This window comes from Haemaphysalis longicornis, unplaced genomic scaffold, assembly GCF_048455015.1.
Source record: "Haemaphysalis longicornis isolate Haplotype H1 unplaced genomic scaffold, Haemaphysalis longicornis Haplotype H1 scaffold_12, whole genome shotgun sequence".
Lineage (NCBI taxonomy): Eukaryota > Metazoa > Arthropoda > Arachnida > Ixodida > Ixodidae > Haemaphysalis > Haemaphysalis longicornis.
This window is the reverse complement of record NW_027526225.1, coordinates 30,694,840-30,766,928: the sequence shown is the minus strand read 5'-3', so window position 1 is coordinate 30,766,928 and position 72,089 is coordinate 30,694,840. Positions and strand designations below refer to the sequence as shown.

General features: G+C 48.2%; 1 protein-coding gene across 1 annotated transcript; it reads left to right on the top strand.

Moving 5' to 3' along the window:
* The first annotated feature begins 26,341 nt into the window (after nt 1–26,341).
* On the top strand, nt 26,342–50,974 carry LOC144161911 (PHD finger protein 24-like). Its single transcript, XM_077692468.1, has 6 exons — nt 26,342–26,437; nt 28,304–28,504; nt 32,745–33,032; nt 38,572–38,711; nt 42,433–42,519; nt 50,506–50,974. The coding sequence occupies exons 2-6, from the start codon at nt 28,385–28,387 to the stop codon at nt 50,762–50,764; spliced, it is 894 nt and encodes a 297-aa protein (XP_077548594.1). The 5' UTR covers nt 26,342–26,437; nt 28,304–28,384; the 3' UTR covers nt 50,765–50,974.
* Nucleotides 50,975–72,089: the final 21,115 nt, after the last annotated feature.

The window sequence follows — 72,089 nt, the reverse complement described above, 5'->3', positions numbered from 1 at the left end:
GCTGCCCGGTCCCTATGGGCAGGTGCACAGTTGCTCGAAGGAGCGTGTGTCGGGATTCCCGGGCGTGTGGTCGGGCATTCGGAGGTTGCGGGTGGACACAAATCGAGCAGTTCTAAACTTGCTTCCTGTGGGGAGATTGACTGACCAGTGCGAGTATACGCGGGTGTCGTATGCGTTTGCATCCGGTGTGAATTTCCTGCCCACTACGCGGCTGCGTGCACGACGCCCAAGGGCAAACGCTGCGAGTGGTTGGGCCACGAACAGTGTGAGGAGACCTGCACCAAGTGTGGTGGCGACCACGCCGTCTCGGAGTGCACTTTTCGCTCGTTTGCGGTGGTGACTAAACAGCCGCCACGTCCCGCGGAACCGGGCGGCAATCCCGTCGGTTCTGGGCAAGGAAGCCTAGAAAGTGTAGGCGAGAGTGCCGAACCTCTGGGGGCCGTAAATGAGGAGCCGTTGGAATCCGGCACTTTCGAGCCATCGGTCCGTGCGGTTGCTGCTGTGACGGAGGAACCAGCCGAAAAAGATGCTGTGGCTGAAGGGATGCCACCTGTTGCCAGGAGAAAGAGGCCGCGCCACAAGGGGAGGTTGCGTAACCCCATGGCGGACACGAGTGTCAATGACGGATTGAACGATGAGCTCTCCCGAACCTCGCGAGACAGCCCCGCAGAAAAAAGAATTGCTGTGCAGGAGCGCGGGGCAACTGGGGATGAGGAAAGCAGTAGTAGCTCTGAGGATGAGGTGACTGCAGACTCCCTCTGTATAAGCCAGTAAGGCCTGAATCGAGTTCCCAAGGCAGTGCAGTGATCCGTCTACCAAAGGACTAGATAACGAGCTCCCCAAAACCAACATGAAATTTAAAGCACCTTCAGTTTCCCCTCCATATGTTGCCCTATTGGCGTTTCTGGTTCTTTATTAGTTTCTTTCTCCACCTTTCGTGGCCTTTTCCCTAACAATAGCTACTTTCAACGGCCGTGGCCTCACCAAAACCCCCAAGCAGGCAGAGGTTCTAGAACTGGTTAAATCAAAACATGTTGATATTCTTCTGCTTCAGGAAACATGCATCCATTCCACAGCACAAGTCCGCCTTTTCGATAGCAATTTTGGAACAAGATCTCTGTAGAGTTTTGGCAAAACGGGCTCCTGCGGTGTGGCAGTTGTGCTATAATGCCGCACTTTGAGGGCTGTGCAGTTCTTCGCCACTCTCGGGACCCGGAAGGCTGCACAGTTTGGATCGATCATGACCAGCCGTATCCGTGTCATCAACATATACGCTCCCGTAACGCCTAGGTCCAATTACACGCTGAGTTTTTCCAATCTCTAGACGACATTATGATAGGGCGCCTGCCGGCGTGGTCATCGTGGGGGACTTCAATGTTGTTCTGGATCCGGTCAATTGCTAGCTCCAATTGCGGCATATCAGTCGCTGGGGCTACGTTGGTACAAGGGCACCTTGGGCTTTAGTAAAGGACCTGGACTTGGTCGACGCCTGGCGTGCACACGGCCGGGACCAGCGGGGATGGAGACTGGCCGCGGTTCACAGAGCCGAATCGACTGATTCTATGTGTCTCCGTCGTTTGGCCGTCAGCATGCACTCCACCTGGATCACGCCGTCAGCACTCGGCGACCACCACCTCGCTGTCCTGCGCTTTGCGGGCCCAGAGTGGACACAGTGCGAACGAGGGCCTTGGCACCTCAGCGTGCGGCTTATGCACGATTCCGAAATCGACGATGTGGGGTGCTCATCGATAACCTCATGAACATAGAGCTGGAACCCACAGGCTGGGACGAGCTAGAAGCAAAGTGAGGGAGCGTCTGCGAATGTAGGGCAAAAAACGAACTCGTGAGGATTCGCCCAGATTACGATTGTTTCCGACACAGTCCTCTTACTCTCGTCACCTCTCTCCCGTGGTTCTGGTGTCGCAGCGGCCTCGACATAGCTTCACAAGGAACATCGTCGCCTTCTGAGGCACCGCTGGGACGCCACGAGGGCTGCGGCACGAGCGGAGCGCTGGGAGTTGGAAGCATGGTGCGCACACAACATACTTCGGCGCCGCCTTGTCCGTTGAGCACCCGCTCTGTCGTTGGTTATCGATCCACAAACTGGCCAGGTGGCAAGCACTCCAGATGCAGTTCTAGACGCGGCACGCCTCTTTTATAGCAAACTGTATGAGCAACAGGCTACGACCTCCAAGCTCTTCCCTCTAGTTGGGCCTCAGGAACAGCTTGAGGTGACTGATACACCCCTGACGGAGGGAGAGGTCTTCGAGGCATTAAAGCAGTCCAAGTTGTCGCGTAGTCCAGGCTCAGATGGGCTCAGCCCATAATTTTACCTCAAATTCTGGGGGAGGCTTGGTAAGTCATTCACCGTGCTGGTAAATGAGATGCAGCGGATGCCTCTCTGTCTCTCAACGGGAGGGGCTCCTCCCTCTCCTTTCTATAAGGCTGAGGCGAGGCGCTCCGACCTGCGAGCATGGCGGCCAATTATATGCTGCTCAACGGCGACGATAAAATCATCGTAAAATGCATCGCCACGAGGCTCACTGATGCCTTGGACGTAGTTCTCGGACCGTATACCAGGCTTGTTACGTGCCGGGCCGTTCGGCACAACGCCACGGCTTTGGCATGCATGACCAATTGCTGCACTGCAGGCCGAGTTGAGGAATTTGGAGTGCCTCCTTTGCTCATTCGATCAGGAGAAAGCCTTCGATGTAGTAAGCTATAGCTATATTTTCAGCCTCCCCAACAGACCAGCGTAGGGACGGCAGAGGATGGCGCGTGATTTATATGTGCATGCAGTGTATAAGTGTATTTTTCGCGCCTTGGCTTTTTCCCAACGGAAATGAAACCGTTGGGGGGTAGAGCTACACAGTTTTGCTGCAAAAGTCTCGTGTCTTTAAAGCCCGAAGCGTTCCAGCGCGAGGCGTAAACGAGTGTCCCCGTGTTTTTTTTTTTTAGTGCGGGTTACGTTGTAGCGCGAGGCGTAAACGAGTGTCCCGGTGTTTTAGTACCGTGACTACATGAGACGACGGTTACGACGACGACATGAAACGTCAACAGCCCGAGCCTCTAAGGGGCTTCGCCCCTAAAAACTTCATCTAAAATGGGATGTAAATATAGTCATACTGTCGCGCCCTGGTGTCACCAATTCAGCTTCGCTGGTCAAGGGCCTTCGAAGAGTGGAATGGCAAATTAATTCCTTTAACTATTCTTTCCAGGTAGAGCCCACTATCTACTCTCAAAGTGTTCATGCTAGTTCGTACAAATGCAGTTCGTTTCTTTTGGATGGCCACAACCGTTTTGAACGATTCGCGTCCGCCGCTTTTTATTGGGCAGCGAACGCCCCTCTCGGCTAGCACATTTTTCAATTTTTGTGGCCTTTGCTTTTCCTTCAGGCTGTCTTATTTTCTGCGAGCACCGACGTGTCCGTGATGCCACCGTTGACAAAAGATCAACGTGCGCGCTCTTCCCGGTCTCGATGCGTTTCCGGCCTGCCGCAGTTGTGACATCAGAAGAGAGCGGCCATTGTTGGTGGATATATAGGGCGCATCCACCAGCATCGCTTTGTCCGACGACGATAGCTTCCACGGAAAGGAAACATTTATATATGGTCGGACGGCGGCCCACTTTTTCATCCACGGTCACTTACACTTGAAACATTTTAAAGTATTTCGGCGCCGTCCAGGAGCCCCCTTCAAAGCTGCGCTCCAAGAAAATCGTTTGGAAAGCTGGGCAAGACGAAAGGTCTATAAAAAGACGCGAGCCAGAAAAAAAAAAAAAAAAAACAGAAGAGGAGTCCTCTCCCCGTCGTTTATAGGTTTGTCCGCGCGCTACGCTCATGCACGGATGCGGCAAGGGTTTTTTTTTTTTTTTTTTGCAGTGGAAGAAGCTTATTTTCTAATTCGACATCATTTCTCGCCATAGGTCTTCTGGTCTTCACCGGATGTTTTCCACCCTCCAAAATTTTATTGCTAGCTTTATCAAAGTATAAAAAAAAGCGGTTACGTCAACTAAGTGACCATCTGTAAACGAGTGCCGCAGACGGCATCCCAATCGCTGTTTCGTGAGTAAGCCAATGTTTAGAAGAAATGGCATTGCAATGGGTTGACTTGGACGTATAGCAAGGAGCATATTCGTAGCAATAAATGTGCCGGTGTAACTCTGGTCATTTTTAAAGCGTATGCCAGCTATGGCCAGTTACGGTCGCACCAACGGAAAATCATAGAAAAATCCTGCACGCTGAAGCACACGAACCACGACGCGCAGCCATTTCCGGGTCTGAAATGCACCCCCACATTCGTGGCCACCAGTCCGTACGCATTTCAGATGTTGCGTTTCACTTAGAGCCCTCCACGCTTGAACTGAACTTGAGAACTCAATGCTGAAAACTCGCAGACATGGAAAGGTGTTTTCACGAGCCGGCGCCACGGCTCCGACACTGCTGCGGGCTGAGTTGCTAGGAAAATAAAAAAAAACATTTTTCGATGGGCTATATTAAAGTTCTTGTACAACGGAATCCACAGAAATTCAGGAATTGTCCACTGATGCGTAGCATTCTTATGCCGCTTTTCTAGAGTGCGAGTTCTTGACAGCCAAGTATTGCTATTAGTAGCGAAAGACTTGGGATTATATTATTCTTTTTAAGTTTTTTTCGTTTCTTTTCGCCAATGACGCAAGTTTATATCATTAGAGCGATGAACTGCCTTTACTAGCTAATTATGTTTTTTCACAAGATGCAAGGTGTGATGCAACGTTGGTCGATTTACTCTATTTTTTTTTCTTTTTATGTTGAACGCTCTTTTGTAGACTTTTTTCGTTTATACCTTGGTTGGGGGATGGGGGGGGGGAGATAAGTAAGATGGATATTTTTGATCTTTTGAGGTCATTTTTGTGAAAATTTTAATTTTGCCATTTTTCTTATTTTGTGGTTTTTCAAAATACTGTCCGATCAATTATCTCTATTTACGCTATCATAACGACTACAGGTACTCCTTTCGATTTATGTTCATTTTTGTGAAAATGCAAGGCGTTACACGGTTCTCCATTTTCGCTATTGTTTATTCATATTTCGATTTTTCTTTTTCGGACTTTTTTTCGTTTATTCTTCGGTTTTGTGGGTGATATAGAAGATGCCTATTGTTAATGTTGTCAGGTGATTTTTCTGAAAGTTTTCCCTGTCTTATTTATTTTTTATTCCCTGTTTTTGTTTCATAATTATGCTCGACCAACTGCTTCCTTTTACGCCATTATAACGATTAATGGCGTCACTTTCGCCATATCTGCATTTGTGTGGATATAAAGGGAGTTACACTGTTCACCATTTTTGCTACGTTTTTATTCGTATTTCGAGCGCTTTTTGCGGATATTTTATCGTTCACTCTTCGGTTTTGAGGGGAGATGTATACCATGCATTTTTTTTTTATTTTGTAACATCGTCCTTTCTGTTTTTCTAGTTTTCTTTCAAAATTGTTTGACCAATTATCTGCATTTCCGCCATCATACGGATTAATGGTCTTACTTCCGCCAAATCTGAATTTTTTGGAAATGCAGGGCGATACGCGGTCCTGGCGGCGGGGGTACTCGGCAAAGAATGCCGCAGATAAGGTCCTAGCGCCTTATATTACTACATCAATTAACCCTTAAAGGGCTGCTGAAACTAAATTGTTCTATTACGTTTTTTTCGCGGATATAGGTGCCTTCGAGACAACTAATCATAGAATGGCGTATTAGATTGTCGAACGCAGCATAAATAATTCCTTACAGCACCGCTCATTTGTGCCAATTCCGGTTTCGGTGAAGCGAACACCGAGGCAGCCGCCCTGACGGGAAACCGCATCTGACGTCACTGTTCCCGTCGCACCACAGCCAATGACGGCCTGGGCGCGCGCGCGCGCGGGCGCCTGAACGGCTTGACCAGCCGTAGTCGCACGTGACGTCAATCCCAGTAACTGTGACGTGATACACAAGGCGGGCAAGCACACGCCAACAGCACTACGGCCGCCTGGATACGTCACGGGAGCCCTGACGTCGGCCGTTTGGGCCGAAGCGCAGATGACGTCATGATGTTGTTCTATGGCGCGGATGAGCTTTCCGTGCTGGCAAGGATTAAAGTTGATTTAAAATATGTTGTACTGAACTGTTTCGGTTTAAACTTCCGGGGGGTATATGAATACACAAATGAAGATTTTTACCTAGTTATCTGAGCCTTGAAATTTCGTGTTAGTACTCCTGTAAGTGTCCCAACGAAGCGCATACACTGATGATGATGATTGATGATTGCTATTGGTTTCCCCTTTGTAGAGGGGTGATGACATGTTATCTTACCAGAAAAGACTAATATACCCATGTTTTACACTCTTGGTTTAATACTAGCGCTGCTTAGGGTAGGCACAAAATACTTTCTTTTCCCTGTTACAGGTGGTAACTGTCCTAGGCAATATTCCCCTCTCTGCTTTTCGTCCACCAGCATTCTAATCTTCTTTTCGTCCCATCGACAGCCTTGAAGTTAACTTCCCCTCTGATACCCTTAAATCCTAGGGCTTCTGGAAGACCAATATTCCCTTCATGTAGATTTGGATGGATACCCTCACATTCTAACACTATGTGCCGCATAGTTTCTGTTTCTTTTCCGCAGACCCCACATACCCCATCATTTTGTGAATACTTCCCCACAAAACTCTTAGTTCGCAGGCAACCTGCTCTAGCCTCAAAAAGCAAAGCACTGCCCTGGGAATTATCGTAGAAATTTTCCTTTCTGATGTTCAATTTCTCAACCCTGTACATCTCTAACGACGTTTAAGCTTCCATTTTTTCCATCCATTTATTCGTTTCAATCTGCCTTGCCTCTTTTTTGGTTACCTTGGCTGTTTTGGATTCTCCACTGTTCTTTCCGTATTTCATCGTTAGCCTTCTAGTCTTCCTTAACCACTGCGTGTCCATGCTTTTCAAGTATAGGTACCTAAAAACCTTAGCTGCCCACCTTCGTTGATCCATTGCCCTCAACCTCATCTCAAAACATATTTTACGTTGTGCTTTGGTGAAACCTCATTAAAGTCGGCTTCGCCACTATGCGTAAATCTATTCCGTGAACCTATTCTTTCCCAGCGCAACATAAGCACTCTGATGCAAAAGTCGAGAGGCCCTAGAGCTTTTTGTCAAACACCTCCATATGACCACATGTATTCCTCGGTAGCACTTTATACCGAGCCCTTTTAAAATCACCTTCACTAAACGAATAAATTACATGGAATACCTTTTCTTCTGGTGGAAATATTACAGTCTTATATGAAAATATGAACCTCCAGGAAAGCCCAAGTCTCCCTTTGGAGCATTATTCACCGAGACCGTTAAAGTGGGCTTCATTACTCTGCCGAATGCATTGCTGAGAAGAGATTTTAAATTACATAAAGGAGCCTCATATTAAAGGGACCCTGCAACCCTTTTGTCAACTTTTTTTGGTATCTTAAATGCTTGCAGAAAATAGTCTTGAACACATCCAGTGCTTAGATTAGGGGCTCGCAAAGTACCTCAGCCAAAAATTACTGCTATATGCCCATCAGATAACTTGTAAACTCACTCAAAAGATTTTGCTCTCTTCCCGGTTTTGACGTTCTTCGACGGCCCGAATTACGTCCCTAAGGCCATGTAGCGGCCGTTGGCCCGTTTTCCTTCAGTTGCAGCATTGAACACCTCACACAGAAAGAAATCTGAAATGCAAGGCGTACCAATCAATCAATCAATCAATCAATCAATCAATCAATCAATCAATCAATCAATCAATCAATCAATCAATCAATCAATCAGTTTTATTTTCGCTCCAAAAAGTACAGCGAAAAAGGGGGGGGGGGGGGGGGGGGGGCGAGCGGAGAAACAGCCGCTCATGTGCGGCTTGACGGGGCTCCGGACACCCATCGGCAGTGGTCACAATGTATAGTCACACAAGCAAACATACATTAAAACATTAAAACATACATTTAAAAACATACGTAAGCATTATGATATGGCATTGAAATAAAACACTAAAAACAAAAGATAGTCACAATCACTTTTTAAACGAACATTTCGACAGTTTTCTTTTGGTTCAGTTTCATAGTGTCGACTTCTCTTGAGTGAAAATAATTTAATATTGTAGGCAAAGCATGCCCTACCTCTCTTTCCCATAATTTGTGCGGGGAAATGGAACTTCCCATGGTGACTGTTGATGGAACGGGTATGATGTGTGTGTGGTTTGCTTTAGGTGAGCTTGGTTTAAAAACAAATCTAATTTGCCCTTCACGGCGCTTTGGTAGTTGCATATTAATCTATGATTATGCATATCCTTCACTTTTATAATTCGATATTTTTTAAAGATTCGAGCGGTGTGTTCTAGATAACGTACATTTTCAATAATTCGCAGCGCTCTTTTTTGTAATACAGTCATCTTGTGTATATTTATTTCAGCGGTGTTTCCCCACACCAGCATGCAATAGCTCAGGCTGGAGTTGAACAGAGCATAGTATAATTGATTTTTAATTGTGGTTGGCAAAAAATGGCGATCTGATGCGACGAGCGAATCACGCAGTGCCGCTCCGCGCTGGCGATAACTATAGGTTTCGCAGTGCATCCAGACGCGAAGAAAAGAGTGAAAGCACTTATCAAAAGTGTTGCAGGGTCCCTTTAAGGTATGAAGGCCTTCTCGCCTTGTTTGATATTAACATTTTAGCACGCGGCATTAGCGTGGCTCGCTAAGCATTACAGGTTAGCAGACGGGATTGACTGTTGAGTCGACGCCGAAACGCTCGAGCATTCAATAATTAGTACTTGCCCAATGTTACTTCTGGAACTCAGCCCGAGAGGAGCAGGTGAGAAACATCCGGATCTTCGTGACCACCGCCACCACAGGCGACGGCGCAGAGGCTACAAAGTCCAGAAACCTTCGAAAGAGCGGTTTGCTTTTTATGACGCCGGGAGGAGGCTTTTACGATGAGCGGGGTCTCCCCCGGAACGCATCAGCCGCTGGGCGCCGAAAACATGTCGTGCACTTGTTTGATCCGCTGCTCTACTGCGCCCGATGGTCCGAGCGGTTCCGTCTCGGCCAAAAAATCCTCCGGAATACACACACATATCGCCTTCTTCATTCGCCGCTGTTAGACTTTATAGTCCCGGGATGCGGCTTTAAATTGTTCGCGCGGCGCTTGGTGGCGTCCGCGGTCTTTTTTAAAGCGCGCTGACGACCGTAACGGCTGAAAGCGTTGGTGCGATGAAGCGCAAGAGCGACGGTGCTTTTTGGAAACCCTCAACAAAGAGATCTTTCCTCCCCGCCCGCTTTACATGTATCCGTACCGTTTATTCTTTCATTTGTGGATGCTTTTTTAAATTCGGCTTTAAAAGTGGGTATGAAGCAGTGGTCGCCAAATACGCTTACGAATTGTTGCGAGGGAATAGACACACACGAAGTTTTCTCTCTGTTCTTTTTTTTTTTTTTTTTGAGGGGGGGAGGGGCAGTCGTGTATGCCGTTTCCGGGCTTCTGCGGAAATTGCAGGGGAAAACGTTCGGTGATTTGTCTGCTATCGAGGTGTGGGAGTAGGTTTTGTTGTAATTTACGATGACCTCTTAAAAACACTATCGAGCGAGAGTGGTGTTTACAGTGGCTTCCTTCACGTGTGTAGGGGTTTTAGGGAACGAAGCAGCGGACAAGTTGGGCCGAGAAGAAATTTCAAAATTCTCACTCATTAAAAATGGCGCCAGATGAACGGCGCATTTTAAAGCAGACAATCACGGATCATTCCAAGTCTATTTGACGCCCGCGTTTATGCGTTACCAAGGTTACGAAAAGAGCTGAGGAGAGGGAGAGCAAACTCTTTAATGTGGGCTGGAGAGGTCAGCTGTGCTAGCGTCAGTGCTTGCTACGCCAGATGGGGGTGATTACAATGCAGTGAAGTGAATGTGAGAGGTCGGGAAGACAACAATTAGAGAGAAAACAAAAGTTAAATAAAAAATGGCATGCAATGAAATGCAAGGAAAAAAACTCTAAATAAAGTTAAGTAAAAAAATAGAGCGAATGGAGCCTAGGAAGCGCAGAGCGCCTAATAACAAAATGGAGTCAAAGCGTACATGACGACGCAAACGCGTACAGATGTAGCCATGCGCACAATGGAAGAATTACAAAGTTTTGTCTAGTCCAGAATCCCGCAAAAAACGCAAAAGAATTGTTGCCCCTAAAGATGAGTGGTTGTTGGCCCAGGGTCCAAGAAAGTGACACAACTGAGGGCTTGGTCCGCGTCGTACACGAGACAGGAAGCTCGCCGCGTCATTGCTGTACCGTATTCGGTTGAGTTCAGCACGGACTTCAGCGCAGTTTTACAAGCTGAAGCTCATTTCATCGCCCATTTGTCCAAGGTTTGGGGTACAAAAGCCCCATCAGACACAGATTGGACTGTCTGGAATAACCTTTCGCGGACTCCGTGCGCAATGACCGGTGGAGCGGGAAGCCTTGTTTAAAAAACTTCCAAAGAGAGCCACCCCGCATGCCACATTCGAAGACGTTCTTCTCCTTAACGCCATTAGATCACTATACTCGGAAACAAGTTAAGAACGGCGATACCTCATGAACGGTATCACTCAGCCTAAGCGACGGACCCGGATGTCAATGGGCGCGCACGTTTTGAAAGGGGATGCTGTGAATGCGTGATATCGTCTGCCTTTTCTCATGCACGTAGTTTGTCGTCGCTGCAGTTTTTTATGAGCATGTTAAGTCCAAAAAAATCGCGAAAACAGCTCGTCCATGTCCAAAATATTGCCAGTAACGCACTACTTGCGCACTGCGGAGTAACATCCGGCTGCGGTGATGAGGTACAGCGGCAAAAAGAGGCAAGGCAGATTGAAACAAATAAATGGAGAGAAAAAATGGAAGCTAAAACATCGTTAGAGATGTACAGGGCTGAGAAATGGAACACCAGAAAGGAAAATTTCTACGATAATTCCCAGGCCAGTGCTTTGCTTTTTGAGGCTAGAGCAGGTTGCTTGGGAACTAAGAGCTTTGTGGGGAAGTATTCACAAAAAGATGGGGTATGTGTGGTCTGCGGAAAAGAAACAAAAACTATGCGGCACATAGTGTTTGAATGTTAGGGTATCCATCCAAATCGACATGAGGGAAATATTCGGCTTCCAGAAGCCCTGGGATTTAACGGTATCACATAGGAAGTTAACTTCAAGGCTGTCGAAGGGACGAAAAGAAGATTAGAATGCTGGTGGGCGAAAAGCAGAGAGGGGAATATTGCCTAGGACAGTTACTACCTGTAACAGAAAAAAAAAGTATTTTGTGCCTAATAAGCTTTTTTTGCCTGCCGTAAGCAGCGCTAGTATTAAACGAGAGTATAAAACATAGGTATATTAGTCCTTTTTGGTAAGATGACATGTCATCACCCCGCTACAAAAGGGAAACCAATAGCAATCATCATCATCATCATCATCATCATCATCATTGTCGTTAAGCTATACCCGAGTATAGGCGGGACATACTGCGCCTGGTCTTCCAGTTTCTCAAGGACACAAACCTGTGGGGCTCGTGGTGGTTGGTGGTACAATACAGTTTCGTGCTGCTAGGACAAAGCAATTGCCGGCACTCTGCAAAGCTACGTCCGCCCGTCCTACTATGATTCACTTCACTTTACTTTGTGCAAGTTAGCTGTCTATTGCACATATGGGAGGGTGAAAAACCGATAGAGAACGAGAAAAAGATGAGAGGGAGAGAAAAAGCAAAAGGAAAGGCTGGGTGAATAACCGCACAACTACTTTCGGTTGACTATACTGTGCTGGCATAAAAGACACAAGAAACGATGAATGAATGAATGAATGAATGAATGAATGAATGAATGAATGAATGAATGAATGAATGAATGAATGAATGACGTTATTGAGAAGGAGGTTCAAGCTACTGGTTGGGGATTGCGGTCAGGCCAACAGAATGCCGCGTGGCATAGTTGGTAAGGCATCTCTCGGCTTCGCAACAGGAGGAGTGAGGTAATCCAAAAGCGTGCACAGATAAGTTATTTGACTAGAGCCGACTGCACAGGCCTGTCAATCCTAAAAATTCTAGGAAGGTCGTGAGCTTCGTCTGTGATGACTGCGGTCATCACCGCGCACGAAGGTTTCAGCCTCATTGAAATGGCTATGTTCCATCTGCACCAGGAACACAGGCGCAAAGCAAGGTCGATGTCCCCTGCTATCAGACGTACGAATCCTTGTGGTTTCTTACTGATTCACGTTAAATGTGACACCCCTGGACCACCATGGGATCTGCGTCGCGGAGATACCCCACGTAAAGGAATTTAAGTCTATGGTCCTACCAGTACATTCTCAACGAATCTCTACATTTCGCGGGTGGAACGGATCGCTCGGATCGGGTCAAGCGACTTGTAAACGTGCTGCGAGAGTCCGCCATTTTGTCGTGATAGGCTTAAACCTCTGACTCTCAATTTGTTCTGCACGCACGCAGAAAGGGGCAGTGAGGTGTAAATACGTGTTTAGTGAAGCAGGTGAGTTCACTTCTGATAAGGCTTGCTATCCTGATTTGGTCAGGACACAAAGAACTGAGTAATGCACACGGAATGTCTAATCGCAAACAAAAGAGAGAGAAATAATGAAAACCAAGGTAGGCAGCACCTGCACACACAGTTACGCCTAATGTTGCGTTTCAATAAAGTGTTTTCTCCTCCTCCTCCTCCTCATTTACGGCCGTACACATTGCTGGGCCCCGTGGAGAATCAGGCATTTAATATGTGCCACGTAGTTCAGACTCCTGTTGGAAGCGTGGGGGCTTTCATGCCCAAGGTGACACGATCGAGTTAAAAATGCTGCTATACCCAGAAAGGACAAGGAGCAAGGACTCATCAAAAGGAGTAGTGGAAGCTGCAACAAGGAGAGTATTGAATTCAAAACCAAGTATTACACCCAAAGGAAAATAAGGTTGTTTTAGTCAAACGCGCGCGATTGTTTGGTTCATGTTGGCAACGACTGTGCAACCCGAACTCTCTCAGGGCATTATGCAAAGAGTTTAAAAAATTATCAGCTTCTTGAGTTCTATGTCTACAACGTTTAACCCAAGTTCCGGGTTCTCTCACCCCATTTGCTTGTATTGCTGTCGTTTTCCGGGGCATAAAATGCAAAATTCTAGCTTGCAGAGTGCTCCACCCTCCTCGTCAATATGGTGACGTCGGCGGTAATTACGAAACACAGAAAAGCTTCCATGGCAAACTATATGTGTGAGCGCGTTGAACCTGCAGAAACTGCGTGTAAATAATCCAAAAGACAATATTAACAAGAAAATGTGGGAGAAGTAGATTTTAAAAATAAACAGAGGCCGCGAAAAACCATTTTAAATACCAGTGTTACGTCACTGCATGCAATAGGGGTTAGGGGGCCGGCAAACTACGGTTGTATACTTGGGAGGAAAAGGGAAATATAAAGTTACACGACCTAAAGTACACAATCCAGCCACGGGTAGCACCTTAACTAATACACTTCATTATCCCTTTGAAGGACGAGTTGTCGACGCGTTGCTCAGAGCAACCCGGTTCTAGCTGCCTTGCATGGAAGTTTGCTGAGGCCAACTGCGTCTCTAATCAGAGTTCGCTCTCGCTATAACGTTGAAACACAAAATAAAACTGGAGCTAACACCAAATGCAAGTGCGGGGCGAAGTTACCAGAGTATGCCTCCAGCCCTTTTGCACACACACCACGGGGGTTAAGCCTCGAACGCCCTGACATCTCGGGTGACGGATTGTCGATGTCAGAGTGGGCGGGGTCGAACAGGGTCATGTCATTACGACTGTCTGTGCTCCTCCGTAACGAAGGGAGGGAAGTTTTGGGGAAGGAAGACTAATTCAGCCCCTTATTCAACCCCCGAACTGCCATCTACGCTTTTTGTTGCATTGCACGTTTCTGGCGGAAGGATGTTCGAAGCTTTAAAAGAAGTGTAGTGACGTTTTACTCCGTTAATGCTGGTGGCAGGCGAGCGAGTCAATTAGACGGTCCGCCTGGGCCGAAATGCCACATTAAAGCAGCATACGTTCCGGCTTATGGCCAATATGTCTGTGCGCGTCTGTGTGCGTGCGGGCATGTGTGAGTTGGGAGTGCAGGCTATATTTATTGTGGTCTACCTTTCTAGCAATAAGTATCTAATTGATTGCTGGATGGAGTGATTTCACGGGCCACGTGTGTGAGCCGCTGGGATCCGAACCCGAGTAGGGGCGAGTGCTCAACCAACTGCGTTTTCGCCACACGCCGCCACCCTAAAACGAACGTGGTTGTCGTAGTTGTTATTCGTGCCACATACACACCTGGAGGATTGACCAGGAATCACGGGCTTTGAGGGGCTAGTGTGCCCGCTTCAAGAAATTTCCCAAAAATGAATTCTAAAAGTAAAATATACAGTATAATACGGCGCACCGCTTAAACCCTGGAAGTGATGGCGTGTGAGCACACCAGGTGCAAATCAGCCACGTAGAACCCTGATTTTAGGGTTCGATTTCCGGCCGCGGCGTCCGCTTGTCTGATGCAGGCGAAAAGCGAAAACGCCCGTGTGTACGAGATTTCGGTGCACGTTAAAGCACCCCAGGTGGTCAAAATTAATTCGGAGCCCTCCACAACGGCGCGCCTCATCGTCTGTGTAGCGTCGGCGCGCTAAATCCAACAATCAAAATCAATCAATCTGATTTTAGGGAAGTCGGTGCGCTAAATCCAACAATCAAAATCAATCAATCTGATTTTAGGGAAGCTGTGGCATGTGCTAGTGTGCTTGCTGACTTTATTCGAGGCGTAAGACGATGACACGATAGTGATGGAACGGGCTTCATACACGGCGTAGCAGAAAAGAAGCCGGTCCAAGTAATTCGCGCTTACAGACAAAGAAACCAAAGCGGATAAAGCGGAGCAAATGAGATGTTGCAGTCAAGAATTTGTAAATAGGTATCGCCAGGCATTAGGCTTCAAACCCATAAGCAGAGATAAGAGCTGTGGACCACTGCTTCCCATGGTTTTCCTTTATATCCGCATTATTTTTGTGAAGGTTGCGATAAAATCGGTATCATTCTTACGGGGCAAAACAGTCTATCGATAAACCAGAGATGTATTAGTCTCCATAGTTCCTTTAAATGGATATTGAATTAAATTTTTCGTGCTTTTGTTTTTGTTGTCAGTGGATAGACTGGCTCAAATAAACATACTTTTCATCGTTCATTTGGTCAGAAAGCAGTATTTGATTTATAAAGATCGCCTTTATTTATTTATTTATTTATTTATTTATTTTTCAACAAGAAATGAAAGGTGGCCAAGGTACAAGCCGTTCGGCGACTGCCTGAGGGTTCCTTGGCCACCCACGGCAATGACGGGCGCCGATCACAAACAAAAAGATATAGGCGGCATGAACAATTAAAGAAATTACTCAAAATTATGCGAGAACAATGATAAAAACAAAATTTACACAGCTTTCATTGATTGATTGTCGGGTTTAACGCGCCGACGCAACGCAGGCGATGAGGCGCGCCGTAGTGGAGGGCTCCGGATTAATTTTGACCACCTGGGGATCTTTAACGTGCGCCGAAATCTCGTACACACGGGCATTTTTGCTTTTCGCCTCCATGAGAAAAGCGACCGCCGCGGCCGGGAATCGAACCCGCGACCTCGTGCTCAGCAGCGCAACGCCTTAGCCACTGAGCCACCGCGTCGGGTAAATTTACACAGCTACAACTGTCACTACAAGTGCGGTTAATACGGTGAAAGTTTACAAATCAAGTGCCAAAGAAGCTTACATGCTTAGGTCTCACAATTTGACCACATGAAGAAACAAACCATAATGCACTTATCCAGAAATTTGCAAAAAAAAAAAAATTACAGGCGCATCCTGCTCAGGCTTGCGATGTGATTGGACAATGTTCAAGATTGGCGTTGTTCAAACCAGTTTCGGTTGCGGTTTCGGGGCGGGCAAACAACATGCTTGGCATCCGATGTAATGGTTGGTTGGACATTCTTGATATCTATTTGGAATCGGCATACCGCGCTTCTGCCAGTTGTTGGCTGTTTAATGGGTCACATAAGCCTGCCAGCACCACTTAGAGTCGAAGCGTTCACTTTCCGAGTCATAAACACTGACAAAAAAGGGTAGAAAAGGGGAGACTATCGCGGGGTTTCTACCCCAGCCCACCGAGTTTCCCACTTTACCTCTTTACACGTAACGCCCTCTATACTCCCTCTACCAAACAAGGAAACGGGGAAGATTATGTTCTCCCCTGTCGTCTGCTAGCTGCCGACCGCCTCACCGCCGATAACTAAACCGTTCTTGGTTGCACAGTGCCTTTCAGTGATCGGGCGTACACGACGACTCTGTGCAGGAGGAGGAGGAATAACTTTAATTACACAGCATGTCAGCGCTAAACGCGCTGGACGAGAGTGGATTCCTCTTCACAGGATTCCATATGCTGCCTTCACCACCTGGCCCCTGGTAACCAGCCGTAGCTGATCCTCCAAGGCGGGGCTGGACAGCAAGATCTCCCATCGCTCGCTAGGGGTAAGGGTGGGGTTCTTAGTGGAGGAGTTGCTGATGAGGGGTGGGTGTTTTGGGCTGACGTCGCACTCTCCTATCATGTGGCGAAGAGGACCGAGCTGCTTGCATAACGGGCAGGTCTTGTCGTACTGATTTGGGAACATGTATTCAGTAAGCGAGGGTGAGGGAAAGATCCTGACTGAATCTGTCGATACAGTACTTGCTGCTCCCGCGTGAGTTCTGGGTGCGGGGCAGGAAGTTTCTGCCTATCCTCTCGATAGTGTCACACTATCTCTCTGTAGGTCACCATAGGTTCACCTATGGCCTCCTCCTCAGCCATTGCCCGGTACGTTAACGCGCGGGCCTGTCGGTGGGCAAACTCATTGCCCTCCACCAAGAAGTGGGCTGGAACCCATACTAATTCAACATGGCTCTCTGGAGGTGTTTTGTCTCTCAGGATGCGAAGTACCGGCCGGGACAGCCAGCATGACTGGAAGTTCCTGTACGCCTGCTGTGAGTCGGTGACAACCTTGGAAATTCCCGGAAGGGTCAGGGCTAGGGCAATTGCCAACTCTTTCGTTTCTTCCACATCTCTGATTTGAAACGATGCGCTTGTCAGCAGCTCGCCCCTAGTTGTCACCACCGCCACTGTTCTGGTCGTCCCCTTGTTTTTGGAGGCGTCCGTGATGACGACACCGTCTTCGCTCTCCAGTAGCCTGTTGAGGGCACGAGCCCTAGCCTCACGCCTGCCGCCATGGTGAGCCGGATTCATGTTCTTTGGGAGAGGCTTGGTCTTGATTGCGTCTAGCCGTTTGTCCCCAAGCTGTTCTCGATCGGTCAGCTCTGCCACGCTCCAGCCGATTCTACCCAGGATACGGCGGCCCGCCTTAGTGTGACTCAGCCTCTGTTTTTGGCTGGATAGGTGGCCCTCAACCAGCTCGTCCACTGTATTGTGTAGAGCCGTCTGGAGGAGCTTGTCCGTCGACGCACTCATGGGAACTCCGATGGCTTGTTTCACTGCCTTGCGTATTACTGTGTCCACCTGGCTCTTTTCTCCCTTGTTCATCAGGAGGTAAGGTGTGGCGTACGTTATTCTTGACACCACAAAGGCTTGTACCAGCCTCAGGGCGTCGTTCTCCTTCAGTCCTCTCCACCTTGTTGCCACCCGCCGAAGCATGTGCGGGATCTGTCCTGAGGAGAGCATAAGCTTGCGCACAGACGTAGTGGCCTTGTTGTCTGCCTGGATGGTGAACCCCAGAATCTTAACACTGGGCCCTGGAACGATGTCTTCGCCCTCTAGGACCACCTTCACATCTTCCTTCTGTGTCTTGGGCGCCCGAGGGCGGACAACCACCAGTTCAGATTTTTGAGGCGAACATCGCAGTCCACACTCCTTCGCGTATTTGCTTACCACATCTGCGCCTGCTTGCAGCGTATCTTGAATCCACCCTAAGGAGCCCGCCTACGTCGTCCACAGCGAAATGTCGTCGGCGTAGAGCGCGTGCCCCAAACCATCGACTACTCCGAGCGCCTTGGGCAGGCCTAATAGTGCCATATTAAAGAGAAGAGGCGACAGGACGGATCCCTGTGGGGTCCCCTTACTTCCCAACACTATGGGTGCAGATACCTCTTTCCCCACCTTGATTCGAGTGCTGCGGCCTGTCAGGAAATCCCGCACGTAAGCACCGCTGCAATGTGCTGCTTCCTGTCCTCTCACTGTCTTTTTTAAAGACGATAGTCTTTCTTGGGCTACTTAAACCCAGAAATTTTGGTCTGTCTGTCTGTCTGTCTGTGACCCGATTCAGCCACCCAACCAAAGTAAAACAAGGCCTGCGCAATAGTCTTGTATAGTCACAGCTAAATCTGCCCGTCTAAGTCCGGTGTAATGTTCATACTTGTCAACATTGTTGAACAAGAACAAGACATTACGCAAACATAAGACAACAGGATAATACAAAAGTGATATTTGCAGTGTTCTTTTACAACAAATCTTTGATGCTTGGTTTTTGCGAAATGAAATACTACATCCACTGCAGAAAAAAAAATTCACTCCGCCGTCACCTGCTGTCTCCCGCGCCACTATAGCTTCTGACGGCATTTTAAGAAATGAAGCGGCAACAGTTACGAAAGGTTCCACTATATAGGCTCCACGTTCTGCTTGGAAGGCACTTGGACTAGGGAAACGTGGTACTATAAGCATTGAAGTAGGGCGCCTCAATTCACGCGCGCGTCTCCGCCGTACGGCAGCGCTGGCATCGATGCACCCGGCCTGGAGGAGCAGAACGCGGTAAATTTAAATCGACTTGAGCAAAACTTTAGCGACTTTACCTTGAGAGGAGCGCGACGGAAGAGGAACAGCATAGAGGTGAGCGGAAAAGCGAAGGGAGGCATTTACTCGTCAAATGTCGGCAAAGACTATCGTCTTTTGTGGACATTTGCAACGAAAGGAGCAGATACGCGGCCAATTTTTTGTCACCATGTGCTCGCCGCGCGAACGCACGGCTCGCCAGTTGTGTGTTCGGCGCACATTATGTGTTCGCCTCCCTCGCATGCGCACTGTTCAGCGTTACCACCGCATTCGTGGACCCTCTATACTGACGCCCAACTGTAAAAGAGGGAGGCGGTAACACTAAACTGCCCCTTCTTTCTTCATCAACGTGCATGGATGGCATCATATTGATGGATCAGTTCCCTATTACCTATGTTAACTTCCTTTGCTCTACTCCCGCCTTTTATTGTCGTTAGATTCTTCTACTGGCGTGCCAGTCGCACAGGCATATGTACTGCAAAATGATCGACATTTCGGCAAGTTGGTACTTGTTAGGCATCATGAACGGCGGCGTATGCGTAGGAAATAAGACACAAGGGAAAGAAGACGAGAGCACGACGTCTTCAGTACAGCGCCGTCCTGTCGTCTTCTTTCCCTCGTGTCTGCGTCTACTACGCTGCCGTTCAATTAGACGCTTAGCACAAGTATATGTAGCATACAGCTCCAGCGAAGCGAAGTCAGCGAAGCGCCGCTTGTGCGCTTGGGTGGAGCTACTTTAACTTAAGCCACTTCCTTAAGTTTTATTCAGTCTGCAAACTAAAGGCGCATTCTTCGAGGCACAAATAATGTCGTGGCTTATATATAGTTTTGACTGAGCTAACTACTATGTAGCTCCCGAGCGAATAATACCGAAAGCACGAGCCACGAACGACATGGCAAGATGGAAGCAGGTTTTTATTCCACTCAGCAAAATCCCAGTGATGATCATTCTTTGATTGTTGGGGATGATGATGATGACGTATCACTAACGACCCGCTGGCGGCCGGCCGACTGACTCTGTCAGAGCGTCGGCGAGGCGCATTCGCGCAGTGAAGCCAAGCCTGCTAAAATAAGCGTCATAAGAAACTTCACAGCAAATCGCTAAGGAGGATGCAGAGAGGATGACAGCACTATCAAACTCATTTTGTAGCGTGAGCTACACTGGCCAAGGTTGAGCAGTTTCGCGTGGCTCCTGGAGAGCCGTGTTGAGCATGCGCGAGAAGCAGTGACGTCTCACGGCGCCCAGCTGGCGCGCCTAAGCCGCCGCCGTCGCCGCCGCGATTGGATTGGATTGGATTCGATTGGATTAAATTGGATTGGATTAGAAATCGTTTTAGCAGCAGTAAGCATGATAATCAGCTAATCATAGACAACCAGGAAAGCTAAGAATAACCAGCTGAACCTTAGTTCACGCTACGTATATCCTGGCATAGCCGAGCTAAGCCACTGCTAATTTTTTTCTACTGAATAAAGCCGCGTAAACACCCCCGGAGTGGCCGAAACACAGCCTATGACTCCAGAACTCCAGACTTCAATTTGCACAAGTAGTCCCACAATGTTTACAAATCCCTTCAGTGTCTCGTTAAAGCCGGCACCTCGGTCATCTACCATGCCCCAGTCACCGCCAGTTTTAAAAGCTTGCCAGAAGAAGAAAAAGAGGAAGAAGAAGAAGACAAGAGCAGCGTCGTCGCCACGGTGGCGTGCCACGGGGGGAGCGGCAGTCAGCGTGGGAGGAAGCCTCCTACGATGAGCCCTCCAGCCAGCACGTCCACGGGCGACGTGCTGTACACGGGCGCCGAGAGGGCCTCCCTCAACGAGCGCTGGTCGCCGCCGTCGCACTCTTCCTTCTTCGGCCACCTCAGCTCGCCGCTGTCAGTATAACGCCACGAACCGCACGCAAGTAAACCTTAGCCCCTTGACGCTGCAGGCGATCTGGTATAGTGGGTAAGCGCCGGGCGTTTAACTTCATTTAGGTGTAAACTTGGAACGCATGTGATGTGGAGGCCAGCCTTGGGGGTATGCCGGTTGCCAGATGTGTGGACACAGATGTGTTAAGGAATCGCACCCTTTTTTTTCTTCCGATCGAATTCGATGTCAGAATGAAGATGAAAAGGGATTTTGTTTCTCTAATTTCTTTCATCTACAGATCTAATTTCTGTTAAGATAAGATAAGATAGGATGCGAAGTTTATTCGTCCATATAAAATTATACATGTGCATATCCAGCCAGCATAAGCCCTGAGGCTTGTGTGCTAGGCTGTGCAGTCTTGGTTGAAAGCAGTTAAGCCAAAACCAGATAATCAACAGACAAGGCATACAACCTAGAACATAAGCATACAAGTACAAAAACCAGAGAACCAACAGACAAAAAATACAACCTAGAACATAAGCATACAAATGCAGCCTAGAAAGGGAAATGTTCCTTCTTTCAGAGAACACACAGTAAATAGTAAACTACAACCTGATTTTATACAGGAGATGACAAATTACAAATATTAAAAGGAGCAATCAATTTTTAAACTACAAGCCATACAGTCATCCCACTTTCAAACTAGTCACACATTTTCTTAGATATTTTTTTATGTCCGGAAATGACGTGAGGCTATCATCTGTGCGTATTTTATTGAAGAAAAGTGGGACGTAGTAATCGCGGGTTCTTTTACTGTAGTACGTCGCTCTCGGGAGATTAAATCTATGAACGTGTCTTAAAGGGCCTGGTTTTATTTTTGCTGATTTAAAATTGAGAGAGAAATCATTTTTAACGAGTGCATCGAACATAAATTGACCCTGCACGGGAAGCAATTTAAAATGCTTCATAACGGCTGAAATGTCTTCCCCATGTTGGGACGTTCCGTAGGCAAGGTTAAAAGCAATTTTACGAATGTCTTTGTTAATAGCGTTCAATTTGTATGCAGACGCTTGATCGTAAATGGTTACTCCGTATCTTAATATATATTCCCCTAAACTTTATAAACCATATTTCTAACAGAGATGTGATAGATTGACCTCAAGGTATACAAGTAACACAAACCAGCCTTAAACGTTTAGCAATATACTCAATATGGGAGCACCAGGATAATGCATCCTCAAAGTGTAAACCAAGATATTTCATGCTACTTGTAAATTTAAGAGTAGGACAAGAGCAGGACTGGCATTTGCTATTGTGTAGGTAAACGGGTTGTGATGCCGTGATTGCTTTGTGAGAACTGTTAAAACATAAAAAAGTTGTTTTCGAGTTGTTTATAAAAATTATGTTGCCGCCGTACCAATCTAACAGAAAAAAAAGAACGTCCTTTTGAAAGGTGCGTGCTCCTTCGTTATACTCTGAGCATGGCAAAGCAAGAGCAGTATCGTCCGTTTATAAATATATTGCCGATTTAAGCGCGACACTAGTTATATCATAATGTAGAGGTTAAACAACATCGGCCCCAGAACTGAGCCTTGGGGCCCCCACATTTCACACTCAATGGTTTGCTGAAACAGTCACCCACTTTCACACATTGCAAACGGTCGGAAAAATAGTTTCGGAAAAATGTGAGGCATGGACCTCTAAACCACAATTGTCTAATGTTTGAAGAAGCAGCGAATGGTCCATGGTATCAAAAGCCTTTTCCAGGTCAACAAACAGTGTGAGGACAATGTTGTTTTTGTCAATTTCCCTACAAATAAAGTAATTGAATTCTTCAAGCAAGCTCGTGGTGCTCAGACCGCTACGAAATCCATGCTGAGCATTACTGATTAAATTATATTTCGTACAAAATGAAGTCATGTTTACGTGTATTATTCTTTCCTAAATTGCTATAGCTGCCTCTGGAGCCCTTTTTGTATAAAGGCCTGAATACGCTGCTTTTGAGCTCCTTAGAAATTTGACCTGTCAATAATATTTGGTTGATAATGTACAGCAGAAGAGGTTTGATGCTGTTGAAATTGTATATCAAATCTCTGATCCTAATTTTGCCTCTTCCTGGAGTCATCGTAATCGACATCGACTGGAGAACTCTCCATAAATCATCTTCATTGACTGTTGGCATGTATGCGGAGTTAACAGAAGATTTGGTTGATTTAAACACATTCTTCATTATGTTATTACGTGTCAGATTGTTTACAGATTCGACAAAGCGCTCACTAATTATTGGCCAGAATCACCGAACTTGTACTTGGAAATGCATCCTGAAGTGTTTTATCAATATTTTTTTTGTGGCTTGCCAACAATATTATTTACGAAGTCCCAGGTTTTGCGCGAATCTTTACGACAAGCGGAAAACTGGTTTAGGTGGTAGTACTATTTTGCCCGCCTAATTTTTGCTGTAATTTTATTTCTCAGCTGTCTAAATTGTAGTCTTGCAGCGACATCATGGGGATTGTTGTGACATTTTCGTTGTAGCTTATTTTTAAGATAACGGAGTTTTATTATTTCCTGATCTATCCACGGGGTGCTAGGGTTTCTTCGCTTTAACTTCACTTTTTTTTCCGCCTCTCTGTATATTTCCCCAAACTTCTGAACGGCTAGCTCGTAAGCTTCTGTATGGTGGCGAGTGATGAGCGAATCCCAATCAAACGAACTTATTTGTTTATCGACTTCAACGTTACTGATTATAGTGGTATTGTAGTGGTTACTGATCATAGTGATTATAGGCATCAATTGTACACTTGAGACTACTTCACGTAGCACTGTTAAGGTTACAAAATAGTGATCAGCCACTTTTTCTTTGATAATGCTGCCCAGCAAATCTCTATTGGTCATAGTTGTCGAGATAAGATCAATGGATGTTCGGGTAAGCTTTTTCCCAAGTAGTTCCTCTCTTGTGTATCCATCTATATGGTTTTCCATTCCATAACTTGCCCACAGGGTTGGGTAGTCTACCGCTGCTGGTTTATTTGTAGCTTTTACGTCTATATTAAAATCACCGGCCAGTATAATTTGTTTAGAAACGCTATACTTTCCTAGAAATTGTGGCATTTCGTCTAAAAATACTGAGATATTTTTGTTAGGGGGCCTGTATACACCATCGACCAGATATCCTTCGTTAGCCTTTGCCATCAGTATACGCAAAATCTCGGCCTTACTGAAAATCACATCAATGCGGTCACATAACCAATCGTTCCTGACATAACACGAGGATACCTCCACCCCTTCTATCTCTCCGGCATACTGCGAAATTTTGGAAATCTTTTATTTGAAACAGAGAACAGGAGTCGTCAGTTACATTATACTTAATACACCTAACTCCATTAAATATTTCGAAATGAGCACTTCTAACGCACTAAAATGCTTTTGCCAGCTTCTAACATTGTCGTGCAATAGCTGGAGTGCAACTTGTCCCGATTTTCCGGTTGCCCATTTATTTTTACCTTCCGACCAATCACTGAACGAAATATAGCTTTCCGACATGTTTAGATCATTTTGTTTATTGCTTCTAGATTATCAATATAGAATGCGGGAGCTTTTTCTTCTTTGCTGACAAATATACGCTCATTGCGGATCCAGACAAAGCGATGGTGCCTTTCTCTTGCCCGATTCTTTGTTAGCCGGAGCATTTTCGTCATCCTGGCCGTGAAATTATCGTTAAGGTATATCTTATCACCTTTGAGCAAGTTAAGTTTTTCCATCCACTGTTTTTTTGGTTTCCCGCCTAAAGAAGCGCACGAGTATAGGTGGAGCGGCATTCCGCTTTCCACCTACTCTGTGGATAGCTTTAATCTGATCGTCTCTGATAGGAGGAAGGCCCAGTTATTTCGGCAATAGTCCCTACTACCGCCCTCAAATTTTCACAGTCACTGGCTTGAATGCCGGGAATTTTGATATTGTTCCTTCTTGAATAAAGTTCCAGTTTTTCTAGTTCCGTTTCGAGGTAAAGAAGACGAGAGTCTCCTGCCGACTGCTCGGCCTCCAGTTCATTAATCATTTTCTTAAGCGTCTTCGTCTCCTGTTTCTAAATTTCAAAGGATTGCATTATCTCATCATACTTTGTAGACAGTACTTCCAACGCAGTTTCTATTGCCTTAGTTGTTTCTCTCTGTTTTTCTATCTTCCGATCAGTAGTATTATGCTTTGACAACTGCAATTTCTGCCTCTTTTCTAGCTCGCCTAGGCGATGCAAAACTGCGTCCAGTTTAACCAGCACTTCTGCAGACTTGGCTCTACTAGGGCTTCGTGCGCCTGTGCGTCCTCTGTCTCTTGCTTTGGCGGCAATCGTGATTGCGCCTTTGCACATGTAAGGCACAGCCACGATTATGCCACATCGGGCGTCTTTTCTTTTAAGTTGGCTTTTGTTACACCAAAACACTTCCCTATATGGTAGGGTTGGCCACAATCTGTGCAAGTCAAGTGCAAGTCGTCTGGAAGTATTGTTTTCATGCATGATAGGCAGTCACGACTTTCTGACATAGCAACAAATTAAAACCGGTAAAAAATAAAACACAAATACGGATCAGGGGGCAGTCTAGCGGAGCAAAAAAAAAAAAAAACGCAGTAAAAAGTTCACAACCAAGCTCACCTATCGAAAGAGCAAAGTTGTTAAGCACGGCTGCCGCACTCTGCCGGACTGCGCAAATCTTGTGGGAACGGCTGCGTTGACGATTTTCGGCGTACTGAACCCCGGCTTCTTCGAGGCCGGTAATGCAACGCTGCTGAGTAGAAACGTAACGAGACAAGGCTACTAAAGACGGGCTTTTGATTGAAGCAGGGTGCGTGGGCGCGTCACTGAGCCGTAACGCTTCGTAAAAGCTTTAGCGCACTGGATCTACGTCTCGTGGTATTGCGTCGAGTGGGTATGCGAGAGATGGTTCGGATGGGGCCCTTCTCCCGCGCTGTCGAATTGTCGTCTTAGCCTCATCATCTCTACCGGGAGTCAGTGGGCGCCCACGCGAGAAAACAAGGCAGACTAGAGTGCTGCGTTCCTCTTCGTACCTCTACTCTTCCCCGTTATTTCTTTCCACACTATCGGTCTTCTTTGTGGCCGTTATTGTCTTTCCGCAACGCACACCGACCGACTCCTGTCAGTTACACCAGCCACGTGGCCCTTGCTCAGCTAACGGCCTAGTCGTCTCACACAACCCGTGCGGACGAACTTCTGAGAAATACTTTGCGACATACCTCTCCGCTTGGGCGCTCTATTTTATCTCATCGGTTAGACGTCGTGCAGAAACGTGTGTGCATTTATCTTCTTTCGTTTCCCCCTAAGAAACAGTACCCAAATATTTCCCGCAACAGTTCAAAACGAAGGAAAGCCAGATGGTAGTTGGATAACGGGACGCCTAGCCGTGCAGCACGCTCTCAGTATTGATTTACAGTATTTGTCAAAAGTTTCTAGTCCACGCCAAAAATTCATAGGCCACAATGAGTTCAAAATACCGGCTCCCCTCCCGTGCGATTCAGACGTTTTACTCCAGAAATATTGTAAAAGCACATTTCCTTTCACACGGCATAGATAATTCGTTTTCCCTTATGTGGACTAGAAAATTTTGGGGGAGACTGTATGTACACGGTTTTGCACAGGCGCCGCAAGCTCCGGTTCAAGCAACATTATCACGCGGGCGACCACTCGCCCGGTACGACGGATCCAGTTTCCCACCCGGACTACCTGGACTACGAGCAAGATGTGCCGATCGTGAGTACCTTCAGGAGACGGGGTGGGGATACCGGGGCTGCTACAGTCGACGCGCCTTTGCCGTACGACAAATGAAATCCAATGAACTTCGGGCCGTGTTGGTTCGCTGAACTGGTGACTACGAGAAGACATGGTTTAACAAAGGCTTCTCATCATATCCTGAAAAAATGCAATGTCCTAAGTAAGGGGTCAAAAACAGGCTGCAATACTAATCGCTTCCCGCCTCCTCCCCCATGTGACTACGGCCTGGATAATTTAAGTTAGTACTCATGAGTGAAACTTAGATCGGCACAACGGGCCATGGAACGCCTAGTGGTAGGGGTCACGCCGAGGGACAGGAAAAGAGCCGCACGGATTAGCGGACAGACTAAGGTGGAGGACATTCTAGTTCAAATTAAGTTAAGGAAATGGGCATGGGCTGGTCACGTAATGCGAATGAGGGACAACCGGTGGACCATCCGTTTGACAGACTGGCTGCCAAAAGACCGCAAACGCACTAGTGGTCGGCCGAGAACTCGTTGGCGTGATGAGCTGCGAAAATATGGGAGGAATTCAACATGGACTCAGCTGGCACTCGATAGGCGTGGCTGGAAGTCTTTGGGAGAGGCTTTCGTTTTGCAGTGGACACAAACAGGCTTACGATGATGACGATGATAACTCCTGAGTTCACAGCGTTACTGGAGTAACAAACATGCTAATTGGCGCAGAAAACAGAGCAGCATGTTAAGACAGAGATTGTAGTACGATTTCTGCGGTTTCTATGGATATCTGAATAGAAGCCGAGGTGAAGCTGTATTCGCATTTTTGTTGCGGAGGAGCTACGCCTTTCAAAAATTAGGCTTCCTCTCCTGTACTGATTTTGCGCCAAATAAATGCCATTTAGCAGAACCAGATTTTACAATCCCAATTATGAATAGACAAATAGTGTTGTATTGGAGAGAAAGAAATGACTTTTTAATGTACCAGTGAGAGCATTTTATAATCCGCCAACCCAAAAAACTTGTTTCTTTTAATTCCAGTCGTCCAACTCTCATGATTTTGAAGCAACATGGCGTAGACTCGACTTTCATAGGTGTCCTTTTCGACGATTGAATACTTCACTTGACTAACAGTACACAGTCGCCTTTAAATAAGTGCAGCCCCGTAGTAGCCAGGTAATTTTGTGACAAAGAACCAACGTCGTTCAACAAGCAGACACGGCCCTCCTACCGCATTTCATAAAAAGGGTTCATTGTACATGAGGTTTATGCTTATTGGTTCCCCGAAGTGGGCGACACCAATCGGGATACATACCTCACTGGGGATTGCTTCAGAACAAGCCCGCCTGCACGGCCTATACACGCACATAAAGAAAAACCCAACAGGAGACAGGCAAATAAGCCCTTTCTTGGTTTCCTCAATGTACCGCCTAATCTGTCATGCTAACGGTTGACAAGCAACCATAAGGACTAGATAAGCCGTTCCTCAACTGAAAGTGTACGATATTTTAAAGCTATTCAACCGTTCATTCCTTACGCACAGTATTAAGGGATTCTTGTGTCATTTACGTTTTTTTACTCGTACAAGCATCCGACTACCAGCATACCCTTTAAAATTATGTTTCGGTATTACCGATTTGCCCAAATGTCGGATGACTCTCAACAAATAGCGAAGAATTTGCGTCTTCCGCTGACGCGGACACATCAGCGGAGAGGGACGCGTTTCCGCACGCGTCTTCGCACTCCGGAAATCGGTCCGGCGGCCGCCAGAAGCACGCATGAAAGCTACAGGACCGGTTTTTGAGAGGGGGAAACCGCGCGCGGGAACGCGTCGCTCTCCGCACATGTGACCCCCGCTCACGCTCGGTGCGGGTTCCCGCACGCGCAGGTGCGCGTGGAGAAGCCCGTGTGCGAGGCGTGCCACTCGCACGGCCACCACCCGCCGCACCCGAAGAAGCTGCTGGAGGACATGCTCAAGTGCCGCATCTGCGGAAACAGCTACCACCTGCGCTGCCTGCGCGCCGTGGGCCTGCCCAAGTTGCCCCACGGCACACTCCTCGACCGACACCTCTGGTCCTGCATGAAATGCGTACGTGCGGAGCTTCGGAAAGTAACTAAACGCCGGAACGTTAATTTATTTTCATTTATTTATTTTTACATACTGCAGCCCAGGAGGGCTACCGCAGGAGTGGGTCAGGTACGATACAGAAGATGAAAACAAGGTGAACTCACAGAGTTATTGTATATTATTCAATGACTCTCAATTTCATACACCAATTCACCAAACGGAAGAGGGCGGGTTCAGCCCGGGAGAGAGAGAGAGAGAGAAAACGTTTATTGAAACAACAGGGACGGGGTAGGGGAGAAAAAGAGTTAGGAGCTGCGGGCGGCCATCCTATTCCGGTAGGCCGCGTGCCGCGGCTGCCATCCTCGCCCGAGAGATCAGGGCCTCCTGGTCTTCGAGCTGGCAGCTCTGCAACACGCACTCCCACTGCTCAAGGGTAGGTGATCTGGGTCGTGGAGGGTTGGTGGGGCACGTCCAGATGAGGTGAGCTGTGGTGTTAGGCTCATCGCATTGGGGGCAGTTAAGTGGGTAGTTAGTAGGGGATATGTGGTGGAGATGGAGGTGATTGTAATAAGTGTTGGTTTGAAGTCGGCGCCAAATGCGGGCGTGAGCGGTAGAAAGGGAGGGGTGAGGAGGGGGAAAGGTGCGTCGGGTTGCTCTGTAGTGGTAGAGGATGTCAGTGTAGGTTTGGGAGAGGGGTGTAAGGGAGTTTGTAATACTGGCTGCATTGTTGGCCTCTTCTGGCCCGGGAGAGAATTCCATTTTTCTACCAATATACTAATCCTAAGCGAGTCTAAGATCTAAGAAACGATGTGGACTGTGTAGTTGAAGACCTCCAGAAGTTTTAGGGGTGAACACCCTTAGGGGATGGGGCTGTTGCCGTCTCCTGTCGTCGTCGTCGTCGTCGTAATTGCCGTTCGTCACATGTAGTCACTGTACTAGGACACCGGGAAACTCGTTTACGCCTCGCCCAAGAATTTAACACGTAAACACGTACTAAAAAGCACAGGAACACTCGTTTACGCCTCGCGCAGGAGCGCTTCGTACGCGTAATAAAAGAACACCGAAACACTCGTCTACACCGCGCGCGCTAGAAAGCTTCGTGCTTCAGACAGGAGACTTTTACAGCACAGCTTTATACCTCTACCCCCAACGGTTTCATCTCCGTTGGCAAAAACGCCAAGGCGCCAAGAATACACTTATACACTACAGGCTTCGCCCCTCCCCAGGTTTCACGTTATGCCCGTGTCATACGGGCACATTGAATCGCGATTGAGTCGATCCGGGTCGAGCTCAATCCGGATCGGGCGCATGCTACACGGCAGTTTCAATCGCGATCGAGCTCCATCCCGCTCGAACTCAATCCTGGTTTCTTAAGCGCGATCGAACGAAAGCGGCGATACTCTCGTCCCCGCTGAGTAAATGCGCAGAAGAAGGCAACTTCAACTAACGCCACAAATTGTGTCAAATAACTTGACCCAAATAAGCGTGCGGTAACATTGACATAGTTATGTATGCGTACGACCGCGCGAAGTTACCAGACCCCGGCCGCTAAGTACATTTGTAGCGCCATTTGGCGTACACGAGGGCAACCGGTGCAACTTCTCGATTGGGATTGAAACCTGCCGGGTAGCAGCGGCGGTGCGTCGAGCGCGCTAGAAAACTTAATCACGCATCGCTTCAATCGGGATTGAAAGTGCCCGTGTGAGAGGGGTATTACTGGAGATGGCCCGGGATTTTCTTTTTGTCTCCTGACCTGGGTTTTTTTCTTTCTCTGTGTGCTGTGTCGGAGCTAAATTTCAGCATTGCCGTCCGTAGATGGAAAGTATATCGTACCTTGGCAATTTTGTTAACTGGAATTATTACGGCGAAAGCCTTATACGTACCCATTTGTATAAAAAGGTGATGTTTTTCGGAAACAAAGTGGCAGCGGTTGTAAGGAGTTAAAAATAGGCCGAAATACCGCAATTTGACCCTTATAGTGCACGTGGAATAATTATGACGAAGTACATAAACTGATTTCAACAGGAAATTTCGATCATTGACGTTCGTGTAAGAATTGACCCCGGGTTTCCCAAATTATGAAGCGAGTGTGTTACCACCATGATGCCCCAGAAGGTTCCCTGGGGTGGAGCGGGAGTTCGCCCAGTGCGTTACACGGGAACGTAACGGCCCGTGAGTAGAACAGCAGGATAACATTCTCCAGTGTTTAGTCGGCTTGCCGCAAAACAAAATGAGGGGAAAAATATCAATGTGACTCTACAAATGTAATGGTCTAACGAACGAACTGAGATGTCTAGCTTATCACTTGCGGAACGGAACAGAAACACAGGAGCGCATACAGCGCAAGCGTGCGCCATTTTTAGCCCCATGTTTGCGGGGGTTTCTTTTCTCCTCTTTCAAGGTTAGGTTTCAAGATTGGTGTCCATGAATGCAAAGCATAGGGCCTTTGCAAACGGCCTTGGCCACTTCGTGAGCTGGAATTAATGAATTGCAAGCACGAATAAACCCAGCAATATACGACCTCCTTTTCGCATTTCATGTTTAAACGCATTACCGTAGCTAAATATAGTGTGCCTACGTGAATACAACTGTGCGCGCACTGAAAGAACCCATCGGTTTTCTCCTAGTACCCGAGAGAGACTACTGTGGATCCAAATTTATCAGACATCTTTTCGAAAACCGCGGGAGCATATTTTGGGTTCAAACTTGTCATACATTTTAGGTGCGTAATAGAATGGCGGAACTGCTTCCTGAATCCGGTTAATAGACTGTCCGCCGGTGCGTCAGAGCGTACCATTCAAGGGAAAGAGAACTGAAATACGGAGGAAACGGAAACTGCGAAAATTGTGAGAATGAGACCCTACAGCGGATATATATATATATATATATGTGCCTGCGGGCTATTTGGTGTTCTCCAGTTTGAGACGCAGTGTCGGGTAATAGAACAGAAAAACTGTGCTTGCTTCCTCTGTCATAGGAATCGGTAAAACACGAAAGGGAAATGTTCATCAAAGTCTGCAGCCGAGCATGATTTTCGGGTCGGCGGCTGTCTTGTGGGTGTGCTTGGCGAGCGATGTCCTGCTGGTGGGTCGCTTCGGCGAAGGTGTACTGGCGTCATTTCCGTGACGGATATGACGTCAGTGAAATCTTGGTATATCCCGGCATAAAACACTTTCGTGTTAGAATATAAAACCCGAAAACGAACAACCCAAAATATAACGCACTTTTTAGTATTAAAGGTAGCTTCCCCGCAAGAACACCCTGCGTGCAGGGGTGCACCCTTTACAGGCCGCTTGCTTCGTTATATTGGAGTCACTTCCGTGACCAATATGACGTCAGTGAAATCTTCGTGAATCCCGGAATAAAACACTTTCGTGTTAAAAGAGGGACTATGATCCAGCTCCCAATTAGGGACGGACATGCACGCGCACACAAAAATCTCCTATACAAGCCTAAAAAAGCTTTTTTTAATGAAGGGGAGGAAAGAGGAACAGCGGGAGTAGATCGAAGGTGAAGAGTGAGGGATGGAGGGAAGGAAGAAGTTGGGGTAGGAGGCAAGTAAAAGAGGAGAAGGGTTGAGGGGGAGCGCAGAGAGAAGGGGAGAGGGACGGGGAGAAGAGCGACGAAGAGAATGTAAAGGGGGAAGAATGGTCGGGAAGGGCGGGAGGGAAGGGACATAAATACAGGAGAAGGCGTTAAGTGCAAGGGTAGGCAGAACCACTTTAATCTTCCAACGCCATTTGCAGGCAGGCAACCAGATACGAAGCCTTTTCTTTTCGCTAAAAAAGAGTTAACGCTAAACTTTCTGAAAAAAAAAAGCAGCTTTATATTTGAGTTAATTTCTATTACAACTTTCAATGTGAAAACAGGTAACGCGCCAGTTATCCACGCGAAAGTAAGCGTGCGAACTCTTGCCCAAACCGTTCTTCACTGATGTGAGCAGCTGGTCCCGGTTTATTGGATGCTCTTCAACACTAAGTGCAACAGGGAGTGGTATTGTGAATATGCTCTTCGTTATCCTGTTTACCCGAGGAGCTATCGACCATTCTCTTTTGGGAGGAACGATATCGTTAAACCACTCATCATTCTATTCCGGGGTAGATAGGTCTCCTGGTTTGTGAGGGGGCAATGATGATTACGGTATTGCGTTCTGACACATCTCTGCCAGGTGTACGTCATCCTCTTCGATGTTCCAAATGTCCGGTAGCCCACAAGATGCTACTCTGCGACCGCCATTCTTCTTCTTTCTCGTCCACGTCAGGAGACCCTCGAGCTGCTGCTCACGGACAGCGAGTTGCGTCAGATCCTGGACGCCCTGGGCGGCGGCTCGCAGGGCGCGTCCGGAAACATCACGTGGCCCCGGTTCGTGGCGCTCCACGAGCGCCTCTACGTGGGCGACCGGGACGAGAGCGGCTCGCTGCCGGCCTCGGCGCTGGCGCTGCTGCGCGAGGACTTTGCGCGCTTCGACCGGGACCACGAAGGAGCCATCGCGTGGGCCCAGGTGCTGACGCGCTTCGTCCTCCAGGTGCTGCGCAAGCGATACACGGACGTGAGTCGGCGCGCCCCTCTTATCGATTCGAATGCAGTAAGCCTTCTCAGAACAGGAAACTGACTTCGTTATAACAAATATTTCATTAAAAGCGGGTTTTATGCACCACACTTGCGATGTCGAAGCACTCCGAATAAACCGAAAAACTGGAGAAAGCAATATTTTACAAGAGGGGCTGCTCTATATAAATAGTTAGCAGTGTAGCCTAATTTTCAGGTCTAGCCTGATCTATCTGCGACGTGTGTCGGATGTACGCTCGCTCTAGACAAGCGTGGGTCGGCAAAAGGGGGGGGGGGGGGGGGAGATGCGATGCATTGACCTAATGTGAATAATTAGGAGTTAAAGTGGGTATTACACGCTCCAGTTGGTATTATGAAACACATCGAATAAGATGATAGTTCAAACGGAGAAATTTCGCCATAACGAGATTACAGTCCCAAAGCCCAGTATCATAGGCTAAGCCTCATTCCTAGCCTGATCTATCTTCGACGAGTGTCCGGCATAGCCTCGGTGAAGAAAAACCTGCCTCGGCAAAGGGCAAAGAGATGCAATCAATGGAACTAAGGCGGGCTTCAAGAAAGTCGAGAGAACAAGAGCAATCACGGGCAGTGGAATAGTCGGATATGTTTTTCGGGGGTGTTATACGCGGTCGGTGAAAAAAGAGCCTTTTGAAATGAGAAGATGCCACCCACAGTGGGAAAGGCGGGATTCACCGTTTAGAAAATTTCGGGGGCTGTTCTGACACCGAAGCACAATCCCTGGCCACACCCCTGATCACGGGTATCGAAAAGTGAGGCGGATAAAAACGGGCAAAAAAAAAAAAAAAGCCAACGCGCAAGCGAGACCGGTAAACGAATGTACAGTCTTTGTCAAACTTTTCTACGCCAAGGCGCAAACGCACAGGCGGCGAAAAATTCAACGTACAAGCTTACGTCCCGGGCGAGGCTAAAACGTTTTGTGCCAAAAAGCTAGAGAAAACGCCTTTCTTACTTACTGTCATAAAATAATTGTCACATTTGAAGGTAAAGCTCATTCTTTGAATTCTTCGTAGTCGGGTAGGCTTAGGATTGGCCTAGAAAATTTCGGCAACTGGTGTTCGTACGCTAAGGATCTGTGGTTCGAACGTTTTATTCCGGGTATACCTTCGGCGGTGGCCTTTCAGACGGCAAGGGGCAACAGGCGTGCCTAGCCGTTTGGCTGCATGACGAGAATGACGAGCTAGGTGGGGTGATTAAAGAAGGCGTGGCCAAAGGGCATAAGAGCACGTATACACTGCCTTTTGATCCCGTATACACACTACAAGCTGAATAGTAGCAGCGTTTTTTAGGAGACACCAAGTGCACAGCTAGTTTATTCATTAATTTATTTTCTTGCCTGTCCAAGTTTTTCCCTCTTGACACAAATTAAAAAAAAAAAACCACAACCTCTGGCAGCACTCCCGGAGCCTTCTGGGAGCATTCCCAACCACTGCATGTAAGCCTGTCGTGCCGTGAAATAATTACAAATGTTTTAAACGAACGAACGTCACGTTAGGCTATTCCGCGAGCTGCAGCAGTTGGTGGGAGAAACGGGGCGCTTAATACGCCCTGTTGTCGGCGCAAGTAGGTCAGAGTTCTTGTCTCAAGCACACTTTAACCACGTGCCCTTGAACCAAGCTTCATTCGGCCACCCTGAATTGGGATTCATGTAGCACGGTACGTTGGAGAATAAACCAAAAGTGCTTAAACCTCTGCACGCAAGGTGGCACGCAAGGGGGCGGAAGGTTCAAGTACAGAATAGAAACTCGAGTCTGCGATACACTGTACGTTCGCAGCGTACACGGGCTGAGAAGACGTGTTTTCTTTTGCCGCCACCTCAAGGGGCCGTTGAAAGCTGACGCGGTGGAAAACGGTTCACGGGAGACACGCACGCAATGAGGACCGGGGAAAGCAACAAGCCTCCGAAGTGACGAGCGTTGTTCCCGCGCAGACGCTCTTTTCCTGACGGCACCAGCTGACGCGCACTTAGGCGTGCTCCTCCAACCGACGCCGCTGCAAACAGCCGGCGGCATTTGCATATAACGCCGAGCCTCGTCTTTGCCCGCCCTTTCAGCGCCCGAACCCGTTTTGACGTGCCCGCCGTGTGCTTTTACTAACCACCACCTATAAGTTGGAAGGCCTGCGCACTTCCGCAGCATAAAGCGTGTGCCTCAGCGGGCAGGCTTAGTGTGAGAAGAGACACTTATGTCCGCTCCACTTGCCCCAGCATTTGGATTTTTCGTTGTTTTCTTTTCACTTATTGCAGTTTCAATTACCTACAAGTGTGGAGCTGGGATCTATGTATTAGGTGATCAATGCGGGGAGTAAAAACGAAAATATTCCTTCTTCGATTTTTGCCCTTCGGGTGTGAATACGGAAGTGTACACAACAAAAACGTCGTAGGCATTTAGTTGGCGGATCAGTGAGCCCTTTAGGCAGAAGAGGTAACTTTCTCTTTCTGAGGTCTGTGTGTTTGTAAACACACCCGCCGCGGGGGCTCAGTGTTTAAGGCGTTGTGCTGCTGAGCCCAAGGACGCGGGTTTGGTTCCCGGCCGCGGCGGCCGCGTTTCTGATGGAGGCGAAAAGCGGAAACGCCCGTGTGTTCGAGATTTCGGCGCATGTTAAAGATCCCCAGGTGGTCAAAATTAATCCGGAGCCCTCACTACGACGCGCGTCATCGCCTGTGAGGCGTCGCGGCGTTAAACCCTACAATCAACCGATCAGCATTTGCAAACACAGGCAGGTCACCAACACTTCTTGATTTGAGTTGCTGTAAGACAGGTAATTCGTGAGCGGAAACGTCATGTAGATACTGTAGGTTCTGTGCCAGTTTAGACAACGGGAAGGCAATTGAAGAAAAAGGACGCAGGTCAGATAACCCGACTGTACCATTGGCCGTCGCCATCTTATTCTCTCTAGAACTTTCATAAGCACGCTTGCAGTTCATCTCTAGTCGCTGAATGGTAGCTATGTTCTTAAAATAAAAAAAAAAAATCCGCCTTTATCCAGGTAGATACAGGAGCTAATAATAGAGCGCCTCCAAAGAATGGGTTTTAAGACATGAGAGGCGCACGACATTTTTGAGGTGTCCTTTATTCACACGGACCTAATTATTGAGTAAAAAAGATATCTATGCTCATATGAGATATCGCATGTTGAGATATCGATTTTTTATAAGACATAAATATCTGTCGAAATGGAGCTGCAACAAAACATATCCCAAGTTTGTCCGCAGGTGTAATAACCGACAAGTAGGATTAAGCTAACACATCCCAGAGCTGTATAGAAACAATACTCCACTACAACCACCATGATTTTTAGCTGCTGATCCCTTCTGTTCTACAAACGTGTCACGGAACATTTGTCTGATGTTAAATTTTTGCAGCAAATTTTTAGTACTCATAATCACAGCCTGGCCTTATACACCGGCGATCTTTTTTGTCTTTTAAGCGATTTCACTTTTACTCTATCTATTTTTGCTGTTTTGTATAACGTTTTTAATCAAAAAACATTTTTTTTTATTTAGTACCGCTCCTTGTCCTTTGTTCACTCACGATGAAAAACCGCGTAGGGAACACAGGGACAAAACAGGGGACGACGCACTGCGCTGAGATCGCAACGGAATTTTTATTAGAAAGTAAACATCGTATTTATTCAGAAAACATGCAATCGCGTGAACAGATAACACGGGGAGTGCACGTAATCAACCACAAGTTGACATCCTCAAATAGTGTGGCACGTGACGATGCTTTATATCCAAGAAGTGATTGCACCCTGCTAGCGGATAAGAAAATGAAATTCCTTGTCCAGTAATGACACACAAGTAGCCACTAACCCGCGGTAAACGTCCTGTTCTCGGTGCCAAACAAACAAGTTTAATTGCCGTTCGCATGATTACGCATGCAAGACAGTGAAGACCGGCGCAAAGCTCCTCCCTTTTGCTCTGTGTTTCGATAGCGGTTCCGAGTGCTGCAGATTGCGATAACGCCAGCTAAGACGGAAAGGGTGTCAGTTATCACTTTTGCCAATGCCTCCACCCCGTTGTCAAACTAAACACCGTGAACAGCAGGCACGTCACAAAATGGAGGAGCTTTGCGCCAGTTTTCACTGTCTTGCATGCGTAATCATGCGAACGGCAATTAAACTTTGCAGTTCGACATCTCGGAGCACGGATGCGCTGGAAGAATGCTGCCAAATGAAACTGCGTAGAAACACGATTGCGTCCAACTTTTCAATACAAACATGCCTGTTTACTGCAGCCACTAAAAAGTTCATTATTCAATTTTAGTTGTTTAAGCCACCGACATCAATAATTACCAGCTAATTATGTGTACCCCTGGGCGCATAACCTCCCTACAGTGGTGGTCGTGACGTAAATCTAAGCGCCTAATTTTAAAAACTCTGTCGACCTAATTTCGATCACCCTGTATAGCGCGGTAGATATGAGATTGGAAGATACGGCTACACGTAGACGCACTGGTGCAAACCCTGTGTCAAGTTTTGTGCCTTGTAGTGTTGTGGTGTATCTGGTTCCTCTTTTCTGCGGTCAAGTTTATATTGGGAAAACGGACCGATGCCTTAACATTCGACTCATGGAGCACAGACGTTCTTTAAAGGGAGATGAGTATTCACACAATGCACAGCACTGCGAAAAAGTGTGACTGTTTCCCTGTCTTTAAGGATACAAAAGTAGCCCCCCACCAGAAAAACCAGCATGTCAGAGAAATAATAGAGGCTTTCCATATTAGAAGGAACGAGGGTGAGTGCGTTATTGTTCCTTCTGTGTCATTATTGGACAAGTAATTTAAATTTCTTATCCTCTACCAAGGTGTAATCGCTTCTTGGATGCGGAACACTGTCACTTGCCACACTGTTTAACAATGTGAACAGTAGTTGATTACATACACTCCCCGTGTTATTTGCTGGCCTTGCGCCATTAAATTGGAAATTATCATGATACAAAACTAGCTGAAAGTGAGATACAATACAAAAAATGTCGGGCCATCTCCACTAACGTGAAACCTGAGGAAGGGCGAAGCATGCTAGTGTATACATAGTCTCGGAGTTTTATCCAACGGAGATGAAACCATTTTGGGGTAGCGGTATACAGCTTTGCTGTAAAAGTCTCGTGTCTTTGAAGCACGAAGCGTTCTAGCGCGAGGCGTAAGCGAGTGTCCCTGTGTTTTGGTACCGTTACTACATGAGATGGTGGTTACGACGACGACATGAGACGCCAAATAGCCCGAGCCTCTAAAACTGAACGGAAGTCATTAGGAAGGGCTTTCGTCCTTCAGAAGACATTCAGTTGTTGCATGGTGGAGGATGATTGCACTTACAAGAGCCCCTAAAACCGAACGGAAGTCATTAGGAAGGGCTTTCGTCCTTCCGAAAACATCCAGTGGTTGCATGGTGGAGGATGGTTGCACTGACAAGGGTTGTGACGTTACAAAAAGAAAACACAGCTCACGGTGGTTCCACATCCTTTTCATCCCCTCCCTCCTCCCCCCATCTCCTTTGCGCAGAGCGAGCTGGTGTCGATGCTGAAGCCGGCGGAGGTGCGTCTGTTGAAGGAGGAGTTCGCCCTTCGCGACACCCACAACGGGGGCGCCATCAACGTGGCCGACGCCAAGCGCGTTGTCCGCGAGTGGCGGGATCGCATGGCGTGAGTACATAGGGGCAGGCAGTCTGTGACTCTGCGCAAAATGAGACTGCTGAGAATCTTGGGGAACAGCGCGAAATAACAAGGACACAAAGAAAGAAGCCAACAGAACAAGCGCTGACTTTCAACTCGTTTTAGTCGAAAGACGTCGTAACTACATATACATACACAGAATCTCCCTCCCCCACACCACGTGCCCACACCAGCCATTGACACACTAACACTACCTGAATCCACTAACTCCACAGTTGAGAACGCACCCTTCTTGCCACTAGAGCACCTTATCACAACGACCGGTCAAAAAAAAAAAAAAACATCCTTTCTCATGCAAGACAATTGATAATTCCCTAATGCAATCCCCATTTTTCGATATAGAACGATTCGAAAAACTTTCTTCTAAGCCTGTATGTGCTCCTGTACAGGATATCAGTCTCGCGAAATAACGGATAACGGATAACCTCCCATTTCTACTAAATAATTATCAAGGCTCTTCTAAGTTCTCAAAACAGGAACTAAGAAAGTTTTTTGTTTGTAAACAATAAATGTTTGTTGGTACTGCATTTTTTTTTATGTGGCTGTATTTTGTATTGTCCTCCAAACTGATTTTGTATTTCATTGTATTTGTGGATGGTGATCTTCAAAATTGTGACACGGCCTATCATGATTTTTTTTCTCAATGTACCAGCGTAAAACTTATCCTTTGGTGCTCTTTTTAAAATTATATGGTTCAATTATAGTATTTGTAATAACGCTTTTGTTGTACTTCCAATGTATTGCGACGATGTTCTGTTTTTTTAGTGTGGAATCGTGAAGCCTTGGTTAGGGTTCTCTGGCCCAGTCAAGCTGTTCATACTCAGCTTTTAGCCCTTGAACCCTTCCAGAATGTTGTTTTTTCTGGAAAAATAAAAATTGAATTGAATTGAACTGTACTCACACGTGCGACTATGCTGGGCCAGACGTGGGTATTCCTCGTTTTTAAGCGTGTTACGATGCTCCATTATTCGAATGTTTGCGCAGCGACCCGTCTGACCAACATACACTTTTCCGCAAGATAAAGGAAATCTTGCACCTTTAAAGGAAATAAAGCACCTTTGTCACCGAAGGAGAGTCTCTCCACCGGTGAATTTCGTTGTAGTGCGAGAACTGTAAATTTGCACGCGATCCCTTCCAATTTAGCGATAAACCGTTGATAAACTGGTTGGTTTGGGCCTCTGTAAGCTGGGAAAGCTCAACATGTCAGGTTGAACAGGGCTTCTGCAAGAGTAATCAAGATTGTGGCTGGGTTTTCAGTCTTAAACAAGGTTGTGGGTAGGCTTACCATTATTGGATCAAGGCTAAGCTTGAGCGCAAGCCTCGGAGCGCCATTAAAACCGACGCGGCTTTCAAACGTGGCGCGCGCTTTTCACAGCAGCAAGCGCGAAGACAGTCGGCCGAGGCGGCTTCCCCGCTGTTTGAAAGAATTTCGAGCCAGAAAGAAAGAGGAGGGCGCCAACAGAGACCCGTCATCCTCCTCCTCCTTCCTGGGTCGGAATTCCTTCGCTCAGCTAGCGAACACCTCTGCGCATGCGCAGTGCTCCTGGGCGTTGCTGACCGACAAAGAACGCCCTTGTTGGTTCGGCAGCTGTTTGCTTGGGAGGCTTCGCAATCGCGGCTTTTTCGATAAAAATGGTTGTGGCTCAGCTCAGCTAACCTTGGATACGCAAAGCAAAAGCTTGGACTAGTCTCGTTGACTCTTGGTTTCGCTTGGTTAACCTTCGATGTAGCTGTATTTCCGACCACAGCTCAAGGTCGTTCGGTGCCCCGCAACGCTCACAGGAGGAGGCCCGGCCTCGCTTTCATTCTCAGCGAACGCGGCGTTCCTGTTTCACGGCGAACGCGGTGCAAAAGGAGTCACATATCCCGAGAAAACCCAGCGGTGCGTGCGTGGGAGGCAGCGGGTTTGGGCAAGTGCCGATCAGCTGAATGGCCGCTCCCGTCGCGGCCGCTTCCGCTAAGTCTCAGAACGACTTAAAACGGGGCCTTATGCGCAGCGCCGACAACGGGCCCAGAGAATCACGCGATGTGCTTCTCCGGGGGTGTGTCGCCGGGTGTGTCTCCGGTCACAAGGTCACCTTGCGCGTCTTCCGCGAAACGGCTCTACGAAAGTAGTAAAGATTTGCTTTATTAGCGCATCTACTTCTCTCGGATTAAAGTTTGTTCGATCGTACGTGACGAGGCATCGAATTTATCATAGTCATCGTTCTTTATTAAGAAACGGAGGCAGGTCTTCCCAAACAATATAACGTAGCGAGCGAAACAAAAGGAGTATCATTATCACTGTCTGCTCGGCATAAAAAAGAACCTCCCACAAGCATAAGTCAAGGTAAACTATAGGCGTAAAATACTTGTCACAAATACTCTGTTCAATCTCGACAGTAATAAACCACCTAAGCTTCGCATGCTGTGTTTCACGTCAACCCTGTTAAAATTAGCATTCAACTATCATGTAACACCTCACCTTTGCCATTTCGAGTAACGAAAGCGTAGAAAGTGGTCGCTGGTGTAGCGCCTCGCAATGGTTTCTCCATGCTCACATGTCGTAGTCCTCCAGTCATAGTCGCAGTTAAAGTCATTGTCATTCGGTCATAATGATCCGGTCATAGTCGTAGTCGTCAGGTCCATGACAGCGGCCCGGGCTGCCTGGAACAGTGTCGCTGAAAGGGCCTAAGGTGAGCGCGGATGTCGCAACTGCGCCGATGCGCAACGTCGGGACCCTCCAAATGAACACTTTCTTTTTGAAGATCGCGCGCAGTTTTTTTAAAATACTATGTGGACTCGACGAGGAAACCCGTCTGAAAAGAAAAAAAAATGCCAGTTCTGAAGAATAATTGTCTGGCCCTAGGCCTTACTTTAAACATGAGGCAATCCACAACCTCAAACTTGAACGCTGAAGTACAAATCACACTGCACAAGAACATTCAACTATGAGTACCTTCTTCAACCTCATATCTAAACCTGCATCGTGTGGTGAGTAAAACGTCCGTGTGTTGAGATTTCGGCGTGCGTTAAAGATCTAAATACGAAGCCCCTCCACTACGGCACGCCTCTGTTGAGGCTGAAGTTGGTTTGATGCGGCCGAAACGTCATGCCGCCAACAAACACTTTTGATCAAGAGGGTGGGTTACGAGTTTGGATTCCATTTAGGTGGCGTTTTACTTACAGCCAAGCTGTAAAAGATTGTTCGGGTCGAATATGCACTTCGGGACAAAAACGAACTACGTGCATTGCCTAACCTGAGGTGGCCAAAGCGCAGGGATAGAGCGAGTACCGCCGAATCAGTAGTCCTTCTCTGTCCTTACGCCCAAAATATGCCTGACGACATGCCTTCGACAACAGCTGGCGAACCGGAAGATCACGTGACCCGCTGGCGCTGCCCGGCTGGTAGTGCTCTCTCCTCCCAGCAGGTGCGGAGCGATGTGTTAGTTACACAGCCTTGAACGCTCGCTTCCCCAGCCGATGCGAAGTGTTTGTAAAAGGCGCCCGCCATGGCGTGCATCACTGCATTTATATTGGTATAAAGGAAAATTGGACGGCCTGAGATTACGCCTGGTTCTATTGAGGTTATCTTTTAGTGATTACTACAACAGCTCTCCTTCATAGTGTTATTTCGCATTTCTTGTTTGCCTTCTTTACAAGCAGAAACCAAGGCATTTTTTTGTACACCCGGAATACATGACGTGCGCAGTCTTACCACCAGCGTGGAGTTTCTCGTGAACCGGATACGGGCCACGAGCGACCACCCGGCGGACAACCACCTGGGGGACGTCGATAAGTGAGTTTGCACGTTAGACTCCTCGTAGCTAATACAGAATTAAACTGTGGCCCTTGCTTTCCCGCACTTAAGTCTAGCAGCGAGCCCTTCGTATTGGCGCAGCTAACCTCAGGGACTGATCGAAGGACGCGCTACCATTGACGAGTGTAATCTTTGCACTGAAAAAAAAAAAAAAATCTAACGTGAAATTTAAGTAGACCCTGTTATTTACCCGCCATTTTCCCCGCCCAAAATAGCGATGCAGCGAAAAAAAAGGGGTGGCTAACGTGGCTCATGTTTGCGAAAACTGGGAGATGTTGCTGTTAGTGAAACAGATACAGGTATACATACTTTGGGGTACCGTTCGAAGCGAAATGCATGGTAACGGGGAGCGTTAGCGCACTTCTTAGAGCGCAGCTGTAGAAAGGCGCTGTAAAAGGTGGAACGGCGTTTACGATTGTGATTTTCTCGGATCTATCGCGGAGCCCATCGCGCGACCAGAATCATTGTTGCGGTAACGAGCAGATCGTGCGCTGCTTCGCCGCGATGGGGGAACGCCGTTGTTCCCAAGACGAAGAGCGGCTTAAGGGGCCAGATCGTCGCAGAGGCACGCGTCGTGAGTGAGGCGTCGTCAGAGTAGTAGCGCATAACAAAGAACATCGAAGTAATCACATGAAACGGAAAGACCTGAAGACTTCATCAATGGAAAGTTTTGCGTAGACGAGCACCGACCGAGACCACCGGTATTGCGCATTACATAACGATAATAACGCAGCATCATCCCAACAATAAGGCAATACAATTGCGGAAAAAGTACCCGCATCGCGTTGAACAGGAATACAACCGGCCTAAAAGCGCGAAATCAGCGAAAAACATTGTCGTAAGGTGGTCACAACGTCACTATCCAGTAGTCGTAAGGTCGAGCTGCTCCAACTTTTCGCATTATCGTATCGACCAACTGTCTCCCTTTTTCTTTTCCACGTATAATTTCATGCACTGTTGAATTTAGGAGGAAAAAATTCTATACGTGTGTCACCACGCGTGATCATCCGCCGTCTTAACTCAAGGAGGATTTTCCTACTTCTGTAATGAGACACCAGATGTTAGAAAGCAGGCTGGTCTATGCAGATTAACATTAATACAGTAGACTCGCAATGATTCAAACCCGAAGGTACCCCAGGATTTTCATGGAATTACCAGAAATTTGAATTATCGGAAGTCCTCATTAATATGACTGGTGGGCTAAATACCAACTTGTGTATATTTAATAATGCAGCATTCACGCACAATACTGAAGTACTATCCACGCTTTGAAAAAAAACATTACAAATGGAAGACTGCTTTGTCTTTGCATGAGAGTTCGAAAGAAAGTTTTCGATGCCAGCAAGGGCAGTAAGTTTACTGCAAGAGTTTTTTTCTGCACTAATCAAGAGCTTGCGGATTCCAGCAATGTGCTCAAAACATGCAAATGTGCTGCTACGAGTGGCAAATTTAGCCCATATTTTGCGACAAGGACAAGCGAAAAGTACGAATTAACCGAATTTACGCAATGGAGCAGTTTGAATTAAGCGGCTGTAAAATACGTTGGAGACATAGCGGGACAACCAAAATTTTGCAATTTGATTTAACAGAAACCTCGAATCATCCAAGTTTGAATTATCGCGAATGTACTGTATATCATAAATACACAGGAATGATTAACAGTCCGACTTTCCGAGAGAAGAGAAGATATAAAAAAGAGGGAAAGTATTGAAAAATCTCCCAAACACAAACCCGCTTCCGATATCATTTTTTTACATAGTGGAGCTTAATAAATAGCCTTTTATAGCACGGGAAGCAGGCCTGCTTGTTCGCACCCACGCAAAAAAAAAAGAATATCGGTGGCTCTTGGTTTCTTGTCTACTGTAGGCACCCACACAAGGAAAACGAGAGTAGAATGGAGTATAAAAGTGAGTGCCTCACTTGCCAATCTGTAAACAGAACCTAAACAAGAAAACAACCCTTTCTTCGCGAGTTTGTCACGAAGCTATTAAAATTGGAATCGTTATCTTTCAAGAAGGTTTTAATTTTCAGTCAATGCGCCTTGAAAAGCGTATACGAAGGAAGTTTTTCTTTCCGACTGCAGGACTTGCTAGACTATACACAAAAAACGAGTCGCCGTTAAAAGGGCAAGGCTCCTTTGAAAACAAGAAATATTCTTAGTAACTTATTTAGAAAACTTTTGACACTCGTATTCTTTCTCTTTCTTTATTCATTCTCCATTCATTCCTTTGTTTCACCAGTGTTCATTTGACGAGCTTTTTCTATTTTGCAATGCGTAACGCAGCCCTATTTTTCTATGCGCCCGCCGAAAATGACTCTTTCCTCATTTTTTTCTTTCCTAGTTTATTTTAACCCCTTTCTTAGCATACGTGTACATACCGCCAGCAACACATGGCGCTCTTCTCTTACGCCTAGAGTGTAAACTTTTTTTTACTGCCTTCACCAGGCGCCACACGGTTTAGGCACCAAGGAAAAATAACTCCGCTCTTCTTCCTACAAGCAACCCGTGGCATACAGCTTGGAGCAGGAGCTTTACTTGGAGCCAGGGCTCTTCGAGAGTTAGCTCACTAGAACGCAGCTGTTATCAAGTTTCTAAACCCACGAAAAACACCAAAAACAAAACGCGACAAGGGAAGAAAAGTAGTTTCCACCACGGTTGAAACTGTATTTCGTGGGAGCGCTTGTGTATTTTAGTGCAGCAGTCGCGGTGTGCCGCAGGGTTCACTTAGCGCCTCTGCTCTTCTATTTTTCTTTTTCTTATTCGCCTGTGCCCGTTTTCTGCGAGTCTTTTCTCCTTCAGGCTCCCTGTGGTGTGCTCCGCAGCGCTTTGAAAAACACTCGTGCGTGAAATGCGTCTACTTACCCGCGAGAGGTGGCATACAAATGGCCGAGTTAAAACCTAACGCCGCCACATTCTCCTTTCACGTGCCTCTCCTTCATTCATTTTTTTTTCTTATGCTGATTTTGGGGGGTGTAGTCTCACTTTCTGCTTCAAACGTCACCTGCGCGAATCGAAGCACAGTGCAGAAAAATTCAATATCTAGCAGTTGTTAAACTCGTACAGACTTTACCGCTATAGTTAGTGTTTTCTGATGCGAAGCTTTGTGCGCGTACAGAGGTGTTTTGACGCGAAATAATTTATTGACTCGGCCGGTAGGCACCCCGGATTCTTGCGTAAGCACGAAATGCATACACGGCAGCCAACGGGGCAAATAGAATAGAATCAAGGTAATTGAGTTAGGAAAACTTGTAAATTTAAACTTGAATGGAAATTTAAATGTAAACTTGAATGGAAATCGGAAACATGGGCTCAGGAATTTGTTTCCTATGCGCATTGCCAACTCCACCACAATTTTATGGCTCTGACCATCGAATGCGCTGCGGCCTTTTGCGTACTAATTTTCATTATCATGCAACTATTGCGTGATAATCACAAAAGCAACAACTCGGCGAGTAACCAACGTCATTGTGGCGCAATGTCTTGGTTGGTTGGTGGAGTGAACGCGGGTAAGGCAAGTAGCAGGCTCTAGGTTTCCATATTTTGAGTTGTTTTAACTGCCAATAAAAATACCAACAAGGGTTAGAAATTTGCTTTCAGAAGCACAGGTCCTTTTTATTCATCTGAATTCACTTAGCTTCACTTTGTGTACAACGGCCGTGTACAGCCTACTTAGCACAGTGACAACAGAATGGCGAAGGAGGAATGTTGGGTGAAGACTCGAGCGAGTTTCGCACTGCATTACTGAATGCATCCCAAACTTATCCCGAGATCTTTAGCGTTCACCCCTTTCGTCAAGACGGAACTCACTCTTCTTGGTTTAATTGAATCGCCTGTATAGCGTGCTCTGCCTCACGCAGGCGATTTTTGCGGGAAAGCCTCCTTTGCGACTGCAGGGGTAACGCCAGGGAAAAAGGGGCCGCTTATCGGCTGGTTTGCGTCTGTGCTTGTGTCGTGCATCTAAGATGGTTTCCTGCCACATGTCACATAACGCCCCCTCCTCTCTTTCTCTCCAGCCTCTCTTGCCCTACCTTCTTCTCTCTCATATCTTCCACGGTGAAGGCAGCGGAGGTTTGCACAGTATACATCCGCGTTCACACTGCCCGCACATCATCTGTCGGGACCTTTCTTTTCTGTTAGGCTTGAAACAACTTGAGCCGACATCTTTCGTTTAAGTGTTCGTTCATACCCCGCATATCTTAGGAACTGTTTTCAACGAGTTGTATATTTATTGGTGGTTATGAAAACGAATCTAAAAGTGTATTCCTACATAAAAGCACGCTGCTCTCTACCTTCGGTACATTTATTAGATGCGACGCATCTCATTCACCCACCTTGTCCATGCATACATGCATCCCTCCATCCATCCGGCGTCGTCGTCGTCCGCGCCAGCTGCGCATGCGCTCTCCGCCGCTCTCACCGCAGCGTTATCTGCGGGTTAGCGCTCGCTCCTCGCAATGCCAGCTGTGCTTCGGCGCGCGCTAGCGCTCGGTTAACGCATGCGCATGCGCTTCTCTCTCTCATTCCCCTCACCGTTATGCGGCGGTATACAACGCGGTACCTGCGCCGCTCCGCTCCGTCGTTCCAGCGCCGGTGCTCCGATGTCCAACGCTGCTTTGAATGGAGACTAACAAGCCTGCTATCGCGATGGTCGGCGCAACCGCAACAAGCACCGGCCAGCCCAATAACAGAACTGCTAGCACCACCGACGATGAGGCTGCAAAGCGACGTGCACGGGATGCGGGAGTCCCGTAGTAGACGGAAATGCATCGTACGCGTTCATGGCACGTTTCACACGATGGGAGAATCAACCCAACGGAAACGCCGAGGGAAACCCACGATGCGTCGCATCTACACAGGGTTCCCGCGAGGGGAGGTGGGCGTAATTTTTTTTGCTTCAGCTGTGCCTTGAAATATTTTTACGCTTAAAAATACTGACATGGCAGAGTCATGGTAACAGTTCATTTGCAACAAAACAACCAGGAACGCGGCCATTTTTTGCCGGGCCGCAAGTGGTTGAATGTGGGGATGGTCAAACGGGCGAACGGACGGACAGAGCAGAAAAATTGCTTTTTTTTAAGCAAAGCTTCCTACCTTTACCAGTGAACGGTTTCGTCGTGTGCGCCCCAAGAAACTCCCAACAGGCTGAATAAAGCTACTGGCACCGTCACGGATCTAACCTGAGCCCGAAAAGAAGCGGAGCTACAGCCCGTCGTCTTAGCGACTACGCTACGCCCACACGCGGAGACGGGGACACAGTCGCTGGTTTTGATTCAGCAGCTAAGGAGGGGGAGGGCGCTTTGGAGGCGACACATGAAACAAGACTAACGGGGAGGCAGCGAGAGAGTTGACGCAGGTGCTGCCGTCCTCCTCACCCGTCGAAAGACGCTCCTCTCCATTTTCTTTCAGCCGACGCACGGCCGGGGTGCAGCGGCGGCGTCCGCCGCTCTAGCCCGGCCGTGGCCGACGCTGCTGCGTGCCTCCAGTTCATCGCAGGCTGCCATGGGGGGACCACGAAAGTGAAAACTGCAGAATTAGAGCGGGGATACAGAGCTCGACGGAAAGAACAGTGCCGGGTCTCACGTGAGCGTCGTAAGCAGGATCCGCCACATGCTGCTGGAGCCACGTGTGTGAATTCAAGTGACGTCGCATGGCCAATTGTTGTGGGTGTCGTTTACAGCTTCGCTTTCCAGCCACCTTCACAGCGTGGATTGGAACCAATTGTTTTACTCCCGGATGCACAAAGACTTCACTGACGTCATATCCGTCACGGAAATGACGCCAGTACAACGAAGCAAGCGGCCTGTAAAGGGTGCACACCTGCCCACAGTGTCTTCTTACGGGGAAGCAACCTTTGGTACTAAAGAGTACGTTATACGCAGGTTTGTTAGTTTTCGGGTTTTCTATTTTAACACGAAAGTGTTTTATGCCGCGATATCCCAAGATTTCACTGACGTCATATCCGTCACGGAAATGACGCCAGTACACCTTTGCCGAAGCGACCGGCCAGCAGGACGTCGCTCGCCAAGCACACCCACGTACAAGACAGCCGCCTACTCGTAAATCATGGTCAGCTGCAAATTTCGCTGCGCATTTCACTTTCGTGTTTTACCGATTCCTATGACAGGGTTATCAACATTTTTTTTTTGGGGGGGGGGTGTTTAGGTCACCCAACAAAATATATCTTCAAAAATCCAGGGTAACCCGACTAAACGTAGGTTATACATAACTTGACAGAGGAATGAGATTCGAATATTCGGAAGCAGTAAATGTCTTCGGACAACTCAGTATACTGGTGTTGGAATTTATTGGTGAGACCTGCATTCTCCAACGGACATAAATGTTATGACGGTGATGGTGAGGATGATGATTATGATGGGGCTTACGTTTATCATCTCTTAGTTGTTCTCCAGTTTATGCTGTGTTTTTCTGCCATTTTTTAAGTGCAATGGAATGCGGTTATTGCTACTACGGAAAAGGCACCTGCCAATAGCCACATCGCATCAATGCGTCCCTAAGCCGCGGAAACAAGGCCCAGACTGAAAAAGGTAGAAAATATTTTAGAAATTTGTCTACGTTTTTGATGGCCTTATAGAGTAATATTTGGCTCAATGAAGTGCCGAATGCGCTTTTTAACTACGTTCCGAAATCCTTTCAGATTTTGAAAAGGTTGAATAGAGTACAGGTTGCCATTAAAGAGGCCTTGAAGACCAAAGACAAGTTAGATTAATTAAGGAGACTGCTTTGTCCCGATAACAATGATACAAATTGCACCGCCAACTGCAAACAAACAATCAAGATATTTAAGAAAGCATGCAGCGGTCGCCACTCACTAGCCACTTTCCGGCAACTTTCTATGACGTCACAGAACCCTGTTTGTGCGATTGGCGGCCGCCAACTTATGCCACCGCTGAGAAACATCACTGGCGTTGCGAAGTTGCCATCCCACCACTGGCAACCCATTGTCGCACACGGGAAGGCGTCCCAACACCGGGCTCCATCGCTTCCGTCATGTGAGGTAGCGAGGTGAAGAGCGGCCAGCAAATGTTGCTGCCTTGGAGATGACGACAAGAAGCCAAAGGAAAACCTAACTGGTTTACTGCATGACGAGAGATGAGCCGAAGCAATACAAGAACAATTGCTCTTATGGGAGAGGTTACAGTTCAGGACTCGAGCAGAGTGACAGCATTGATTCGCTGCTCTAAAATGAACTCACTTCGGTGCTTGGGGTTCGTATTTATAACCAAAGCGCTAATGGTCAAACAAGTTTTCCCCCTGCTTTTTTGCACACAGCGCGAACAGCACAGGCACACACAACACTCAAAGTTCATAAGTGCTGGTAGTAGTGGCGCACGCTCTGCTCGAGAGTGGGGACAGATGAAATCTCCGCGGCGGCGTCTGCGTTCTTCGGAAGTCTCTGGATGCCGCGTCTGCCGCCGCCGAAGTTTGAATCACGCCGATAGTGAGGCGCCCATGATCCGGCTGTTCCCAGGCACGTTGCGGCTTGTTGGGATCTGTTGGCTGCCGCTGCCACCTTGAATCACCGATAGAGAGGCGTCCACGCGGAAGGCGCACGTAGTGGTTGGCTCTGCCACAGAGCACAAGAGCCTACACGAAGCTTACAGCACGGCGACGCGCTGAATCGTAACACTGGTTACGTAGTGGGACCTCAATTGTAGTGGGAGTTCAAATTTCCGTTGATTTGTATCATTTGAACGCTAACATGCAATTACAACGTTGATAACTGTTTTCAGTGCTTGTCCATATTACATCACTCCTGCCGATATTACATCGCTGCAGCGCGAAATTTGAAAGCCATTCAGTATTCCTTTTCTTTTTTCGGTTAAAAAAACATATTTTCCGAGTGGAACGAAGCAGAGTGAGTTACTTCATGCTGAACAAAGTTTCATTTTGCTTTCCTGGCCATTTTATGTTACAGAATTTTCTAATGCATTCTTCTCTGGTAGATTCGTGACGTGGAGAAGCTTCCTGTGCGTGATGGCGCTTCCGGTGATCGCCGCGCGTCCTAACACGTGGGGAGGATCGGACTACGTCGCCTTCCTCCAGGACGACCACGTGGGGCTGCTCGGCTCCATGCGGTTCCCCCTCGACCTGGCGTCGGACAAGAGCAGCGAGGCGGGCAACACCGAATCTGACGACAAGAGTCGGGAGGCGGCCGACGATAAGAGCCAGGGGGCTCTCAGCCGCCAGTCCGGCAAAGAATGACGTCTACTCCTTTCGCCCGCCACGATTAACCCCTGGTTTCAACATTGAAATGCAGTCTAACGTTCTCGAAATACGCGTATGGTACAAAGTAAAAAATCAATTTCGAGCGCCTGTAGGTGCTATTTTGGTGACACTTGGTTTTTTTTTTTTTTTTTGTCGTGCCGGTAGCAGTGCAGAGGTGAAGTTTTCCTTCGTGCGTTTCGCAGGTCCCTCAAGTGTACAAAAGGTCGCTCGACAACAGCCTTGCGAAGATGAGCAAAATATATACACTCTAGTTCCTCAAGCAAAAACAGCTAAAATTTGCACTCTGCGCGAACGTAAACGGGAGTATTTGGTATTTGGTTGTTTTTTATCACTTTAACAGCGCGAAAAAAAGCAAAAAAAAAGAAGTTTAGACACCGCATGAGCACTCTTCTTCGTATTTAAACGCCATTTTGCGCTATTCAAGATAATACAGAGAATCACACAAACACGGGGTTACCTTTAATGCTTACGATGACAATCTCACGTGTTTGAGTTTGATTAGAAAAATTGATGGTAAAGATTCATCGACCGCCACTCACAGCTTGATGTAGTATTCTGAGGTTTGTCTTCCATACAGAAATTCCGGTTTTGTGCACCCGAGATGGCTTTGCGTCACACCCAAGCTACTGCCGTCTGCCAATCACGGATCAGTCGAAGTGAGCACTTCGAAACAAACTTGAAGGGTAGTAAACTCAGAATTCCACCTCTTTTGTTGAGGTAAGTGACGCTAGAATTGAAGTGTTTTTTTTTTTTTTTTACGGCTGATGTTTCCCATCATTTCCGAACTACGGATAGTGTCACACACTGTAGCAACGGCCCGGGCCGCCCAGAGGCGTACCAAAAAAACAGAGCCCACGTCGGTCATCAAAAGCGCAGGAAGTCGCTTTATTGCCAAATTCAGGCTCGCTTATTTATAGTTCTAACGTTAGAGTGGAAGAGGGATGAAGGAGAGGGGGGGGGCTGCTGATGCGAAGTAACCAAAGATGCGCACCTAACTGCGCGCGCAACGCAATGGTGGATGCGGCGCAGAATATGCCAAACATACAACCTGTAGTTTGAGTGGAATTTTAGAACAATAACAGGCCCAGGCAGTTCACCGGTCAGATCGCACAATGTGCCGTTAGCTGTCGCCTCTGACGCTTCTGCACTACCTCCGGTGATTGCCCTAAGAGCTCACCGTGTAAACACTGGGAAATAAACGTGCTGAGCTGACAAACGTTTCAACGGTTTGAAAAGTTTATTAAATGGGATGCACACGTGGGTATGCAGACAAGGGTCCGAAATCCAGAAGGCTGAAACGGGAGCCTCTGTAAACTACTAAGGCAGAACGTGTACGCAGCAAAAACGAAATCGTTATTTGCAAATAAATCACAAAGTAAACGCAACACTCCTAAATTTGACAGGACCACGATCCTCAATACCCACTAACAACTTCACAACTACTGCAAAACATTATCTCCTCCTAGCACCAACATTATACCGTGTCTTTTTTTTTATTTTAGACCAATGAACCAAGTTTGAGCCAATGAGCAGTTTGGGAAAAACAACAGAAACATGTGATTGTGCCCTAAAAAAATACGTTTAGTGCTGTTTTAAATACAAGTAACGACTTTAACCATTTGTAAACAACCCGCCCCCCCCCCCCCTCTTTTTTTTTCTGTTTTCGGAGCAAACCCCACGCCTACTCGCTGATTGCCGATACGCGGTATCCGACTAATAACCGACATAGCTCGACTGCTGACTAAGTGGGTGGCAGACGACAACTTCGCGGCAACGCATAGCGAACCCATCGTTTTTCGAGGAGCACCTTAAAAATGCCTTTTCACAGAGAAAAAAAGTGAGATGCCTCCTGGCAACAAATCTAAAATCGGCGCTTGGAGCCGCCAACATTTTTTGCCGAGGTGGGAACCAATTTCTATCGGAATGAAACAAAACACGCAAGTACGCAGGCCTGTGACGATGCGCTTGATTGACAGCCTGCTGAAATCTCCGCAGCCGTCGACGCTTCGGGTCCAAAATCCCCGGCGACGGTCGCGCAGCTTCGCTAGAAATTTATTCACCGACCGTCCCCAAGGCGTTGGTTCCCGCCTAGCTCGCCATCCCAAGTGTGAGGCCGCCGCTTCTAAACAGATTGCGCTGGAAACGTTGAAATTCATGAGGCCGGGCCCTGGCGACATCGGCTCGAACCGGGGCACGGGTTGGAGACTGGCGAGGAAGGAAGGCCCGTAGCGAAGGCATGTGGACTGCACCACCTTCTTGCTTAAAACAGGCCTCTACTCCTCATCATCAATAAAAGGCTTCTGCGTTATTTTTTTTTGTACTAACGAGGATGTGAACCATAACGGCATCACGCAGGTCTCTCTTAACCACCAAATAGGTGAAGGGCTCAAGAAGAGACGTAGATGGTTACGAATCCTTCGTAAGTCCTAGGTGACTACGGGAGACTGCTTCATAAGGCCAGCAGACGACAGGCCGGCGCGCATTTTTTTTCGTCGTCTGCTACAGCGGCACGCAACGTGCGACATCAGCGCCCTCTGTCGCCACCTCCTCCCGCAAGGGGGCGCAGCGGTCGGCGCCCGTCAACGGCGCGCGATTTAATAACGCGGAAGGAAATATCCGTGCCCTTTTCGCTGTTTCCGTTTTTTTTTTCCTCCTGTTCCCCACCCGCATTCGGTCGTGTAACACCCGCTGGCGCCCTATATCTCCAACTCGCGGCGCATTTGAAACACGGGCTCATAATTAAAGTCCCCCGCCGCCCGCGCCCTGCGAGGCTTCGCACTTCGCGCGTGTTCGCTACGTTTGCCTCGACGACGACAGTTCGGGCCGCAGCGGTTTCAGCCGGCCGGGTAATACTTCCTGCGGTCTCGCGAAGCTTTCGCGTACTTTTGTTTTACACTGTAGGCTTTTTCCCGGCAAAACCTCACTCGCGAGCGTAGCTGGGTTTGGACTTTTTAGTGGCTACGTAAGCGAAAAGGCGGCGCGAAGTCGAGATGATTTGAGGTTGAGTTTAGGGGGGGAAGGTAGAGGTGTCGGGGAAGCAGTGGATGAGGGGTGAAAGAAGTAGAAATGAGGCGATGCTGGAAAACCGCTAGAGAAGGCGGGATAGAGGAAGAGCGAGGGGAGGAGGGGGTCGGTACCTTTGGAACGTATTACTCGGCGTCAACTGGAAAGTGGCGCAGCGCGTCAACACACACACGCGCACGCATTATATATAAATATATCTCAACTGGGAGGCCCGAATCGGTTGGTTGCGTCGCTGACGTATGCGACACACGCGGCGTCTCTTTCGGAGCCATTCGGAGGCATTTATGCCGCCTTAGCGAAACAGATTCTGTGGCCCCGCGCCGTTTCTCATTCGCTGACGCTCGCCTCCGCGCTGCACCGACGGCGACCTGCTTTTTCGGCGAGAACAAATTGTCTTTTGAGTGGCGATTTTTCCGGAAGATTTGCATCCCCTCCCCTTTCTACTTGGTGCATGTTTTTTTCGACCTTGTTGTGTGTTTAACTTGAAAAGCGCGCGCTTCCTCTTTGCAGCAGAGAACGTCCCCCGGAGACGCGTTTCAAGAAAAAATACCTGATAAATCGAGTTACTTCGTTCCGCATTGCGCTCGACTTTCTCCCTTTTTGGCGTTCGAGCTGGAATGAAGCTGGAGTAAAAATTGAAATAAATTAGACGAGCAAAGATTAACAATGCCACTGTGTTGATGCGTAATCACGCGAAGGCGTAAAGCGAAACTCTTGTTGATTCCTCAGCCACAGGAATCGGTAAAACATGAAAGTGAAATGTGCAACGAAATCTGCAGCTGAGCATGATTTGCTGGTCGGCGGCTGTCTTGTGGGCGTGCTTGGCGAGCGGCGTCCTGCTGGAGGGTCGTTCCGGCAAAGGTGCACTGGCGTCATTTCCGTGACGGATATGATGTCAGTGAAATCTTGGTGTATCCCGGAATAAAGCGCTTTCGTGTTAAAATATAAAACCAGAAAACGGACAACCCTAATTATGACGTATTCTTTAGTACTAAATGTTGTTTTCCCGCAAGGAGACCCTGTGTGCAGGGGTGCCACCTTTACAGGCCCCTTGCGTCTTTGTAATGGCGTCACTTCGCGACGGATATGACGTCACCGAAGTCTTGGTGTATCCGGGAATAAAACACTTTCGTGTTAAAAAACAATCCCGGACCATCTCGACTAACGTGAAACCTGAGGAGGAGCGAAGCATGGAGTGTGTAAGCGTATTCTTGGCGCCTCGGCGTTTTTGCCCACGGAGGTAAAACTGCTGGTGGGTAGAGGTACGCAGCTTTGCTGTCAAAGTCTCGTGTCTTTGAAGCATGAGGCGTTCTAGCGCGAGGGGGTTGGGAAACGAGTGTCCCGGTGTGTTTTTTTAGTATGCGTTTCGACCACCGATATGAAACGTTCTAGCGTGAGGAGTTAGATAACGAGTGTCCCGGTGCTTTTTAGTAGTCGTTACTTTCTAGCGCGAGGAGTAAACGAGTGTCCCGGTGTTTTAGTACCGTGACTACATGAGACGACGGTTATGACGACGACATGAGACGCCAGCAGCCAGAGCCCCTAAGGGGCGTCGCCCCTAATAATTTTCTGTTGATAACAATTGACGGCCAGTTATGCATACGTGCGTCCAAGTGTTTCGCGCTTCCATATTGAAGGGCTCCTGGTGTAAGCGCCCAGCTTAAAGCGCTTCCGGAGCTGCGTTTTGGCCAGTCTTTCACGTCTAAGCACAGGCGCATCCCCGGTTGCCCGTTTACGCGTGCATGGAGGGGGAGGATGGGGGAAAGGGAAAAGAGTACGCGCGCAGCCAGGCTTTATGCACTGCGCGGCTTCAGAAAGTGTTCGGTGCTAACTGTGTGTGAGCTGCGCTCTACTGCCTACACGGGATGACCCACGCAACGACGGCCGTACATACTTTTTACCTCCTCCATTTTCTTCCCACATATTAATGCGTAACATTCTGTGCCAAATACCCCACAACCAGGACCGTGTAACGCCCTGCATTTCGACGAAAATGCAGGCATGGCGGAAGTTCCAGCGGTAATCGTTATAATAGCGTAAATGAAGATAATTGGTGGAACAGAATTTTGAAAAACCAAGAAATAAGAAAAAAAATTGCGAGAATGGCGAATCGTGTAACGATTTCCACAAAAATGCAGGTTTGTCCGAAGTTCTACCAGTAATCGTTATAATGGCGTAAATTGAGACATTGGTCGGACCGGGTTTCGAAATACCAAGAAATAAAAAAACAGAAGGAATTGGCGACAATGGCGAACTGTGTAACGACTTCCACAAAAATGCAGGTTTGGCCGATGTTCCACCTCTAATCGTTATAATAGGGTAAACGGAAATAATTGGCCGAACAGCGTTTTGAAAAACCACAGAAGTTTGCAGTAAAGATCTCACAGTCTAGAGAAGAGGCATCAGAATTTTACCCATTACTAGACGATTCTTCGAATTCTTGCAGATTTTTCTCCTTTTCCGCACTGCATCGTACGCAGGTGTACCAAATGACTGGTTACAGTAGTATTCTCAGTGGATTCTTCTTTTTTTATTTGCTTTGGTTCCAATAAACGACAACAGCGATGGCATTTCCGTTGTGCTGATGGGAGATTCCAACGTGTACGTCTCACGGCCCGGTGCGATCTGACTGCTGTACTCCGTGGTCAACTGTGTTTTGTTACGTGCTCTCCACGGTCATTCTTCTTCACACAGTAAAAGGGCATTGTATTTTAACAGCGAAGCTGTTTAGCAAATCGTTATTTTTCGTGTACGCAGTTAAAAATACCGAGAAATTGCCGAGCGCCCGCACGCAAGCTCGGGCCTCGCGGCGACCACCCACCGTCCCCGGCTCACGTTCGTCAAACCAAGTATACCTACTTAGGGTGGTTGGCGAGCATTGCGGCTACCACCCGGCAGTTAACGAAACCAAGAAACTGCCGAGCGCTCGTATGTTTGTGCCTCGCGGCGATCGCGCATCATTTCCAGCGCATGTTCGTCAAGCCAAGCGTACCCGTCGAGGTGGCTCAGTGGCTAAGGCGTTGCGCTGCTGAGCACGAGGACGCGGGTTCGATTCCCGGCCGCGCCGGCTGCTTTTCTGAAGGAGGCGAAAAGCAAAAACGCCCGTGTGTACGAGCTTTCGGCGCACGTTGAAGCTACCCAGGTGGTCAAAAGTAATCCGGAGCCCTGCACTACGGCGCGCCTCATCGCCTGCGTTGCGTCGGCGCGTTAAACCGTGCAATCGATCAATCAATCAATCAGTCAAACCAAGCATACCCACTTCGGGAGTATGCCAAGATCGGCAAAAAAAAAAAAAAACACCAGCGTTCGCCGCTCTCGTGGCAACACTTGCTCGGAACGAGAAAGCGTACGCCCCTCCAAGGTGATGTGTAGTGATCGTCGCTTCCAGAAAAAATGAACAAAGCTCACACTTATAGCAACAAAGATGGAGTAAAGGTCGTTGCGGCAGCGAAGAAGAAGCAAATCTGCTACAAGCATGGACTTCAACCATCGTGATGGTCGTGAACGTTGCGTACAGCTTCGCTACCTTCAAGTCTTACCCGTTAGTATGAGCTACTTTTATGCTCAATAAAGGTTTTGCAATCAATCCTTCATTTTTTTTTCTCCTAGCACCTCGACTCCGACGAATGTTTATTCATCATCATATACCTCCCTCTATATGTCAATGCTATTTTACCGAATCTGTGTAGCATGATATGTCCGTACAGAAAACTAATCATTTGAAAACGCTCTCAGACACAACTCCTCAAAAGCCGCTAATGGGGAAACGTCAGGCGACAGCCAGAGAAAGGTACTGTAGCCGTAGAAAGACGTATGGCATACGACGTAGCTGACACGTGCCACGTTTATTCAAAGCTTTCTTTCGTGTACTTAGGCGCGCGAACGCCGTCACCACTCCCATGCAAAATCCGGCAGGAACGGGGGAAAAATGGGCCGGGCGGAAAGCGGGCTTTCCGAGTGAACGCCCTTTGGCTTCCAACCGAGCGAACCAGTGCCGTGGAATCGTGTTTCACGGGCATCGCTTTCTATTTTTCGAGAATTCTCGCGCGCCTTTGGTTACCGTCTTAAACCCGAGGGAAACAAGTCGTCCCAAGCCGGAGCCGAATCCTTTCGCTCGGGAATTTTCGCGCACCCTTTATGTCAGGACGTTTCTTCTAAAGAAGACTTTAAGTCGACGCGTGTACGAACTCAACTGGAGAGGAGAACGTACTGTGCTCTGTCTCTGAGTATGCGGGGCGTCGTCGAACGCGGATGCATCGATATGTCGTCAGCAGAGGGGAAGAAAAGGGGGGGATAAGAGAAGCGGGTCGGTTATGTCATGCGTCGCTGAACCGAGCGATGGATGTCGGGCCGCCAGGGGGAGCCATTTATCATGCGAAATCTGCCGCCGCGAGTGTACTAGAGCACGCTCGGCGGCTACACGATTCTCTGTAGTAGCTGCAGTGGTGAAGAACCCTCCAATATATGTACAGACCTTTATTCTTTCTTGTCTCGCCCGTGCGTGTCTCCGCGAGGCGATTCGCAGTAGGCGAACTCTTAAACGGCAAGAATTGGCTTCGTCTAAATCGGGTTTCGGTTTCTGTTTTTGTCTTCTACAACGTGCATGGAGAACTAGAGAGAGAGAGAGAGAGAGCACGTGTGCTGATTTTTCTTTTGTTCTGCGTCTTCTGTTAGGGGCGAAAAACCTTAGGACCCCGCTTTGTCCAGGGCTTGGCGTCCGTGTACACCGTGTTGCGCATGCGCGAGGAGCATTGGATTGGATTGGATGAGGATTGAATTGCATCGAAATAGATCGATTTGGATTGTATCGGATTGGGTTGAATCGGATTGGAATTGTACATACTGTACTCACGCGTTGTCGCTCATTTACAGGTGCGAGTGGGCAATGCCACGGGTGATTTACGGTAAGAACGATTCCCAGTGCTTCGCCCACTCGTCCGCATTCACTTCTTGGAGATGCGTGAATTTTTTTGGTTTTGCTCTTCCCTTTCTTTTTACGTGAGCATCCCTTTCGACTTCGTATTTTCCGCTTTTTTTTTAATCCTGGCTAGAGAGTCATTTTTCTTCTTCGAACCTCCCTCTTCAGAAGATCTACTCATTCGGGACAGCTCACCAACCACCTTCCTTACACAACCACTGTTAATCTCCCTCACTCTTTGACGTTCTTAGACGTATTTATTCACAGGGCTTTTGGTGGCGGGGGAACAAGCCCTCCTTCAGGACGTCTTCTTTTTAGTTGTTTCATGGTGGTTCTTGGGGCCAAACATAGGGTGTTAAATGGCTCGAGTTTTATATTCGCGTGCTCCGATGCTCCCAAACCCTTGGCTTTCAAGGTGGTCACCTGGCTCGTTCTACGTTCGTGCAGGTGACAACAACAGCTAATGATGCGGTGCACTTGGAACTTGAAGCCTCCTTGACCGACGTAATATTTAACTTCAGAGGGTTTTCCCTTAGGGGCACGGCTATTTGTGAAACGTTCCAAGAAAAAGAGGACGTGGGGCTAATTTAAACACGTGTCCATTTTGTTGTGAGTGTGTGCCAGAAAAGTATGGCGAATGCGGTCGTCGGAAAGAATTAGAACTGTTTTTGCCAGATCAGATGATCAGATAATTCGGTTTATCAAGCAAATCAGATAATTCGGTTTATCAAGCAAATCTCGTCCTTACGTTTAATCGGCCCTGGACAACTTTCCTTAGTGTACACTGGGCTAATATATCATACAACGGAGAGTCTCCCCGATTTAGCGGCCCTGGACGGTCCGCTGCCAGTCTGAGTACTGCTTTCGGCTTGAAGGTACCATAAAATACACGGAGAAATCGCCTGCCGTATCGCGTTTCAGGCAGTACACGGGAGATCCGGGAGTGATAACCGACGATGCCCAGGCTCAGGGCTTGTCACCAGACAATGTCCTCCTTTCACATAAATTGCACGTCACTTCTATTTTGTGTGGCATGTAGCTACGCTCGTCACACACCTTCACGGAAGAGTGAAATGGGTCGTGATTTTCTCTGTATTCATCCTCACCGATTCGCAGACAGCCTGCCGAAATTACCAAATTGGCCGAATTTCTTCATCAGCACTTCACATCCTCAAAAACTGCACAACGACCCCTGACATCCGCATCGTCTGGGCTCCTGGACACGCCGCCATCCCCGGCAATGAAGCGGCTCACGCCGCGGCTCGCGATATAATACACCGAGCCATTGCCGACGTTGGCCAATGTTTACCCCCTCACGATCAACTCCACCCAGTCAGTGGCTACACGGAGATTCTCGCGCATTACCGGCAAACTCGCCGTCGTCTCCCACCACCACACTGGCGCCTCTCCAGAGAGGACGCTACAACTTGGCGGCGGCTCCAAACGAATACCTATCCACATCCCACCCGCCTCCACCTCATCTTCCCCACCCAACAACCTTCCCTCTGCGCTTACTGTCCCCAGCCTGGCACCCTCTACCACATCATATGGGAGTGCCAACGAACTCCAGACTTGCCCCACCTTTCCAACCCAACCTTCGAGCAGTGGAGGGCTTCCCTGGCCAGCCCGGACCCGGATATCCAGCTTAAGTTGGTGACCCGAGCACGGACGGCCAGCCGAAGTCAAGGCATCCCGGACTAGGGACGCCTTCCACGGGGCGACGCCCACCCATCAGCCTCTGCTGGAGAAATAAAATTTTTTTCTCTCTCTCTATCTCTCTGTATTCACTAGAAACTTCAGAATACACATGTGATTTGACATTACATACAGGCACTCTGACGTACACGCAAAGTGTGCCCGGCACGCTTCGATGCTTTATCCGAATTGACCGCCACGCCTTAGCTGGCAACTTTCTATTGAGAGGTGTGGAGCAAATTCGCTACGTAGCTAGACTCCCATGCTCTATTGTACCCGAAGCTGCAATTTGCACCGACTGTTAAAGTTTCCACCAATCACTGGAACGACTTCAGGCGAACAGTCTTCGAACATTTGAAATCCTTGGGAAATCCCTATCACCAGCCTTGCGTCACAAAGGAACTTACGACATCGAGGGCAACATTGCTGTACCGCATCCGAACGGGCTCAGCGAAGACCACAGCACAGCTATTTAAGGTGGGCCTCGTGCGATCGCCTCTGTGTTCATCATGTGCAGTAATAGGGGATGTACACCACTACGTGATGTGTTGCCAGAGAATGACGTCGAGTGAACTGCAATGCTCTCAGCGATTCGAAAGCTGGCAGCCCCACACAGCACCCTGGACCACATCGTCTTTCCACGGGGACATTGGATGCTGCGCAGAGACGTGTCACGCCTTCTACTAAGCTTCCTTCAGGAGACGGAACTGGCAAACTCGTTGTGGAAGGACACTACCATTGACTAATTAGGGGGAGCTTGGCCGGAGCAATTGCCGGAATATCCAGCCAGGCTAACCCCGCCTGATCCCACAAAACAACCACCACCACCACCACCAACACCACATCCCCCGAAGCCTTCCATAAAGATCACATAATCCGATGCTGCCTTTTATTGCGCTTCTATGGTACTGATGTCAGTTTTTGGTGACATGAGTGCAAAGAAAACATGCAAACAAGTGAGATGAGTGGTGAGCGTCCATCATCTATCACAAAGTGTGAAGAGAGCTCCCCGTGAGCGGTGTGTGTAAGGCCAAATAAAAAACAGGCATCGAAGGCGTGCTTTTATAATGGAGAATGAATAGAGGGAGCCCCATTTGCGGCCCGCGCCCAGCGCCCGCTAATTGCGCCCGCGGCGTCGTTTTAGGGACCCGTTACCGCCACCGGCGCCCGGCACTTTTCCTCTCTCTTTTCCAATGGGCAGAGCTGTCACCTACAAGGTAAAGATGCACCCGAGTACACTTCGACTGAAAACCAATCAAGTAATGATGTGCGTCTGGTTAAAACAAGTGTCGCAATACTGAACCCAAGCGAAACCTCGGGGACTGAAATAAAAACTCCGTAAGTAAGGAGACCACGCTAATGGGCTTTCTTGCCTCCGAGGTGACGACCGAGCCAGAGAGCAGCGGCTAATTGCAGCGCCAATGGAAAGTAGCTTTGGATACGCACGTTACGCGTGGCGGCCGCCTGAGGCATCTGCCCCACGTGACGGGCCTCATGAAAAGCGCATCGGAGATTTTCCCGCGGGAATAACGGCGGGGAAAAAAAAGCGCGCGAAAGGGGGCGCACGCTTGGGAGATGACGGCGAATACGACGATCCGATGCCCTATCCGATCCTTTCTCAGATCCTTCGCGGCTAATTCGGCATCGGCTTCGCTGTAGGATAACTGGAGAGTGCCTACGGCAGAAAGAAAGCTCTGCCCTTACCTCAAAACGCCAGGCTGTTCCTCTTGTTTTCGTCTCCCTTAATGATAAAATCCATTGCCGGAAATTCTTGGTGCATCAACGTCTTCCGTAGTACCTAGAAAAAGGGATAGAAGTGACATGTAGGTGGCGATAAAAGTGAAATGCGAACAAGAAGTACGCAACCCTTCTCGCCTTGGAGGTGTTGGTAGGGAGGAAAAGAAATGGGGCGACAAGAGGGCGGAGGGATAGCTAACGGGAAAGCGACAAGGAAATATGGAAAGGTTCTCAGGGGCCACGTCCTCCGCTGCCGTTTCTTCCGACCGCTCAGCCCCTCCCGCGCCGAGAAACGCCGCTGCTCAGCCCCATTAAAAAGGACTCGGCCGCAAAACGACGGTTTGAAGAGCCCCGAAGCTGCGCAAACGCAACCCGGCGCCCGAGGTTCGAGGCCCACTTGGGTCCTCGCCTCCTCGGAGGAGTGGAGAAGGAGGAAGGAAGCGAGTCGTCGAGCTCCCCCGCTGCGGTGTCAACGAGTCCGAAGCTCGCAGGCTTTGACCTCACTACGACACCTACCGCAGGGCGTGGGGTAGGTCAGAAAGAGAGGGGGGGGGGGTGTCTAGTGGAGACCGGGGAAGAGCGGCGACTCCGCGGTACGAAAGAAGAGGAGGTCTAACGTGTAGGAAAGTAAAAGAAAGGAGGGCGTTGAAGGGCCTTTTTTTTTCTCGGGGTTAGAACTCCCTGCACGCGGTGACAGATTGCCCGCACTGCTGCTGCCACCGCGGACTCAGCCACCGCCGAGACATGCACCCCGGACACGTCGCCGGTGCCGCCAAGCGACCTATCGAAAGCCCGAACCCAGGGTCCGAGGTTTCGTTCCGCGGTCAGCCTTTTGCCGCAAAGGAGGCTAATCGCGGGAATCCATCAGCCTGTCACTGGCTCTGACTCAGCGCCGGGCTACAACTCTGGCCCGGAGAAACGAAGGCAGCGAGAGATGGAGAGAAGGAATACGAAGAGAGGGGGCAAGTGGCCGCCGGCTCGTTTCGCTCATTCAAGCGTGTTTCGTTTTCCCGAAGTCCTCCTTCCGAACTCCGGTCACGTCCCCGCGGTCGGTGGAGGTCGTAACCGCGGCCTGCCGCCGCGGCCTGCTCCGCTTTACGCGCGCGTCGCCAGTGCGTCTAACCGTCTTGGTCGTAGGAGGAGGGAACTTGCCACCGAGTTACCACAGGGCGACCCGGGGCGCGGCAGATGCGCTCGACCTTGCCCTCCCAACTCATTATACGCCACGGACCTCCTCCTTCTGGCCCGGCTCAACTCGGAGCTAACTGCGCCGGAGCAGAAAACACTCCATAACGCCCCCACCGCGGACGCAAGCGTCCCATATCGTTCGACAAACGCGTTACCATCGCGTTGCAAACTGCCCGTGCTCCCGCCTTTTTTTCGGGCTTTTCTCACTGGCACAGCTTCTCTTCGATGTTCTTTCTTTCTTGGATCTGTTTTTCTTTTTCAATTCTCTCCTGGCACGACGCCAGGGGACACGGCTTCTTTGATGGATGGCGACGTGGCGATTATATTGTTGGTGGTCTCGTAACAGCGGTTAACAAGCAGCCGATACCTTCCCCCTGCCTCGGCCTCCCACTTTGAGTCACGCGCTCGCAACGCTTGCGGTGCTTTTAGGCCCCGCGATAGAGCCTGGAAAGCTTGCGGGGATGGTGGACTAGCCAATATGTTCTTCTTTTGTGGTCGCCCGCCAGAGACCGCCCTTCCTAGTGACTCTACTGCAGCCAGTCTGGCCACCTACCCCCCTCCCTGGCCGGCTCGTCCCACGCAAAGACGAGTGTACGGTTGTGTCGTTTATCGTGTGGGGAACCTTATCCCCTTAGCTTGGACGCGGCTTAATTACCGACCCTCTTTCTCCCCATTCTCTTTTAGGCTTGAGCACGCAAGCGGGGAGCTATTCTGCAACGCCGGCTGAGAGGAAGAGAGTTTTTGTATGTCCGGTGGGCTTATCTTCAAAATTCTGCATACAACCTTCGGCACTATCGTTCCTCCTTTTTTGAAGCCGATTCTTTTGGGGGGCTACTAAACGCACCAATTTGGTTTTGCCTGTATCTCTCTTTGAATGTTTTTCCGCCCGTGTATCTGTCACTCGTTCAAGGCACCCAACCAAAAAAAAAAAAAAATATGTGAAACAATGCTTGACACGGACTATACTGTATATATACGTAGCACCATTCCAAACTACTAAAATTACTGCCATGGCCCATACATGCCCACATTATTAAGCGTAAAGAAGCCTCGGGCATTAATGAGGCAAAATATGCGTGGAGAGTAGCAGTGTCCTTTTAATCAGTGATACACGTCGAATGCTTTTTACGATAGCAAACAAAAAACAGCGCGTTGAAAACGGCGTCGATGACCGGCAAGGTGAGAAGTAAACATTGTACTAGAATATCTCGCGTCGAGCAGCTCCAAGAACAAACGAAACAAAAATCAAGCCCCTTTTTAAAGAAACAGGTGGTTACAACAGGAAGCTTTCTCTAATGCAACCTGAGTCCAAGCCAGAGTCCAAAATACACACTACCAAAGTTCAAAATCCCAAAGTGCCAAAGTCCAAATCCAAAGTCCACTTAAACTCAGCCAAAGTCCAAAGCCAACGTTCAACAACCCCACACCACAAATGTCCAAAGCTGAAGTCCAACCCCGCCTAATAATGTGTTTCATCATCATCGTCGTCAACCGTGTGTACTGCCAAACTATTACCAGAGGTCCGTTAGGTATGCAAGGACATCACATTATTATGTTTTGCGGTGTATGATTGATGTTCCCTTTTGAAATCGGTTGTGTAAAGTCGTCTTTCCTGTGTGCGTTTCGCTCGGGCATCGGTGCGATGCCCGAAGTCATCATACGCGAGCGCCTGTAAACTGGGGCTAATTGAGTAAACCTCTATTGCATTCACCAGGGAAGCTACGAGGGAGGATGAAAAAAGTGTGATGGATGAGGGGGGAGAGGCGACGGGGTTACGAGGCGGGACTCAAAATCCTGCCTTCTTTCGAAAAAACTATCGCAGTGAAGAAACCAGATACGCGGGGAGTTTGCCCCTGCAGCTGCAAAGAAGCTTTCTTGCAATAAGGGTCGGTACGAGGCAGAGCACGCTTTACAGGTGCTTCAACGGAGCGGGGAAGGTGCAGTTACGTCTTTTCGACAAGGGTGCACGTACTCACACATCTTGAGATTATGTTGGCATGCGGTCAGTTACACGATACACCACTGGATCCCGTCCTCACATTACCGTACTTCGTTTCTATTCTGTTTAGTCATTGGGCTGTGGAGAGGTCGGCTGTAATGGATTGAATTAACTTTATCTAAGCCGGCAGAACGACGTTTTTACGCGCCGCGATGCGTGTCTCGGCGTCGTCCTGGTGGTTAGCTACTACTCAGCCGAGACGTGACCTCGCCGTTGCCGACTGGCGAGTCTCATGCCTTTCGAGCGCCCGTAGTACCTCCTGGATGGCCCAGTGTCGATGTTCGTAGGTGTAGCTCCTTGCGGCTTCTGAAAGCCGTGGCGGGATGGGTCGTTTCTACAGAGTTCATGACACAGTCCCACAAGATGCGCTTCTGGACTGCAGTCTCCTGCAGCAGAGCTGACACTTGTCGGTCGGGTACGCCTCCGGATACATTCGGTACATATTGTCAGGTGTGTAATTCGACCCCTCCATAACATAAGATCGCAAATACTACGGGGCATGCTACCCCCTGTGGGAGTACTTGCCAAGTGATGCGGCACAGAAGACGACGAAGAAGAAGTGCGTTGGTTTGCTGGTCGTGCTTTGGGTTGTTCGCCATCTTAACAGCTACCTCTATCCTTCCTCGCCCTACCTCACATCGACCATCTGGACGCCCAGCAGCTCCTGGCATCCAGAGCGAAGGCTGTCTGTTCACTTAATGGACTCCCGGACTAGGGAACCACTCCCACTTTAGAAAGCTCGAATAAACGTTTTTCTCTCTCTCTCTCTCTGTCGCCAGTCAGGCACATCGTCTAATTAAAAGCTCCATTCCGGCGTGCAGCCAGCCTCCGTCTCTGTTTGGCAGTGCACAAGAATATCCTCATCGGTTGCTTATTTCCTGTTCTGCCGCAGTAAATTAATAAAGTTAAACTGAATAGGTGAATTTGGAAGTGAAAGAACACTGCGCTTTTGAAATGGGATTTGAAACTCACGCTGACAATTTTTATCAAGCTTTAAAGGTAAAAATAACGAACCAGTAGCCCAATAGCCTGCTAATTAGCGTCCAGCCAAGGCGACGTCTCTCAGACGGAGTCGGCAAAAGACGGCAGTGCGATTTACATCTCGGCCCGATCAAAGATTTCAAGGCGGTTTCGGTCATTCCACAACCGGGCACTACAGCGTCGTCACAGTTGTAAATTGCTAGCATTTGCCGACGGCACCGCATTTGTTTTTTGCTTCCGGTGTTTGTTTTGTTTTTACAATGTAAAAAGTCCTGGGCCAACTCCACTAACGTGAAACCTGGGGAGAAGCGAAGCATGCAGTTTATTCTTGGCGCTTTGGCGTTTCGCCCACGGAGATGAAACCGTTGGAGGTTGGTGTAGAAGTATACAGCTTTGATGTAAGAGTCGTATGTCTTTGAAGCACGGAGCATTCTAGTGCTAGGGGTTGTAAAAGGAGCCTCCCGGTGTGTTTTTTTTTAGTACGCCTTTTCGACCACGGAGATGAAACGTTCTAGTGTAAGGCGTTGGATAACGAGTGTCCTGGTGTGTTCTTTTAGTAAGCGTTACCTTCTAGCGACAGGCTTTAGAAAACGAGTGTCCCGGTGTTGTAGTACAATGACTACATGATTTGAGATACGACGACGACGACAGGAAACGCCGACAGCCCGAGCCCTTAAGGGGTTTGTCCCCAAAAACATCCTGAACCCTGAAATTTCAGCTAATCTGGCCTCAAATTATAACAATGCACGTTACACCAGTAGTTTCACGTACTCAAACGGCGCTCCACCGTCACTGTCGACTACAAAGAGTATTTGTATACCAAAACAAAAGACGATATGATGATACCAAAAATTTGACCTTCTCAACAAAAACGTAAGTTGTGCCGTAAGCCCTTTTTCCAACTGTTTGTTGTTGTTGTTGACGTATCACACCTCGAAAACAACCGCGTTATGGGTATGCTGCGGGTCCTGTAGCCACTTCTGCCGGCTCTTTTCTGTGTGTATATTGAGATTGTGCAGCGATCACATCCCCACATATGTTACGGCCGAATAGCGACCAGACAACAAAACAGTCGTTAAATAACGGCGCCCTGCCAACATCGATGTTTTATAGCGCACCTAGTAGTCCAACTTTATTTTTCGTTTCAACGACTTGCGAAACCCGATAGATCATAAAGTCGCCCCATGCGGATACTTCAAGCGGCGGTGTTTCGGGAGCGGTACGGATGAGCCTTTCAAAGGGAGGATGGGGAGAGGGGAGGCGGGAGCTTCCTGGCCAGCATAGAATGGTGGCGTTATGAATGGCCGCTAGATGACGCTGGAAAGCGCTGCGTGGATGCTGCACGCGAGGGATGCGCCCGTTTTATTCGCGCGAGCGAATCTGCACTTATTGACGGTCGACCGCTCGTCGCCTTCGCGGTCAACCGAAGAGGATGTGCGTAAAAGCAGCAAGAGGGGAGCGGCGTCGCCCGTTTGCACGCTTCCGTTGAATTCGTTTCGACTCGAATCAGAGCATCCTGAACTGTCAGTCGATTTTGCATTTTATTATAAAATTAAGCTTAAAATATTTTTATTAGTATGTTATATACATTCCAATAGGAGTTAGGAACAGTAGGTTACTGCTTTGTGTTTCTATCTGATTATCTGATTATCCCGTTTTTCTTTATTTCCTTTCCTTTTTCTTTCTCTTTATTTTTTTATGTGAAACGTTTTCAAGCTTAAAACGCTGTCTGGGCTGCCAGTGTAACCGGGAGCCAGAGGTCGAGTCAGGCGACATTTACGTCGCGTTTAGCCGCGGGAATAGGTACACCATTCTGCCAAAAATAAAACTTCAAACTTCGAACTTCAACTTCATCTTAACCAGATGCCGTATCCCTCTTTAACGACCCCACTGACCGCCGGTCCATTTCTTCCGAACAAAAGAATTTATCAATCAATTAAAACAATTACGTTTCTGAAATGAATTTTTTCCGCCCACCAACCTATTTACCCACCAACCGACTATCGGCCTCTGGCATGCATACACTGGCATTTAGGGCAAGGCAGGTGCTTCTTAAATTCCTGTTCCAGCAGGTACGTAACTCTTATAAAATTGACATTACAAAGTATCTTTCATTTTCATGGTCCTGCCGAACGCGACATTAACATGGTCATACTTTACCAGAATATTTCTGTCGCAACGACACATTGAAATATTCATCTGTCCCGCTTGCGTTGCATGAATGGAACCAGTTGGATCCTGACATCACCAGAATCAGTTCGTCAGCTGAATCCGCGAAAATAATAGATCAGTTAAGCGAAAGCTAACACTAAACTGTTTTACGTGTGAATTCATGTCGTGGACTGATACGCTCCTTACGCACACGAAGCTTATTATCCTCTGTGTATTATCTCACTGAAAAGTGTATTTTTTTTTCCCAGATCTCCGATTGCCATGTGCTCCGTCTTAGTTTTCCCTACTTCTCGGGAAGTGCTACAATGTTCAATAAAGAAATATTTGCGCTTTTTAAGGGCAGAGCACCTTATGGGCTCGCCTTGTAGTCTTAGCTCGCTAACGGTCAATGCGATTGCCGGAATCAGGCGGCGCAGTGAGATAACGGACCCAAATAGAGCCTTCCGTACCGGGGTCAGGGAGTCACGCTGAGGCTTCGAAAACCACGCGCTTTAAATAGTCATAACCGTTCAAACCCAGTCAACCGCTGGTGCTTGTCATACATCCTCCCGTTATTTAGCGCAAAGAAAACTGCAGGTATGTACATTTCAGGCAAAATCTGTCAATATAACCGGCAGCCCCCGCGTTCCTTTGGTTGGGAACGCTCGTTGGGCTGGTTTTTACGATAGTAAGAGAAAAAAGTGGCCGCACAAGAAAGAAATGGCGCGTTCGAAATGCCACAGAAAGGCTCCAGCCGCGCACGACAAAATTGGCCCGTTCGAAATGACGCAAAACAGCTCCAGCATACGAAATTACAGCAAGGCTAAAATGGAGGCCAGTTGGTTCTGCATCTTCTTGAACCGCGCTGTTTTAAAACAGGCAAAATTTCCGAAGGCGGGAAATTTGAAATGCAGCAATGAGCGGATAATGGCGCTGCAGCCCATTATGGCGAATCACTGCTCTGCATTTCCGACAGCTTTCACATTGAGTGGAACGGCTTTAATTTGCATTGTTTTTCTTCTCTTTTCAAATGTCTTAGACTCTGTAGTGTCTTATCTTGGCCGCTTCTTTTGATATCTTGTGTTGAAAATGTTAGAAATATACCATTCATGCCGGTGGTTTTATGCGAAATGGAAAGTTTCTTGCAACTAATCGTCATCAAGTGACGAACGTTTGCTTCATGTGCCTCATTCCTATCTTCGTTGCTTGTAACTACTGTGGCATATCAATGCATTGCATTTGTTGTACCCAGCTGCAATGATCTCAAGCTGAGAGTGGCAGTATTATAAATAAATAAATAAATAAATAAATAAATAAATAAATAAATAAATAAATAAATAAATAAATAAATAAATAAATAGCGTAGATTCTGGGTGTTTGGTTCCGTTCATTTTAATCAGCATAAACGGTACTTAAAAACTAAATGGCAAAAAAAAATCTGGAAATGCCGTTTCAAGTTTTGGAGGGCCTTGGAATCTGAGGTGCTCCCCTTTACACGGCTCACAATTCATCGTTTGCTGCACCCGGCAGTGACAGCAAAATTCTTAACAAGGCTGCCATAGCAGAATTTTCTACCAGACCTAAGCACAACGCCTGTGCGACTACCTGCAAGAGAAAAGCATACGGCTGAAAGCTAGGGTCCTACTGCCTGTGGCACAAACAGCGCCCACCTCACAAAAAACAGGTTAACGGCAACGCATACCCGCCGAAAATAGAGTAAACCATGGTAAGTTCGTACTGGTAACCAATTGATAAGGTTATAGAACACCGGGAAAAGTGTAGGCTGTACTCATGCGACACCGGTTCCTTAATGAGAAATCGCGGTGCCATGGCTCATTCGATACTCCCCTTACTAAGGGAAAAGGTCACGGTGATGATGATTCTGACGATGATGGTGATGATGATAGCAATGACGGCGATGATTCCGGTGGCGGGGAAAATGGCGATGACGGGGATGATGGCGGCGTTGCCGATGACAACGACGACGATTATGATTGTGAGGATGATTACGAAGGAGATGATGACGATGACGATTATGATTTTGCTGATGGCTACGATGACAGCGGTAAAGATGACGGTGACGATGGCGAGACGACAATTATGACTGTGATGATAACGATTATTACGAGTACAATGGTGGAGATAATGATGGTTATGACTACTAGAATGATTATGATGATAATGACGACGAGGACGACGGGTGATGCATTCGACATTCCGACGAATTGTCGCTGGCGTCAAACATACCGGCACATCGTGTTCTGTGCTAGAAAAAATCGACTTGCTGCCGCTCCGTCTTCCCATCCGCCGATCACGCTTTTACACCTCGTCGCCCCGCACTTTATAGCGGCTCCGCGCTCGAGCGACCGAGGGCCCTCTTTGTGGCGCGCTGAATGAGCGATTGCTACGGCGATTTGCTCGGCGGCCGGACCAGGCGTCCCTTTCAGGACGCAGCGCTTGCCTCCCAAAAGCCAGCGCGGAGAAACCGCTGCGATCAAGCACCACTCTTTCTTCGCTCACTTGCTTCCGTCCTAAATATTTACTTATCGGCCAAATCTCTGCTTTGTAAAGCTGGTCGGGAGAAGGGCGACCCAGAGGATGGAGAGGCGTGCTTCAAGGAAGGGTACTCGCGCCGTTCCTCTTCCAAAAGTGGCCAGCGGACGAACGACGCGCGGGCACAATGGACGGCAGTGAGTCGCCTAGAGGGAGCCGAGCGTCCATAAAAGTGGCGCAGTCGTCGGCATCGCGTGCGAGAAACGCGGCCCATCGCGTTACTCCTGAATCTCGCCACGGAAGATGTCTTTGATGCAGCGCCTCCTCCCTACTCTTCATCCCAGCCCCTTCCTTTCATCCTGCGCTTCTTCTTCCTTGCCCATAGTACACGAATGAACAGAGGCTGTCGAGGCTATTTGGTGGCGCCAAGACGCTCGTTCGGTGGCCGCCGGTGATGTCCCTCCGCCGGATGTACACAGCTTCGATCAAGGGCGCCTTATTTCGCTCCGGAGGGCTAGATGCACGTCGTCTACTTGCCCACCACCTCGATAGCTTACAGCTTACTGTGTTAAGGTTAGCGTCCAGATGCCGTATGTGGGAGTTATTACCCGACGGATAGCTGCAGTGCGGTTCTGTGGCGTCGGCACTTTCTATTTCGAACAAGCATTCGACTTGCCAGAGAGCTTTGCCTCGTCCTCTTTTATTACTCCTTATTTTTTCTTCGGTTTCTCATAACTGCAGTCAGTTATGTCTCCCATGATATGCAGGTAACGATTACCATGATGAAGGGTCTCTATCCTAAAACGAGACAACTACGGGGTACAAATGTGGTACCAGTTAACGATTACAACAACATAAGTATTAATTTCGGACGTGTGTGCGCGCGAAGATGGCCGCGATGCCGCTTCCTTTATATGGGCGTGGAAATGACGATTGGAAACTATATGCCGGATTGCGTTCTTGTGCCAGAACTTTGTAAACGCTCCGAGCTCACGTTAATTCACCGTTGCGTTCACTCGGTTAACAAGAGGTGGGGTACGCAGTTGCAAGTTCAACCTGCCTGCAAAATACCGCAAACCGCCTCCCAAATTGAGTCCAGTGGGTTCACATTCCCG

Coding starts and splice junctions, on each gene's coding strand:
- LOC144161911 (XM_077692468.1), top strand. CDS start 28,385: ATGCTCAAGTGCCGCATCTGCGGAAACAGCTACCACCTGCGCTGCCTG. Junction 28,505..32,744: donor TCTGGTCCTGCATGAAATGC/GTACGTGCGGAG, acceptor CGTCCACGTCAG/GAGACCCTCGAGCTGCTGCT. Junction 42,520..50,505: donor CACCTGGGGGACGTCGATAA/GTGAGTTTGCAC, acceptor CTTCTCTGGTAG/ATTCGTGACGTGGAGAAGCT.